Source organism: Rattus rattus, chromosome 5, assembly GCF_011064425.1.
Source record: "Rattus rattus isolate New Zealand chromosome 5, Rrattus_CSIRO_v1, whole genome shotgun sequence".
NCBI lineage: Eukaryota > Metazoa > Chordata > Mammalia > Rodentia > Muridae > Rattus > Rattus rattus.
Window position 1 is genome coordinate 132,339,700 of NC_046158.1, and position 64,743 is coordinate 132,404,442.

Here is a 64,743-nt window from a genome sequence, read left to right on the forward strand (position 1 = left end):
GGGTGCCACCTGTCAATCTCCCTGAGCCATAAAGGAGACTTTGTGAGGGCACGAGCCATGATACATCCCAGAACAGTGTATGGCTCAGAATAGGCCCTCAGCACTGATTCTGATGAATGAACGGAGTGACCAAGGCAACATCTTCCTGAGGCTCCTAACCCTGCGCTGACCTGCTTAGGTTGGACCAGGCAGAGGCACAGCCTACCAGACGCTGTTGGTGAAGGGAGTGATGGGTGAGAAACTCTGGAGGGTTCTGAGCAACCATGGAAACCATGAACACGATGAGGTCAGCCTGTGAGAACCATCCCCCTTCCCCCGACTCTGGTGGGATGACAGGCTGAGGGGGACAAGTAGTCATCTGGACTGTGATGAGTGTATTGTGATGAGGGGTGGGAGGTTGATCCCTGACCCTTGACCAGCTGCAGCTGCATCGGGGGTAGAAAGCATAGCTTTCCTCTGTATCAGCATCCCAGTGCTCCAGACAGCTTGGGTGGCTGCCTCACCAGTTCAGGTCCACGGCTAGTCCAGGTGCCCACACCCCTGCTCTCACCCTCAATGTGGGCTGCTGGCCTGGGTGGTCCCCAGCTCCTCCCTCTCCTCCCTCTGTGGGTTTGGCAGGTGGGAGTGAGGCCTCCCTTCCTCTCCTCCCATGACCCAGAGCATAATCCCTCACATTCATGTGATTCTCCTGTGCCCTTGCTTCATCCTCCCACATCCCGCGATAATGCAGAAATATGATTCCCATTGGGCAGATAAGGACATTAAGGCCAGGAAAGGGGGTGGGATCATCCCGAGGTCATGCAGCCAGATGGAGACACCAGGTGGGGGCAAGTCTCCAATTCCCCCTGCCTAGATTTTCACCAGGCAACAGATGGCTCTGTGGCTTGAATTGAAACATCTTAAATGACCCCCAAAAGAGTGTAAGTCCAGAGCAAATTGCAGGCCTCTGGGAGCAAAGCTTTACTACAAACCCAATCCTAATTGTATTCTGTAAAATTCTGTGATCATGGCCTAACAGCTGTCCTGCAGGACTGAAACTCACACACTGAGCAAGCGCTGCCACTGAGCTGTAGCTTTTCTACTTTTTATTTTGAGATGAGGTGTGACTAAGGCTCAGGTTAGCCTTGAACTCACCGGACAGCTCACACAAACCTTGCACTTAGGATCCTGCTCTTATGGTCTTAGATAGCATTGCTCAGTTGAGATGACAGGACCGTATGAAGAAGGCCAGCTTACATCCACCTTTATATGGGTTCTGAGGGTGGAACTCAGGTCTTCAGGCTTGAGTCACCTCGCCAGTCTGCGTATGCCCATCTTCTGTAGGTCGACATTGGCAACAGCTCTAGGTGTTGCCTTTACTGCTGTCTTGTAGGCAGGCATCTAAGCTGCTTTCAGCTGTGGATTATAGGAAGCGCTGGTACAAGGACCATTGCTAGGCTCACACATTTGAATGCTTAGTCACCAGGGGGTGGAACTCTTTGAAAGGATTAGAAGGATTAGGAGGTGTGGCCTTGTTGGAGGAAGAATGTCATTGGAAGTAGGCTCTGAGGTTTCAAAAGCCCATGCTAGGCCCAGTCAGACTCACTCTCTCTCTCTCTCTCTCTCTCTCTCTCTCTCTCTCTCTCTCTCTGCTGCTGCTGCTGCTGCTCATGGATCAGGATGAAGAAATTTCATCTCCCTCTCCAGCATCATGCTAGCCTGCATGCCAACATGTTCCCCACCATGATGACAGTGAACTAGCCTCTGAAACTGTAAGCAAGGCCCAACTAAATATTACATACATACATGTGTGTGTGTGTGTGTGTGTGTGTGTGTGTGTGTGTGTTGTTGGTCATGGGTCATGGCTCTTCACACCAATAGAAAAGGACAAAAATAACCCTCATGATGGGATTGTCCTTGTCTTTCCACATCTTCCTCTACTCTTCTAGGTCCAAGTCCTCAAAGGTACCTCCCACTGTCCTTTCTTAGGCTATGGCCCCTGTCTGGAGATGTCCTTTGCTTTTCTTATCCAATGGTGTTTACTCTCCCTTTGTGCACGTGTGCATGTGTACACACACACCAACACACACACAAACATATACATACACACACACACACACATATACACACACACAAACACACACACAGAGTCACCAGGTCAGCCCTCAGCAGGTTTAGGGGTTTCACTGTGGCCTCACCCACTTTCCTTGTTTTGGACAAGGCCTTTTTCCCTTCGCGTATTTGGTATTCTCACCAGGACAGAAGTCATATAAGACATGGATTCCAGGGACTTCCTCTCAGGGGTCAAGGACCTCAGAGTGGGCTCCAGAAAGGTCTGTTAATTGGCTGAAGATGACCACAGCCTAAAAATCCTGAAGGGAGTTAAGGATACAGTTTGTTGTTTTGTGTTGGGATAGGGTCTCATGTAACCCAGGCTAGCCTCAAACTTGATATATAGCTGAGGATAACCTTGAAGTCCTGATCTTGCCTTCATCCCCAGAGATTACAGGCCTGCCTGCTTTTCAGAGTGCTGGGGATTGAGCCCAAGGCTTTTGCATGCTAGAGAAGTAGTTGAATAAATGAGCTGAGCTATATCCTCAGCCCCAGAATCCAGGTCTCTCCCTCTCCCTCTCCTTCTCCCTCTCCCTCTCCTTCTCCCTCTCCCTCTTCTCCCTCTCTGTCTCCCTCTTCCTCTCCCTCTCTCTGTCTCTCTGTCTCTGTCTCTCTCTCTATCTCTGTCTGTCTCTCTGTCTGTCTCTCTGTCTCTCTATCTGTCTGTCTCTGTCTGTCTCTGTCTCTCTCTCTCTCTGTCTCTCTCTCTCTCTCTCTCTCTCTCTCTCTCTCTCTCTCTCTCTCTCTCTCACCTTCTCTTCCTTTTCCTCCCCTACCCTTTTCTCTCATAGGTACATAGGTAGTCTTCCTTCCACTGGGGGAGTGTAGGGGCCAGGATGGGATGGATGGATCAACCCTCTGTGAAATGGGTGTTGGTGTGAACTCCAATACCTGTGAGCATTGACATTGTCCTGGGACCTGGAGGCCCAGCCGTATACGGGACAAGACAGTGCTCAGCTTGGTGGGCTTTCAGCCATGAGCATCAATCATGTGGTTGACATTTACTCACGTGCCATTTCCTAATTGTGATAATGCTTGAACGAAATCTCACAGTCCAGCGAGATTGCGTAGAGGGTCCCAAATTAAATCTAGGGGTGGAGTAAGGCTTCTTGAGAAAGTGACATTTAAGCTGAGATCTTAGGATAACTAGAAATAAACTAGGCAAAGGAAAGTGTGGAGATGGGGCTGTGTGATGCTCAAAGCTGTGTGAATGGGTTCAGGCTGCTGCTTGGCCTGGGAGACTCCATTTTACAAGTAGCATTTGGCTGCACTTGACAGTATCAAAGGAAGGATGACTTTGCATCTTGGTTATTTACATAGACACCGCCACTGTGTAGCACCAGGCAGGAGGCTCAGACCCCACTGCTGGGAGGTACCATACCTGAGGCACAGACCTCATCACTGTGAAGCACCAGCCATGAGACTCAGACTGGGAACGTACTCCTCCAGAGAAAGAGGTGTCACCTAAAGCCTTACAGAGTGGAGTGAGAACAGATGGGCATGTGGGTGTATCAAAACCATGTCAGGAAAACCAAGCCTGAGAACTTACTGAGCATACCGAAGACGAAGGCTGCACCACCCTCAGACTCCAGAAAGAAAAGGACATCGAACCCCGGAGGGTGACTGCTCACCCTTCGACCTCCCTGTTATCTGCCCACTCGGGGTGTGTGTGTGTGTGTGTGTGTGTGTGTGTGTGTGTGTGTGTGGGTCTCTCTGTCTCATCTCTCTCTCTGTCTCTGTCTCTCTCTGTATTTGTGTGTGTGTGTGTTTCTGTAGGTCTCTCTCTGTCTCTGTCTCTCTGCGTGTTTGTGTGTCTGTGTCTGTGTGTCTGTAGGTCTCTGTCTGTCTGTCTCTCTCTCTCTGTTTGTGTGTGTGTGTAGTTCTCTCTGTCTCTCTGTCTCATCTCTCTCTGTCTTTCTGTCTTTCTCTGTATTTGTGTGTGTGTGTATGTATGTTTCTGTAGGTCTGTCTCTGTCTCTGTCTCTCTCTCTCTCTGTATGTATGTGTCTTATATGTCTGTCTGTCTCCATCTCTGTCTCTGTCTCTCTCTGTGTTTGTGTGTGTGTGTATATGTATGTCTGTAGGTCTCTCTCTGTCTGTCTCTCTGTCTTTGTCTTTGTCTCTGTCTCTGCCTCTCTCTCTCTCTCTCTCTCTCTGTGTGTGTGTGTGTGTGTGTGTGTGTGTGTGTGTGTGTGTGTGTAGGGGCCATCAGGCAGAGACAGAGACTCCCACCTGTCCCTGGGCTTCAGTTGAACACAGTGGTGCCCATTGCTTGATTCCACTGAAACTGACCTCCCACCTGTCAATCTACACAACTTTCTAATATTTGAAAGTCCAGCCATCCGTAGTGGTCATGTGCTACTCTGCTGTCTTGTCTAGTCACCTTCAATAACATCTGCTCTCTGCTTTTGTCTTCAGAGGGGTCTCTTTGAACTCTGCATCCCAGTTTAACCCCTTTGTAGCCGTTCTGTAACACCTGTATGATGTGTAATATGTGTTCTGAGAATTAATATTAGCAATTAAGATCAGAATAAAAGAGTCTATGGTTCACAGATAGCAAGGAAAATTTGGATGACATGGTAAATGGCAGTCAAATATATCAACATAGCTGGCAAACTTATTGTTAGTCGATCAATTCTGACATTGTGGAAAGACACACATATGTCCACCTATGCTTCTGACCTAGCACACTCAAAACAGAGAGGTTATGGGTGGGGGTGGTGTCATGGAAGGGCCTCAGCAAAAGAAAACAGTAACAAGCAATGCATTAAGGCGAGAGGGAACTTGCATGAGGCTAGTGTGGCCAGAGACAATGGGGGAGAAGAGACTGAAGAGTCAGACTGTGGCTAGGCCACAGTGAAGGACCTGGTGGGCAGAGAGGAATTAGCAAGTGGACACACCCACTGAACAAATACTGTTTGCTGTTAAGCAGGGGCTGTGCTACATCACTGGCCAAGACAGATGTCCCTGATGGGAGCTCCCTAGGGTGTGCACATCAAGCAGATGAGGAATCAGAGAGCCCCTGCTGTGTTGGGAACCCTGCTGAACACTTTCTATCACCATCCTTGGATCCTCACAATCATATAAAGTAGGGGACCCTTGCAATTGAAGTGGGAGCTGAGATCTAGTACAGTGGAGTGTTTGTCCATCCACAGGGATTCTGAACGTCACCCAAGTCCCAAGGTCCCTGGTCCGTTCCCAGCCACTGTATAGAAGGATGGTGAAGGAAGTGGACACAGTCACAGGCCTGTAATCCTGGTGCTTGGGGGGCAGAGGTGGGGGCTTAGCATGAGTTCAAGGCTAGCTTGGTCTATATAGTGAGTTCTAAGCCAGCTAGTGAGACCCTGATGAAGATACTGGTGAAGGAAGAAGGATTTATTTATTTATTTATTTATTTATTTATTTATTTAGAGATGATTCACAGAGAGAAAAACTAGTCCTGTCCTTTTCTGTTGCAGTATTACAACTTCAATGAAGGAAGAAAATAAGGAATGGCGGCTGGAGAGGTGGTTCAGCAGTTAAGAGCCCTGGTTACAGAGACCCTGGGTTTGATACCCAGAATCTGCATGGCAGCTCACAATCATCCATCATCTTGGGTATCTGATGTCCTCGCCTGGCCTCCTCAGGCATCAGGCACCCACATGTTACTCTGACATATATGCAGGGAAAACACATATATGCATTAAATAGAATAATAAAGTAAAATAAAATGATAATAAAGAAAAAATGAAACAAGGCTCACACCTATAATCTCAGCACTGAGGCAGGAGGATGACTCAGGAATTTGAGGCCAGCTTGAACTACAAAGTGAGACTATGTTGCAAACAAAGCAAAATTGAGCAAACAAAATCCGGGAAATAACCACATGGAAGGTTAGCCAGGTGTCAGCTGTGTGCAATTGCTCTGTGCTGGGACCAGGGTTTCAGCCCATTCTTTCCCTAGCACGGGGTCTCCTAGAGAACCTTCTACCCTCCAGTGTTACAGGACAACTCAGGACAATCCCTTTTAAAGGACCTTTTACAAGCAACCTCTTTAATGCCATTGTCTGGAGGACAGACGGGAGCAGTCCCCAAGGAGAGCATCTACCAAAATCATAAGCATTCGTATCATTCAATCAACAGACCTATAACTAGAAACTTATTCTAATAGATACCCAAAGGCTGTGCCCAACAAGTTTCTGGCATACTGTCACGGGCTGGAGTCACTCGATTGCCCATCATTTAAGAGATGGAAAACGTTGGTTACAGGACATTCAGTGGAATTCTGGATACTAGGAGAGAGAATGTTTATGCAATGGAACAGAGCAGGCTCTGAAAATGCTGTCACTGGGGAAAGGCAAGGTATGGGACTGAATACGGTTTAGCGTCTGTTTGTTTTTAAATGGTGTGGGTGGCTATGGAGGAAGGCAGATGAGCACGTAAAGAGACAAACTGCAAATCGCTAATCTCAACCCTGGGGAGGCGGATGCAAGCGGACCTTTGCGGTGTCGAGGCCAGTCTGGTCTACATAGCAAGTTCCAGGCCAGCCAGAGTTGCATAGTGAAACCCTGTCTCTAAAAGGGGAAGGTAGGATGGGTGGATTCAATCGACAAAGTGCTTGCCTAGCATGTATAAGACCCTGGATTCAATCCTCAGAACTTAAGAGGTGGAAGCAAGAGGAACAGAAGTTCAAGATCATCTTAGGCTACACAGTGAGTCTGAGGCCAGCCTGGGCTACACTAGACCTTGTCAAACACAAAATACTCTTGTTCCACTGGTTGCCTATGGAAGGGAGCTGGTGGCTGGAGAACAGGGCAGGAGAAGCCTTTCCCAATAAACCCGTTTGTGTCTTTTGGGTTTTGACCATGCAGACATACTAAGAAGTCAATGTTCTGTGTTTATTTTTTTTTAAAGATTTATTCATTATATATAAGTACACTGTAGCTGTCTTCAGATACACCAGAAGAGGACACCGGATCTCTTTACAGATGGTTGTGAGCCACCATGTGGTTGCTGGGATTTGAACTCATGACCTCTGGAAGAGCAGTCGGGTGCTCTTAACCGCTGAGCCATCTCTCCAGCCCATTCTGTGTTTATTTAAGTGACTCTCGGATCCTACAATGAAGAGCAAGACACTGAAATGAGGAAGACACCCTAGGATGGTTAAACTGAGGAACAGGCTGTCACCTCACCATAATTATAGGCCTTCCCCCCTTTCCTTTTGCAGCTGAGCCTGCTGGCTCCCCTAAGTCTCGATGACACGTTGCTCAACAACCCAGGCATTCCACTATGTACCAGGAACAGCTTTCTGTGTATCATAGTCAGGTAGTAACAAAGGCAATGAATGAACAAATAATGTGGAGGGAGGACCAGTGTATGAGTAGGGTGAGCAACAGAATGTCCCGTGAAGCCAGGCATGGTGGTGCACATCTATGATCCCAGCACCGGAAAGGTTGCAGCCGAGGGCAGGGAAAGCCCCTCTGAACAAGCCGCACATCTTAGAGAAAAGGCAAAGGCTTGTAACGAAAGCCCGGAAAGAGGAGGTGACAGACTTGCTAAGAACCAGGAACTCTGGGGAGTGGCTCGGGGGCACCTAACCCATCTAGCGTGCATGAGGCTCGTGTTTAGTGTTCAGCACCAAATATAAAGACAATTGAAATGAAATCAAAGGAAGGGCAAGCTGCCTGTGTGGCTGGAACAGGGCGAATGAGAGGAAGGCAACAGGAGACGAGGCTGATGAGGGAGAGGAGAGATGGGCAGGATAGAGATGTTTACAAGGCTGAGAACTGACCACAGGGAGGTGGGGAAGAGACAGAGGCACTCAGTGGAAGTGAGGCCTGATCATGTCTCCATGTTAAGAGCTTTCTCTGGCTTGGGGTAGAGACTGGATCTCAGGAGTACGCGGGAGGTGTACAGAAAACCCTGGGAGGAGGCTGGGTCAGCCATTCAGCCAGGAAAAACATAACAAAGTCCTGAAGTGTGAAGTGGGGCTGGGAGCCGTTTGTCTCCCTGTCTATCAAAAGGAGCTGAAGGGCATGGTCCTTACAGGGCTCTCTGGGACTGGAACTTGGTTAAGCCAGGATTTAAAATTGGCAAGTTACCTCAACATTCGCCAACTGTGGGTGGCTCCCCTTTTCTGACAGCCTCTTAGGTTTCCCCTCTTGGATCTGATCCTTACGAGATTGACCAGAGCCCTGCGGTGTGAACCCTTCCCATCCCCTCGCTGCCAGCCTCACTCCTGTCCCCACTTCCAAGGGACAGATGGGTGGACAGCAGGAGGCAAGTAGGCCTTGATGCCTACAGCATCCCAGGGGAGAGAATTATCTGCGAGTTCACAGCCTCTCTCTGCCTTCTAGAGCTTGAGTTAAAAGCCCTTAGTGTCACAGCCCCAAGGGGCAGGGATTGAAGGGTGTCAAAAGAGAGGCAGAAGGAGCCAATTTTCATCCTGCAGCTGCCCACATAAGAAAAACCTGGAGTGCTGAGAGCTCCAGGCCAGGGGCAGGAAGCCATCAGGGCCCAGGCAGAAGGCAGGCCACATCTGCCCCACTGCTTATTTACTAAGCAGAGAAGTGTTTGAAGAAACCTAGAGTCAATGTCTAAAATTCAGGAAATCTTAGAGTAAAATTGAGGTTTCTGTCTCCTCTTGAATAGCTAAAAAGAAATCTGACCACACAGATGCCTATTCCTGTGTTATAACATCCAGCAGATTTACACAGCAGCTGTCCAATTGTAATTTTATTTTATTAAAAAGCAAAAACATTCACATGACTGCAAAAATATATACACAAAAATAATGACTTTCCCCTTCCACCCTTATGCCCAATTCCCAGTGTCCTCTTAAGCAATCTTTATTATGTAATTCCAAAGTTCCCTTTTTAAAACAAATTTATTACAATTTCTTTATTTTGTGTGCACGTGGGTGCACGTGTCATGGCTTGTGTGGAAGTCAGGGAACAATGTGGCCCCTGGGGAATTGAACTCTGATCTTCAGGCTTGTTGGTGGCACCTCCCTCCTCCCACCTCCCTCCCATGCCATCTCACCAGCCCCAGAATGTCTTTATGTTTATATAAACACGTGAAACCAGAGCTTGTCATTTCCCATTTCACACAGGTTGCCCCCTCTTCCGTCTTTGCATTTCCTCTGTGAGGTCTTCTCCATATTAGGACAGAGCACTCACTACTCCAGGCCACGCCATTGTCACCAGCCCCATGGCTTATTTAGCCAGATTTATGATTGACATTTGGGTCCCAGTACTTGCATTTATAAACAATGTAGTACCAATTATCCCGTGCACAGTTTGCAATTAGGAGTTAAAGGGAAACCATCAGGAACTGCCCAAGCAGTAGGTGGGGTGGAGCCCTCACTGAGTAGCATCCAAGGCCCAGCAAAGAAAGGTGACAAGGATGATTTAGAGCAATTCCCCACATAGCTTAGAGGCCATTATGTCTCTAGGGGCTAGGAAAAGTCTCCCAATCACTTTGGCCACTGGCTAACTTAGGTTATCTCTCTGGGCCCCAGGGTTTCCATCTGTGAAGGGAGAGAGGCCGAAGTGGGTGAGCTCTCAAAGGATCTGTCGTCCAGCTCTGACCGGCTGTGATCCACTTCCCTCCACACTAGCTAGACTCAGCCCAGTTGACTGTGTTTAGATCAGCCTCATTGTAGAGTCTTTGCCCAAGCTTTCCCCAGCCCCACCCGGCTGCTTCTAAAACACAGTATCTTGTCTCTGGGTTCCATTCACAACATCTGAAACAAAATATGCCGCCATCTGAACGCAGCAGTGTAAACCCCCGGGTCGGACAAAATCTCCTCCCTTTACAGCATCCTTGATAGGCAGGTTAAGCCCGCACCTGACCTATGCTTCAGCTCTCCCATGAAGTCCTCTCTCTGTATCACTTCACCTGGTCTCTCAAACGGTACAGGCTCTTGAATGCCAATATTGCTACTTCCTCAAAACAAAACAAAACAAAACAAAACAAAACAAAACAAAAACCCGGCTTTGAGGCGCAATTCCTAGTGATTCAGTTTCTATGTAACAGTTTGTAGCCAGTTTGTAAGTAACAAATAGTAGCAATGTAAACATCTTAGAGCCACCAACACTGTGGGACTCGTAAGACACTGTGTGGTTTACAAGCCACTGCCTCACAAGCCATTGCCTCTGCTGAGTAAGTCACCTTTATAACTGGGGAGAAAAAGGTCACTGTGTCTCTGAGTTCGTCGCTCACTCACTCATTAACTTGTCCAATGTTCTGGAGGCCAGGGTTAAATTTGCTTGTTTCTTTATTTCTGATACAGGATCATCCTATGTAGCTCAGATTGATCTGCTGCTCATTATGAACCTCAGAATAGATTTGGATTCACATCAATTCTCTTGCCTTTGCCTCTACTCCTTACCCTAAGATCACAGGTGTTTGTCACAATGCCTGGGTCTCATTGGATGTTGTCTGTTTTTCATTCTTATTTTTTAAAAGATTTATTTATTATATATGAGTACACTGTCGCTGTCTTCAGACACCAGAAGAGGGCATCAGATCTCATTACACATGGTTGTGAGTCACGATTTGGTTGCTGGGATTTGAACTCAGGACCTCTGGAAGAGCAGTCAGTGCTCTTAACCACTGAGTCATCTCTCCAGCCCAATTCTTCATTATTTTTTATCTATTTTTTTGGGGGGGGGACAGGGTTTCTCTGTGTAGCCTTGGCTGCCCTGGCACTCTATAGACCAGGCTGGCCTCCAAGTATCTGTGTCTGCCTCTAAGTGCTGGGATTAAAAGCATGTGTCACCACTGCCCAGCTTTTATTTCCTTTATTTTAAAAAATTATTATCTAGAGTTATATAAGGCTATCTTCATATTTCATAGGCCACCGACTGAGTACCGGCTTTCTAGTATCAAGCACTAGAAAGTCTCAGGATGAAGAAAAGTAGGTGAATTTCCCCTCAGGAAGATCCCAGATACCTCTAAACAGACACCCACGAGAAGATAAACTGGTGTGCCAATGTGAAGAAGGGAAAGGCCAGGGTGCTGTGCCAGTCACAACCGGAGTACTGGGGAGACATTTCACAGAGCAGACCTTCAGTGGGCGGTCCTTATTGAAACGTCCCATTAACAATTGTCCTCACTGTTGTCCTAGCAGGAAGGCATGGAGTATCCTCTATTTTGTTGTTCTATGAAGCTAAGAAAAACTGAGTGGTTTACCCAAAGCCGTGGAATCATGAAAGGACTATGGGTATTCAACACAGATTTCTGGCATCAGAGTCTAAGAATGTACAACCTGATTTCTGCTACTGGATTGATTAAGCTGTTTATGGGCTACATGGAGACCTCCACTAAGGTAGGACCCAAAGGTGGGATCCTATCTTTGCCAGGCCCTTCCAGGCAAGCACCTGTGAAGGCAGTGATACAGATCACTGAGGACCGACCATAGGGTGGCAGGAGCCGACTGACTCTTCTGACCCCACTTAAGGTTCTATATATTAGACTGGTTTCTATGGAGGAGACAAAAAACCAAAGATGGGTCTTTCTGATTCAGACCCCAGCCTGCTGTCAGTCTAAACATTGGCTGCTGGCCTCAAATCCAGCTTGGAAAACTCCCTTAGTCCTTCACGACTCCCTTCTGCCTTTAGCTCTAGGCCTCAGCTGGTACCCCAAGCATCACTGAGACCAAAGCGGTCCCTGGACACGAAAGGGAAGCCAGGCTGCAGGACAGCAGATGGCTGCTCCACCCAGCCCAGGGCAGCTGTCTCCTCCTGCCTTCCCTGTCACTCTGAGGCAGGGTGGTCCTTCCACCTCACTTCCTCCCCTCCTCCCTCTTTTTCATTCCCTTGAGCTTCCAAAGCCTATTCAGGAGCCAGGTTTGAATTCGTTTCTAACACTTAACTACATAATCCTAAGCCGCTAAACGTATTCCTATGACTCTGTTTCCTCATCTATAAAATGGGCGAAACAATATAGACCATATAAATTGTTCTGAAATAACTAGGGATTCCTCCTTGCTTAGAATAATGACAAAGAAACGGTTCGATGTCCTAGGATATGCCACCAAGCCAAAGTGGGAGGTTGGGAGGGAGTACTCAGGCACACGAGAGACCTCTACCTCTTCTCTTGGACTGTGTTTATGACGTCCCTCTGGTCTCTGCAGTTCCAGGCTGTTGCTTTGTGATCCCTGCTCCACTTTGGCTGTCAAGTCATCTTGCTAAAACCTGACCTAGCCACATAACTCCTCAGCTGACACTCTGCAGCAGGTGCACCCCCCCACCCCCGTTGCCACCTTCTGGGCCTTCACGGTCCTATCCACCAGAAATCGCCAGTTCTATCGTTCTGCACCTCCATCTCCCTTCCGGACACCCTAGAAAATGTGGCCTCCAGGGGTGGTGGGAGTAGCTGTTTGCACTTGCTCTTTCCTCCCCAAGGGGTTCGCTCCCATCTCTTTCCTCTGCCTTCCCTAATCGGGCTAGTGGCCAGATGAACGCGGTTCCTGAAAGAAGAGTGAGCAAGCGACCGCAACTCAGAACTGCAGTTTCTCAGCTTGAAAAAAGACAATGAGAAAAGAGATCTCTCAAGATCAAAGGAGGGGATGAAACAATAAGTGAACACGGGGGAACTAGGAAGTGGCGTTGGAAGGAGTGACTGCTAACGGGTTATGGCAGGTGCCCAAGCAGCTGCCCCAACCTCTGTCCTTTTATTCTCACACTCCCACCCTCCTGGGACATTGAAAGACCCAAACCACCGGAGGTACCGCAGGAGATCAATGGAAAAGGAGAGGATAGGGCGGGGGCAATCAAAGGGGGAGGCCAGAGGCAGAAAGCATGTGGTTGGGCCCCACGCCTCCGAGGAAACCATGCGAGGGTGACCTGGGATGCTCTCCCCTCCCTGGCCCCCTCCCTTCCCAGGGGGCGGCCCACATCCAGGCCGGAGCCCGGGCGGGGCGGCGCCGGCAAGGATGAATAATTGAGGTAGAGGGGAGGAGGAAGAGGAGCGGCGGAGGAAGAGCGGGAGGCGGGAGCCGCCCGCGCAGGGTCCTCCCCACTCTGCACCCCACCCGCTCCGCCGCCCGGAAGTCGCTCCCCGCCTCCTGCTCCGCCAACATGGCCGCGAAGTCGGATGGAGCGGCGGCCGTGGCCGGCCCGGGGCCCGAGGGGCCGGCGGGAGCAGATCGGGGCGGGGCGGGAGGGCGCGGGGAGGTTGCGGCGGGGATCGCGGGTCCGGGACCGGTGGAGGCGGGGTGCCCGGGGCCACGCTACGAGCTGCGGGACTGCTGCTGGGTGCTGTGCGCGCTGCTCGTGTTCTTCTCCGACGGCGCCACCGACCTGTGGCTGGCGGCCTCCTACTACCTGCAGGGTCAGAGCACCTACTTCGGCCTCACCTTGCTCTTCGTGCTGCTGCCCTCACTGGTCGTGCAGCTGCTCAGCTTCCGCTGGTTCGTCTACGACTACTCGGAGCCCACAGGGACCCCGGGACCCGTCGTCAGCACCAAGGACAGCGACATAGTCGGAGCCGCCATCAGCACCAAGGACAGTGCTGTCGCCTTCCGGACCAAAGAAGGTAGCCCGGAGCTGGTTCCCCGGCCCGCACCATCTTCAGCCGGCGCTTACCGCCGCCGCTGCTGCCGCCTCTGCGTCTGGCTACTGCAGACCCTCGTTCACCTCCTGCAACTCGGCCAGGTCTGGAGGTAGGAAAAGAGCAGGTGAAGGAAGCTTGAGTCTCGGGAGTGCGATTCCGCCCCAGATCTGCTCTGGCCTTTCTAGCCCGCCCTACTCCTGTCCTGACCCTCACCCCGACCCACACTCCATTGCAGCTCTGATTTCTTCTCAGTCAGCTCCTCACCTCTGCCAAACTCTGTCGGACCCCAGATCCATAGCTTTGATCTGGCTAATGGGGCAAGATGGGGTCAGAGATCCTGAGTGCTGTGTGAGCAAAGAGTAGTCAGGGAGCATGGGGACAAGTGTTACTTGAAATAGGACGGCAGGGATCCTTCCAGTCCTGACCCTTCCTTCATCCAGGTCCTGGTACCAAGCCTCGACTTAGGAAATCACTCAGAAGTCCTTTCTACCGCTCACAGGTACTCAGTTCTGAACTGCAGCCCACCCCAACATCCTGGGAAAGGCAGCTAAATGACTATCCCGCCCAAACTTCTTGGTTTTGTAGAGAAAGGGCCCGAGGTGAACCCAGTTCAGCACTCGTTGGCTCCTACTTCCTAAGGAGCTCCACAGTGCCCTCCCATCCCCCCAAAGGGACCAAGGAGATTTCGAATCTTGACTTTGACACTAGATGGCTACTGGCTGCCCCTTAGTCCTCAGACCGGAAAACAAACGCTGGGGCGTCATTCAAACTGTTCACTTCCAGGCTTCATCCTTTGCCAGCAAGTAGGGTGCCTGCTGGGCTGAGTTAATTGGAGAGAGGGGGGATTCTAAACCACAGCTCCTCTCAAATCAGAATCACTCTAGCTCCTTGGGCTGTACTCTGCAATGACAAAATGGGTTGGCTTACTGTGTGTTCTTGGGCACTCCTCCTCCTCCTTTCAAGTCTGTTTCCTCTCCTGCGAAATGAGGGGAATCTCTACTCTTCCCATCTTGCTGGCTTACTGCTTTTTAACCTGTTGGGATGATCAGGCAAGAGGAGGTCTGTGTGGGGACTCTGGAGGCTGGAGCATGTTTTGGGAATGTCAGGGATGACTGTGATTATAACGGAGGTGTGGAAAGCAAGGGGAAAGCCACTCCAGATATGGAAGGGGATTATTTACTCCGTTGCATTTTCGTGTACTCCGCCTAAGTCAGAAGGCATTGTTCTGAGTTGAGCATTGGAAACTGGACCCCTGGTGTTTGCCCCAGCTGCTCACTTGCTGGGTGTCACTCTTCTTCCGTGGTTGGTTCTCTCTCTGCCTTAGTTTCCTCCTCTTCCCTAGCCAAGATGATGTGTATTCCCCTTCTCTTACCCCGGAGTAGGGGGAAGGGGAAAACACTCTTCATGGTCTTATTATTATTAGCTTGACACGCAAAAATATTCATGTCTACATCCAGGAACTAATCTGCATTTATCATTCTGTGCCCAAGTGGACAGATGGTGAGTTATTTTTAGATTCTGAAATGGTAACTTCCTATTCTGGGTAGCCAAAGCTTCACCCCCCTTTCCCTTTAGCCTAAAGTGGGCCAGCTGCCCCACAACTCACAGGCTACCCTCCTCCCCATTCAGAACCCACAGACGTGAGGCTAATAGTAATCTTTCTTGAACAGAAACCGAGTTTCCCTCCAATAGGGAGAAGGACCGACCATAGATGGGTATGGTGGGGGAGTGGCTGGGAATGGCTGAGGGTCCACTGAACTCCATGGTACTGAATGTAAAAGACCGCTGTCCGATATTTCCACTGTTCTACACTGGGAAAGTGAGAGTGGGGGTGAGCTGACTTGGAAGGGAGAACAATCAAATGCAAGTGGGGGGAGCCTAACCTGGGGAAGCCTAACCTGAGGAGCCTAACTTGGGGAAACCATTTGTGTCCATTGCATAGTATTTTTAAACTCAGAATCTCTCAGGAAGGGGAAGAAATTGCCTGTAATAGTATCAGGCCCGTAAAAATCTTAGAGTTTGCATGGTCCTAGTTTTTGAATTGATCACATTTTTAAAAAAGCATTTTTCTTAGGCACTTGAACCCTAATTTACAATGCTATTGTAATTATTTTATTAAGCGCTCGGTTTCTGCTGAGCCTACTGGTTGCCCTTTTTAACCTTCATTCTCTCCTGTGTCTTCTCTTAATAATTCTACCTTGTGGTTAGTATTATAATTTTCACTTGGCAGATGAGGGGAAGGGAGGCTGAGAGAGGGGGCACCCTTGCCCAAGGTCACATAGTGATCAACTGGGAGCTTTGGAACTCAAGATTCTGCATCTTCAAAACCCAAATTCAATTTATCCACCTTGCAATTCTGTCACCAAAGTGTTCCCCAAAGCTTGAAGAATTATGAGTCTGAGATTGTGAGATTACACGATGATAGGAAGTCCAGCTTCTGTTGCGTGGAGATAAGAATGTGGAAAGAGGGGGAGGCAGTGGAACGGCGTAGGTAGCGATGAGGAAACTGTGTACTGTGGGGAAATGCTGGATTTGGGGAGGGTGTACATTCAAAGGACTTTCATTTTCATCTCGGTTGGGGAGTGACCTTGGGCCAGGCTCTTTCCGTTTTGGAGCCTCAGTTTCCCTGTGTGTGAAATGCCATAATTGGATGCTGTACTCCTAAGACTCGATATCGTTCTCAGGATCCATAATGATGTGGTACAGTTCCGTGTGACCACCTGCTGCCCAGAACAGCTTAAGGTCATCAAGGTCAATTCGGGGTCCTTCCCCAATACCCTTTCTATGTCTAGGTTGTAATACTGTATCCTCTGCCTCCTAATACCTGCCCTTTGGACAGGTTCTGAAATGAGTTGGTCACCTGCTGGGTACTTTGTTCCACGCATGAGGCTGGGGTCTACAGAGAGCTAGAAAGCAATTACTGCCAGCTTGACTGCTCAGTAAATTCAGACTCTGCAGTCAATTAGGAGAGATCTCATAGAGATGGCTATAGGGAATGAGATGTGCACACCAGGCCACATTAACCCGGCTACAGTTCTGACTCTGGGTCTGCTCTCACTAAGTACTGTGGACCCTTGTCCCACAAGCTTTGGATTCTTAAACTGCCAGGGGCCTGGATAAATAGGAATATTCAGAGGAAGTAGAGAGAAGCCATGCAGTCCGGTATGCCTAGAAATTAAGTGATGCTGGCACAAGACACTGGCATACCACATGAGGTGTTCCAGAAGATGTTCTGAGTGATGAGGCTGGGGCAACCAGAGAAAACTGAGTCCTCCAGGGTAACGCCCGAGAGAATGCTGATCATTCTCTTCCTGATCCCACATCCTAGTTCTGAATTTTACTCATAAAGGTAATTTCAACTTTTCAGGACTGTACAGTGCCTTCAAAAAGCCAGAAAGGGTTCTTGGGGTGTCAGACAAGGGGTGTGTTATAGAATACAAGTGTCCTAGACAAAATAAAGATACCACCTGGTCACTCTCTAATGATGCCATGAGAAATCATGGTTTCAACATTACCAGGTCTTGACTTTTCAAGGGCAATGGGAAATTGAACTACTAAGATTCTTTAAAAAAAAAAAAATGTGTCAGTGAGGACCAATGAGATGGCTCTGTGAATCAAGGTGCCCCCACCAAGCCTGCCTGACAACCCGAGTTCACTCTCCAGAACACACGTGGTAGAAGGAGAGACTGACCCGACAAGTTGTCCTCTGACCTCTGCACACCTGTGCAGCGGCACACACATGCACACTCAACCATACACTCACACACAACTTAAAAAAAAATAGCATCAGCCAAAGGAAACACTGGGGCAGGGTGTTCTTTATACAACCCTGGGCAAACACTTCACAAGAGATATAAGGTCCTTTAGTCAAAACATAAAATAAAAGGAAGGAGCTCATAGACACCACACGCCTGCCATGTTGTAGCGAGGGCTGTGTGAGAGGTTCCAGGCACCTTGTATTAAAGCCTTCCCTCGGCAGTTAGTGATAGCATTTATTCATCAGACAAGGAAGCAAAACTCAGAGAGGTCAAGGAACTTGATTGAGGTTACAGGAGGTAAGTAGGGGGAGGGAGGCTGCTACCCAGCTTTGTCTAGTCTCAGATCCAGCTCCATCCCTCACATGGCATTGGGGATCCTAAGAAAATGCCTTGAAGCAGTAACAGACTGAGTCCCTGGAAGAGCAGCAAACAGATCCTTTGGTGAAGCATGAATCCGGCTGTGGCCTGGACACCAGCCTGCCCTTAACCACCTCCCACCCCAGCCCTCTGAGCCTTTAAGCCACCGAGGGCTGTTAAGCCAATTAAAGTCCCAACTCTGCCTTCTCTGACCCTGTGGGCAGCAAAGCAGTAAGCCATGAATCCTGCTCTCCCTAATCTTGAACTCGTGGGCCCCAGCTTTGCCCAGATAAGCATGGCTTCCTAAGCCAATTAGTGTGAGGAGACCTGGCATGGGATTCCTCCCCGGCTGTCAGAGTCTGAGCACCCTGAGGTGGGGAGGAGGAGGAGGTGGCAGTGAGCTTCCGGGCCTCCCTCATACAAAGTCCTGCTGCACTGCCTGCGTATGCCAGCGAGTCCTACACTCCAGAGAACTGCAGTGAGTCAGTGCAGCCGAGAGATCAAGCTCTTGGTCCCTTCTGGGGAGCTCGATCTTTGGTGTAGTGTGAATTGCGTGAACTCTTCATTCAGGGGCTTCATTCAAATCCTGCACCCCTTGCTCTCTCAAGCCACCTAATCCCCATGCCTTCCAATGGGGAGAGCATAATTGCACCTATCTGCTTCTTGTGCTGCTTTGGGTTTAATGAGGTAACACATACCACAGACTTAGCATGGGCTCCCATCATTTAAGTATTCAAAACCTGGTGGCGGAACAAGGGGGACGTTTTGGTAGGTAGAGAATGCCACGAAGCCTCATGACCTGAGATCAATCCAAGGGACTCACACGGTAGAAAGAGGGAACCTGTAAGTTTCACATGTGAGCCGTGGCACGCATACGCCACCCCTACACAGGTGCACACAAAATAAATTAATTTAAATGTAATTAAAAAAAAAAGAACTGGTAGCAGCTAGCACCACCGGTGTCCTGTGAATAGTTGCCAATAATGAGAGGGGTCTGTGAGTCACAGTGACGTGGCACTTGTAGATTTAATCTGCAGTTACTTGTTCTGCAGATATTTATGGAGCACCTGCTGTATACCCGCAACTGTTTTAAGTACCAAAGATAAAGAAACGATTAACATGGCAGTGTGGACGGCAGTGGGTCACACGGTGGTATATGCTATATGAGAGGATGAAGTAGGGCTGGGTAGATGGTTCAGTGGAGTTGCACAGGCCTGAGGAGCTGAGCTCTGACACCTGGTACCCACAGAAAAAGCTGCATGTGCCTGTAACCCAAGTGCTGGCTGAGGGATGGAGACAGGAGGATGGCTGGGACTTGTTGGCTGATAGTGCCCCCTCCCCCCCGCATTCAGTAAAAGGCTGTGTCTCAAGGGAATATGACAGAGAGTGAGACAAAAGGATACCCTTCGGTGATCTCCGTGTGCACACCTGCACATGCGCACAGGTACATACACCACACATACAAAGCTGAAACAGAGCAAGGAGTTAGTGAGTAGCAGAGTAGATGACTTGGGGAGGACAGCCTCACTACAGAGGTGGCACTTGGGTGATGGCTGGGCTAGCGAGTGAGGGGCTTGTGGGTAATGCCCACAACCCACCCTCTAGAATCAGCAGTAGCCTTGCATCTTCCTCTCTCTGTGACTTTGAGCAAAGGTCATAACTTAACCTGTGTCTGGATAACAATAGCACCATCACGTGGCTTGGGGTGCCACGAGCTAAACAATATAGGTACCATGTTCAGCAGGCACCTGATGGTAATTGGTCCTTGCTATTTACATATGTGTAACATCCATCCCAAGTCACAGTCTTTCCAAACGGTGTCTCCGTCCTCTCTCCATCATTTCCACCCAGGTACCCACTTCTCTTGTGTTGGTTATGAGTCTAGGATTTTGAATCATCACACCCACATCTGAAACATGTTTACAATCGCTTGGACTTGGCTACGGCCCCTTCACAAATGTTCCTCCCTGTGCCGACTTGGCAGGGTTGTTTCATTGTGGCCTCCCCACCCTCCTCCGGGGAGACCCTCCCCAACGCGTTCTGCTCTCCGCCCTTCCTTCCCCTGTTGTCAGGGCAGCCACAGTCCACCAGAGCCACTCCTAACAGACACAGAGGCTGCACTTAGGCCCTGTCCTCTGATCTATAAAGACCACACAGGCGAAAAGCCCTGGGGAGCCTGGGGGAGGGAGGGCTGCAAGGAAATGGCTTTGAACCCCAGCAGCTGGGGCAAAGGTCCCTGGGGAAAGGAGGAAGTGGTTTGAGGCCTACTATGGTCTTTTCTATTAGCCACCCTGCCTTTGTGAAGGTGTTCAAATTCTTGCACCTGGAAATGCTATGGGCTTCCTCTGCCCTGTCCTTCCCACCCCACCCCTCCCTACCCACAACTAGAAGCAAGTGGAGTTCATAGATCTGATACTCAGGAGCCTGGCTCCCCTCCCCACATCCTGCCTCAGAGCACTTGGCCCTACTGATGCCTAAGGCTGCTTCCTCCCTCTGCACCCTCTCACTCCTCACCAGGGAACCTACACTCCTTTGTCCTGGCTGTTCTTGTGTCAACTTAACACAAGCTAGAGTCATCAGAGAGGAAGGAGCTTCAGTTGAGGAAATGCCTCCATGAGATCCAGCCTTAAGGCATTTTCTTATCCATGATCAATGGAGGAGGGCCCAGCCCATTGTGGGTGGTGCTGTCCCTGAGCTGGTGGTCTTGGGTTCTAAAGGAAGGTGGCTGAGCAAGCCATGGGGATCAAGCCAGTGAATGGCACCCTTCCATGGCCTCTGCATCAGCTTCTGCCTCCAGGTCCCTGCCCAGTGTGAGTTCCTGTCCTGACTTCCTTTGGTAATATGGAATATGGATATAGAAGTGTAAGCGGAATAACCCTCCCCCCAAACTCTTTGGCCATGGCCTTGCAGCAATAGAAACCCTAAGTCCCTTTAAGGGACTTCCACGTTGCCTCTTTCTGAAAGCTTTCCCTAAACAAACCCAAAACCACCCTCAGCCCCTCACACCATCTTTTGCTTATTCAACTAGGCAAAAAAAAAATCATCTTGATATTTTCCTAAAGTGAAATTTTCTTGGCAGTATTGTTTATGGGAGAGTTATATATTCCAGCCACCCAGTCGCGTCTCATCAAGAAGGGATATGATTAAGGGAGATTTCCACTTGCTAATTAGATTTTGGGTCTGTTTATGTTTTGAGACAAGGTCTTTCCGATGAACACTAAGTTGCCTCAGATGACCTTGAACTTCTAATTCCTTCGGAGCTGGGACTGCACGACATGTCACTGCATCCCAATTTATGTGGTGCTGGGTATGGATGGAGTCTAGGACTTAGGCTGTGGAGGTACGCACTCCGTGACCTGAGCTATATCCCCAGCCTATAATTAGGTATTTCTTGCATTGTCTGAAGAGTTTACTTCTGGACATAATTGATTACACCCATGTGGGTTGGAAAACTCAGTTATTTTGATGGGTGCGGTGGCACCTGCCTTGGTAATTCCAACACTTGGGAGACAGGTTCAAGGCCAACCTGGTTTACATAGTCAGCTAAGGTTACAGAGTTAGACCCTATCTTAAAAAATTGAATATTACTAAAAATTAGAGTCATCGCTTATTAAGACTTAGATTAAATCATTGCCTCTGTGACAGTCAGGATGAAGAACAAGGGCCTGCAGAACCCAAAACCCTATTTCACCACCTACACGTTTTTCAATGAAGCCACTCGACCTCTCTAAACCTTATCTTCTTCTCATCTTTGAGGAAGGGATAACAGTCCCTGTGTGTAGGCATATTAGCCATGTGTGCAGGCATACTGAATGAATACATAGAACATGTTTTACATATTATTAAGCATTATTCAGCACATAGCAGTGCTCCATGTTAGCTCGCACTATTGACCCATTTTACAGATGTGAAGCTGAGTTACAGAAAGGACTAGGCTCCCGGTTACTAGCAAAGCCAGTGCTGAAAATCAGGTGGTCAGGCCTCCCAAGTCCACCTGTGTGTGAGTTCTAAACCATTTTGCCTTCTGCTAACTCTGTGTATGCTTTGTAAAAATAATTTTTCGTTATATCTATACATGTGGAGGGAGGTGTGCATGCGAGTGCAGCTGCCCTCAGAAGCTAGTATAGAGGTCACTTGATCCTGGCTTACTTTACGGGCAGTTGAGAGTGGTGTGATCTGAGTGCTGGGAGCTAGACTCAGATCCTCTGTAAGAGCAGCAAGTGCTTTTAACTGCTGGGCCGTCTTTCCAGTTTTGAAAATATATATGTGTATATATATGTATGTATATATATATATATATATATATATATATATTTGTGTGTCTGTGTGTCTGTGTGTCTGTGTGTCTGTGTGTCTTTGTGTGTGTGTAATTTGTGTGTGTGTGTGTGTTTGTGCCTTCATATGTGAGTGCAAGAGGGGATGTGCTATGGGCATGTGTAGAGGTCAAAGGACGACCGTGGGTAGTCAGTCCTAGCCTTGCACTTTGAGACAGGGTTTCTAGTTGCTTTGCATCTGTGCACACTAGGCTAGCTGGCCCGCCGACTTCTGGGAATTCTCTTATTTCTGCTTTCTCTCACCAAAGGATTGCTGGGATTACAGGCACATACACCACTGCAACACACACACACACACACACACACACACACACACACACACACACACTTTACATGGGTTCAGGGGATTCAAATGCTGGTCTCCACACTAGCACAACAAGTGCTTTACACACTGACCATCCCCCTAGCTTGGTTAAGTGTTTTATTATAGACTGACCAATCAGGTGTTATTTTGAGAAGAAGGAAGAAAAACAACAGAAAAGCAGCTAAAATGTTTTTATTTTAATGTAAAATAAAGTACCTGCTGCCAACATTCCAGGCTCTTCCTCAGCCGCACCCTGGGACCATCACTCACTCCTGTCAGCCCATCTGGCTGGTTTCCCCACAGATCACAAGCCTGGGGAGGCCTGGCTGTGTCCCTGTTACCTTTGGTGGCTTTGCACCCAGCCAGCTCTTGGATGGGGAGCCGGCTGGAGCAGGTTTTGGTTTCAAGCTGTAGTATCAGAGCTGGCAGTGCAAAAGCCTGCAGCCTGGGCACAGCAGTGAGGTTTGCTAAGCCTCCAGCCTCAGCCTCCAGTTGCCAGTGGGCTGAGGGTAAACTTCAACGTGAAAACCAGAGTCCAGTTCCCCAGAGGAAAAAGGCATAGCTGACTTAGGACACAGAAGAAGTAAAACTCCTTGTGTGAAGTGGGTGCTTACTAACGTGGATGAACCTTTGAGGTCGGAGTCCTGGGTGAGTCATTTCCTCTGTCTATACAGTTTAGGTGAGGGTTTCGGCCTGAGTTTTCCCAGGGCTCCGGAAAGAAAAGAAGGAGTTCGGAGCACTCTGGATCCTGGGCAGGTCAGGATCTCATCACCTTGGAGCTGTGTGATCCCGGGCACAGTTGTTCCATCAGCCAGAGGCTGTCTATGAGATGGGAGAGAGATGTTGGCTCAGCTCTCTGGGTTCCTTTAGGGATGTCAGAACTTGTCACAGAGTACATCCTTAGAAAGCACTGAGTGTTGCTACCCTTATGGGCTAAGTCCATCCTATTGCTTAAGGAAAAGGGGATGGAATGGAGCCCCGGGGGCCCTAATACTCAGTGACCCTCACCTACTGAGTCCCGCCAAGGAAGATCCTTGTTCTGTGGCTCCAATGTAGTGTGCACCGAGGACCTGATGTTAAAGGGGGTGAGGGGTTTTGCATAAAGGCAAGACCACCTCAGAGCTCTCGCAGGGGCACTAACGCCTACCAGCAGAGAAAGGGATGTAGAGGAGGTGGCCAGAGATACTGTAAGTTGGGACTTTCCTTTTCTTCCTTTTAAAGGACACATGAGATGACTGTAACACCCTTATGGTTTAAATTCGCAGCCCTGACTTGGGGTCTTGTAATGCCAAGTCCCATGCTGCTGGACTGTCACTTTGCAGGCCACAGATTGGTGGCATTTGGGGAGACACAGCCTGGGATGTGTTTCTTCCCCATAATCTCACCTACTCTCTATTGCTTTCATTTTATGTATTTGGTTTTTAATTTTAGTTCACCTGGTTTTTGTGGTGCTGGGGTCAAATCCAGTGCCTCACACAGGTCAGGTAAATGTTCTACCGCTGAGCTCCATCCCTGGTGTCCCCTACTTTCTGAAGCAGCCTTTTAGTTTTTAGCACATTAAATTCCAAACGTACAGGAGCAGAATGACTAGACTGACAAACTCCACAGTGTATCATTAATGTCGTGGATTCCCGGCGAACCTGGTTCTGTAGAGTTTCGTAGCCTGCTGTCCGATGACCCTGGGGTGCTCAGCAGTGTTCTGGGTCTGCACTGTCCAATGTGGCAGCTCTCAGCCACCAACAGCTATTGAGCCCTTGGGATGGGAGCAGAGGGATGAATGGACGTGTTTTTAAGTAAATTTAATTTCTCTAAATTTATTTTTATGTGTATGAGTGTTTTGCCTGTAGGTACATATGTGTACCATGTGCAGGTGTGTATGTGCATGTGTATATGGGCCAGAGGGCACTCTCCAGGTTCATTTCTCAGGGGTCTGCCCCTCTTGTTTGAGACAGGAGTTTCTCATTGGTCTGGAACTTCACCAAGAAAACAGACTAGCTGGCTAGTGAACGTCCAGGGATCAACCCATCTTAGATTCCCAGTTTGCTGTCATCACTGGGCTTGTGTGTTCCCCAAAGCCTGGTTTGTGGGGGTTTTTTCTAATGTATAGGAGTGTTTTACATGCATGTATGTTTATGCACCACGGGTGTGCCTGGTGCCTGTGGAGGTCAGAAGAGAGCGTCGGATCCCCTGGACCTGGAGTTACAGATGGTTGTGAGCCACCGTATAGGTGCTGGGAACCAAGGCCAGGTCCTCTGGAAGAGCAACAAGTGCTTTTAACTGCCAAGCATGTGGTGCATATAAACTCATGAGAGCACAGAAGGGTTTTCCTTTTAATATCGTATGATATCTCATTAACTAGTCACCAACTTGGGACTTGCCTTTTTGATTAATGTCTTAATTTCTGGATGGGCTTGAAAATGTTAGAAGGGGAAACAAAATGGAGCCTCTATCGTTGAACTGTATCTTCTCCTAGGATGTGGGTGGTCGGAGCTGAAGCAGGTTTCCTCTTTAGATAGAGTGTGCCTCTACAGACAGACAGACAGACAGACAGACACACACACACACACACACACACACACACACACACACACACACCCCACAAATGAGATCAATCTACTTCTGGAATTTCCGTGAGACCACAAACAGCCAGATGTGATTCTTTCTGTCTGCTTTGTTTCCAGATACCTTCAAATGTCACCAGGAGATTGGAATGAAGGCCCCTCCCCACTGTCTCTGAACATCCTAGCTCCACCCAGAGGCAGGGGACAGGATGGGGCATGAGTTTGGGGGAGAGCAAATAAAGGACCTTCAGAACCTTCAGAGCACAGGGCTCTGAGCTTTAGTCTATCTTGCGCATCACCAACCCATAACATAGCTGGCAAAGCTGAGGCCCAGAGAAAGGAGGGATGTGAGAAGCCTGGTCCCAAAAATGTTACCCCAGAGTAGCTTTTCTGTTTTTCCACTGAGCAAGAATAGGGCCTCTGGCTGGGGGGTGGTGAGAGAGGGTGGGGTGGGAGAAAGTCACAGGTTTGTAGCTAAGGCCTAAACTCAGTGGCCGGAAGTGTTTGGCCTGGTGCCAGCGAAGAAGAGGGGCTGTGACTCCCCAGGGGCTGTGAAGGAGAAGGGAGACAGCCTGGCTCCCAGCACCACATGAGATGGGAGCCAAACGTGTAAAATCACATTCTTTACTGACATTTAGGATTCTTTTGGCTGCCAACCCCAGGAAGGGCCTATTTTCGCATCCGTGCAGGAGTGCTCAGAATTGAGGCATAAACCAAGAGGAGGGGACGATGAGGTCATTCTTCCTGGGCTCTCCAGCAAACCCCACAGGTGGGGCCTGGGTTCCTCCACTCAGCTTGATCCTCTCGCTGGCGACATGAGGCACCTCTCCATGTCCTGAGACACAGCTCTGTTGCTGTGCGGATGTTGGAGTTGGAAGAGTACCTCTTCCAAATGACTGGTAACTGTCTCCTTCGTTGACAAAAGCCCATCCTTTTCCTGAACGGGCAGCAGACCTACCCTCCACTCTTGTCACCATGAGTTCCCCACAGCTGTCACCTCTAAAACCTTCCTGGGTCATGAGATAAAGACCTTTGCACAAGTTGTTTCCTCTACAAAACCTCCCCTCCTCGCCTGTCCACCTGCTTAGCTTCTGCACCTACTTCAGACCGCTCGGCAATCACAACTCCCAGAGAATCCTCCCTGTCTGTAGAACCTTCTCCGCTCCCACTGGTATTCTCTATGCTACAGCACAAAACCCATGACTGGAGCCTAGGGGACATGGTCTCTTCGCATTTACACAATGATTTAATCAGTGTCCAGGCCTTCATTATTAAAACTGTTCCTACAAATGGGTTGGAAGAACCCCACCCCTGTGTCCACCATAGTTCTTGGCACACAGAGGGTACTCAGCAGTGTTTGGGAAGTAAATGTCAAATGGAGCTAAGAAGATAGTTCAAGGACAGAGCACATGCTTAGCATGTTCAGGGCCCTGAGCTCAAGCCCCCAAGACCAACCCCACACGCACATCAAATGAACTTTTTCTTTGATGATATCCAGTCTTTTCATCAGAAGATAGGCTCCCAGTCACAGTCCTAGCAAGGTACAAAGCAGAATATAGTGGACGAATGGCAGTTACTGTCTGCCGTGGGTGGAGAACCCCTAGAAAAGAAACTGCCCATTGAACTCACCTAGCCAGACAGATCTTCTCTGGCCCTCTGTTCTCAGGGACAGCTTTAGTGGGAGAGCCAACTTGGCCAGAAACTACCAACCTCCTTCAGTTAGCAAGTCTGGCTTTTTGTTTTGTTTTGAAACAAGAGTCTCACTGAGTAGCACAGACCAACTTGGAAGTTATTATGTAGCACAGGCTGGTGTTGGATTCACAGGAACCCTTCCGACTCAGCTTACTTGTTTTGTAGTTTGAGATAGGGTCTAACCTTTGCCAGCCTCAGACCAGCAATCCTCCTGCTTCAGCTCCCCATGGACAGGCTTACAGGCAAGTATGATCGTGCCTAGCTAGAAAGTACCAGGTCTCTTCCCTGACAAAGCCCCTGAGCAGCGTCCTTCAAGATGCCTTGCTTATGTGTCTGCTGGAACCACGTTACCACTTTTTTGATTCCCCAGTTGTGCCGGAAGGTTGGTGCTTAATGTGAGTTGATATCATTATCGGCAGGCCTGCACACTGTCTGTCATCCTACAGATGTGAAGGACTTGGAGGATGGGAGGCCCATTGCCTCCCAGCCCCACCCTCAGCCAGCAGATGTCACAGGGCAAGGCCCATCTTGGAGACAGGGGTCTTTAGCAGGCCTGCAGGCTGCTTCCCCGATGGAGCAAGTAGAGCGGGGGAGCCTCTGGAAGCTGTTGTGGTTTTGGCCCAGAGCCCTGAGGGGGAGTGGGGAGGGGCGAGAACACAGGCTCAGAAACTCGGAGACCGACAGATGGAGGAGCTGAGGATGTGAGAGACACAGACAGACAGGAGGAGAACCCAGAGTCAGGAAGAAGAGAATCAAGCAGGAGAGAACGGCTGGAAAACGGGCAGTCATGCCGAGCCATGAGCTGAGCAGCAGGCCAGCAGATGGACCACTGAAGGACTGAAAGCCCCAGGCAGAGAGACCCACAGAAGGGGAAAAAACACTGTATCCAGAACGCAGGTTAGGCTGTCAGGAGTGTAGCATCTGAAGAACAGGATGGTACAGCATAGACGGGTGTGATGGTGCAGCGTCCCAGAAAGAGGCCCCTCGGATTGACTGACCATGGTAAATGGATAGAAATGACTGATGTTCTAGGGGAGGCACCACTACAGACAATGATCTGAGGTCTGAGGCCACGTTTGCCTGTCTGAATGGAGACGAAAACCAATGACAGGAACTTTACCTCACAGGAGAGAGATGGGTAAGCTGGGGGCTGAACTCAAGTTTCTCAGGGACAGTGACGCACCTCCTTGTCTCCATTAAAGCAAATCCCTTGGGCTCTGGAAGATGCTGGGCCACAGGAGTGACCTGATAGGGGAAGAAGAGTGAATTCTGTCCACTTACTGGTCCTGCTGCCTGCTCATGGAGGTTGTAGGGTCTTGAGGGAGCCATGGATCCAGAGCAGGTGGACTCCAGTACTAACTGTTGGCCTCCACTTCTCAGGCCAGGCCTTTTTTGCTCTCAGCCCCCACCTGTTTATGCTTATTGGCTCCTCAGCTTTCTCTTCTAGAGCACGCTTCTTCTCTTAGCATCAGACAGTGAGCTGGAGGCTGGCAAGATGGCTCAGAAGTCAAAGACTTACCAGGCCTGACCACTTGATTTTGATTCCTGGGTCTCACATGTGAGAAGGAAAGAGCTGACTCCCACAGGATGTCCCCCAACCTCCACACATGGCCCACACATGCCTACACACACACACACACACACACACACACACACACCAAGAAATGAAATAATATCTTGATTGGTTTAGAGACAGGAAGTCAGCAATGACACAACAGGATTCACATCGGCAATCCTAACTCTTGGGAAGATAAAGCAGGAGCAATCTCATAAATTTGAGGCCATTCTAGATTATTTAGTAGATTCTAGGCCAACCAGAGTCGTATAGCAAGACCCTATCTCAAAAATTAAAAAAAAAATGAAGACTAGGAACCAGAAATTCAATGCCATTAGATATCTCTATACCCTTGTAAAGTGAGGACGCAAGCTACGGTGGCCTGTAGGTTAAGGGTACTGGCTGCAGTGTCTGGGCTTCAGGCCACTGACATCTGACAATCATAAAGGGGCACCAGGGAAGACTTCCTGGAGGAAGAACAACAGAATGAATACACGGAGTGGAGTTCTGGGAGGTGTTCTGGCTTTGTGTGGACTGAGACAGAGAAGCCCAGAGCCTGCAAAGACCAGGAAGGAAACACACACAAGACTTCTTTATCAGTTCATTCAACATTTATACCTGCCTTCTACCTGTGCAAAAGCAGAGGGCACTCTGGTGACCGTTACAAACGAGGCCCCTGCCCCGTGGAGCACCAGTGACAGAATAGAGAGAAAAGGTCTAGGAGCTGAGGACCGACCTCAGCTGGCAGAATGCTTGCACAGCATCCACAAAGCCCTGGGATTGATCCCAGCCCTTCATAAACAGGATGTGGTGTCTCACACCTGCAATCCCAGCACTCAGGAGATGAAGGCTAGAGGACCAGAGGGAAGGTAGGAATACGATGGACTAGAATGAACCTTGGGGGTGGGAGGCGCCAATGTGGGATGGGTGTCCTCTAAGAATGTGTGAGGGAGCTGATGAGGGCCTAGGCAGAGCAGGATCTGGGGAAGGGTGTTCCAGGCTTGAGCACACAGCAAGTGCAGGAGTCCTGAGACTGGAACGAGTCTGGCAGGGAACTCCTGCTGCAGCTGGGGTGTGGAGAACAAGCAACCCGTAGTTTGAGACACAGTGAGAAAAGGATCAGGCCAGATGGTTGGGAGCCTGCAAGCTGAGGGGAGAAGCTTGGGTCTCGTTCCAAGTGTGATAAGAGGCCTGTGTAAGGCTTCTAGAAAGTGAGTGACCAGATCTGTAAGCCTTCAAGAATTTCCCGCTGGGTGCTATATGGAGAATGAACTGTAGGGGGTGGGAGTGGATGGATGAGACCCACTGAGAAGGGAAGGCTGATGTGGTTGTCCTGAGATGATGATGGGCACTTGTACCAATTGGTGGCACCCACCCTAGAGGTGGCTTGGAGTGGCATTGGATGTGTTTTGAGGTGTCCTGTGTGGGTGTTCTGCCCCATCTATGCTGACATCTGCTTCTTTCAACGGAATAGGATGTAGCATGCAGGGGGATTCCTGGAGGAGGTTTCAAGAGCAGTCGCTCTGTGGCCACAAGGAGTCAGAGACCCCCACCCAATACATGCTCTTCTTCTCTCACTGATGCTATGCCCAAATCCTGACAGTTTGTAAGTTACCGTTATCTCTTTATCACTTGATGCTTACAATGATGGGGAAAAAAATAAGGTCCAGGAAAGCTGAAACGACCCAAGGCCACAAAGCAGGGTCCATGGCAGGGCTAGGACACAAACTCACACAGCCATCATACCTTGGGGATCTTCATTCTGGTGACTGTGGTGCACATAGGGTACACAGCCATGTTCCAGAGGAAGGGGAACCAAAGCCAGGGAAATAAGGTTGCATGTCCTAGACAGTATGGTTTTAAGACCTCGGTGGCTTAACATCAAGCATATTAAAATACAGCCACATGAAACATCAAATGTAAATTATATATAACCCAATAAAAGCAAAATTGCAAATGACTAGCTGACATCATGTTCTGTTTTGCAGACATTTAATTAAACATTTATTAACTTCAATTCTGTAGGTTTTCCCTGTGTTTTAAAGTCAATTTTCCCCACAAGCCTCCAACATCTCACGGGCCTCTGGCAGCGAGTAGTTATCGCTGGCTGGAAGGAGCGACCACTGCTTTGGTCCCGATGCCAAGAGGACAAGAGTGAGGCTGGGCTCAAAAGGGCTAGGCAGTGTGGTTTCTGTGCTTCTCTTACGCCCCCAGGCTCCGTGGACGGGTGGCACAAACCTCCTTTCACCCCTCGCCATCCCAGGTCTGGATGATGTGAGCCCTTTGTCTGCCATTAGCTGAAAGCTGGCAGAGGAGGGAGGCGGAGTGGGCGGGGAGGTAGCAGGAGGCCTGCCAGGTGGTGACGGATGCTGGCGGGGCTGGCGCCTCCCTCATCCTAACCTGGGCGGAAACAGATGGTCTTCTAGATTCGGAGAAACTTCCAGGGTATTGCTCTTCCCCAGCTCCCCAGGCCCCTGCACATTGGACCAGCTGGCCTCTCCTTGCTATTCGAAGTCAGAGCCACAGGAATGAGGAGGGCAGGAGAGGTGGAGGCCTAGAATGAAGATCTGTGCTCTGGGTCCCCCAGAAGCCCTGAGACCTTCCTCCCCCCTTAGCCCTCACCACTGGCCACTTCCTGGTCTGTTCTCTTCCCCCCTGGTGTACCCTTCCCTTAGCTCAACTCTGTCACCACTCTCCTGGAGGACCGGCCCCAGCCTCTCCTTGGCTTTGCTCCAAGCCAGCCCTCAGAGTGTGCTTTTGAAGCTCTGAGCTGATCCTATCACCTCCAATTCTGGGATTCAGATTAAAATTTAACCTATACTCTCCAGTCTAGATTCTTTTTTTCAGGGATGGAACCCAGGGCTTTGTGCAGTTAAACATGCACTCCGCTACTGAGCAGAGCCCTAGCCTTGCAGCCTGGAACTGGTTACAGAATTTGATGAAATTCCTCAAGGTGATGAATTATGAAAATTCTGGTCTTCCTGAGCCCTTGTCTCATTAGAAGCCTCCTGTCTAGGCCCAGTCCAGCAAACCTCAGCCCAGAAGGACATGGGCTCTCATGGCCTCTTTACTTCACATCTGCCCATTCTCCTGAATCCCTCTTCTCTTACTGTCCCCAAGTGTGTATGTGTGTGTGTGTGTGTGTGTGTGTGATTTACTTATTTGCATTTTATCTACATGGGTATATTATCTGCAAGTATGTTTGTGCACCATGAGAGTATAGTGCCCATAAAAGAAAGCACTTGATCTCCTGAAAATGAAGGAACAGACAGTAGTGAGCTCTCATGTGGGTGCTGGAATTAGAACCCAGACCGACTGGAAAAGAAGCCAGTGCTTCTAACCAATGAGCTATCTCTCCAGCTTCCCCCCCCCACTAGTGTTTTTATTGTAATTTATTTGATTTGTTTTCATTTTTCCAGACAAAGTCTCTTTTCATAACCCAATCTGGACTTGAACTTGTGGTCCTCCAGACTCAACCTCCCACGTGTTGGGATTATAAACAATGTGTACTTAAAACTGAAATCAAAACCAGGATGGTGGTGCCTATAGGAAAGGAGGTGGGGAGTGGAGGCAGAAGGATTAGGAATTCAAGGCCTGAGCTAAGTAAGGAGTTTGAGGTCAGCCTAGACTACACGAGAATCTACCTTAAAAACAAATGAAACAAACAAAAAAATTAGCATGGTGTCACATACCTGCAATGCCAGCACTCAGAAGGTCGAGGCAAGAGGACTGGGAGTTCAAAGACATCCTTAGCTACTTAGTTCTAGACCAGCCTGGGCTACCACAGAATATGTCAGAAAAGAAAGAAGAGAGAGGACGGGGTGAGGGAGAAACTATTTCTTGCAGGAAACCTTGCTCCTCTTCCTTGACAAAGCTTTTCATCTGGCTCTCATGGAAGGGTGAAATATGGAGGGACACAAACCTAAAACAGCTAGAATGAAGCACTCCTGCTATATGACTGAAAGGTGCTGACTGTAGGGATCCTATGTGTGAGTCGTGGGGAGAGGCAGGAGACTCAGAAAAATGGATGACACAGGGAGATGACCACCACTCATCAGAAGAAACACAGCCCAGTCCTGGGCCACTCGGCAGCCAAAGGAACGGCTTCTTTCCCCTCCTGGCTACCAGGTGTCATATTAGGAATGTGTCAATAGCATTAATTATGGCCAAGAGGACCCTGAGTTGCATATTCTCGGCCACATTTTGGGGAACAGAGCCCAGGACTTAGAAGACTAGCTCTGAGGAGTGAGAGCCACCAAGCTCACCCCTCTCATTATCATGGAGGCCCTACAGGGCCATGGCTCCTTCCACAGGCTGTCAGCACAGCATGTATATAGTTGGTCCCTTGGTTTCAGTGTCCTAGAAATGCCAGCACTTTCCCATCCCTGGCGCCTCAGTTTGAAGTTCAGGCAATAGGTCACTGGATCGGTGTTGGACACTCTCCATCTGTTTTCTGGGGAGGCCACTTTTAGAGAATTCCTCTGAGGTTTGGGCAAAGAGCTAACCAGTCATATGCATCAAAGTTCTTCGGGAACTGGGGAGAGACAGGCTCTGTGGTCACGAGGGGAAACTAGACTCAGTTCCTCGAAGCACGTGGGCACTGCTCTTTACCATCTGTCCTCTCAGCTACTTCAGAAGGAATGAGGACTCAAGAGAATAAGTTAGAAGTAGAGTCGGGAATGGAACTCAGACCTTAAATCCTTCCCTTCCTGCTCCAAGGTTGTTGGAGCCATTAAAGTCAACAAACTTACCAACTATGTATCCATTCATCTGTGGACATGTGGATTGAGCACCTACTGTGTGGTAAGTGCCGTGTGCAGTACTTAGCAGGTGATGTAGACACTGGTCTGGAGCTCACAGCTGGAGGAGATGTGTGTCTAGCCAAGAAGCTCCACCTGCTGTGGCGAGGGCTGTGGCAGAAGCGGGTGGCAGCGGGGCTAGGCTGAGGGAGGCTCCTAACTCCAGAACATGGTCAGTAGAAGTCTGATATTTAAAACGAGAGCAAAACTTACCCAGGTTTGGGAATGGCGTGGAAACAGGGAGGGGTGTTCCAGGTAAAAGAAACAACAGAAGTGTAAAAGCCAGATGGTGAGGAGGACCATTAAATGTCCATGGCTTGTGCCAAGCAACCATGAAGTTTGTTGGGTGAGCAGTTTCCCTGAGGCCAGGAGCAGTGAATGGGTCAGGACTCGGATCGGCACCAGCTGTGAGCCATACAGGAAACCCATGAACAAATCTCTTCACAGTTTCCAGTAAGAAGCGATGTGGTCTGTTCATCGCTACCTAGAATTGAGTTCTGGTTCCGCTGTGTGACCTTGGGCAAATGCTATGGTCTCTGGCTCCCAGTTCCTTCCTCTAAACTGGAGATGAGGATAGAACTAGGCGAGACGCTAACTGGTGCACTCAGTGCTCTGCAACCACACCCTGCAGAACCTATTTTACAGTCACAGTAGGTCCTGGAGGTGGGGACTTGCCCTGGCGCAGGCAGGAGGCAAAGGAAAGGAAACACGTAGTGGGAGGAGCCTAGACCTGAGTCCCACCTCCCCCCGCAGGTACCTGCGTGCCCTGTACCTGGGGCTGCAGAGCCGCTGGCGTGGGGAGCGGCTGCGGCGTCACTTCTACTGGCGGATGCTGTTTGAGAGCGCGGATGTGAGCATGCTACGTCTGTTGGAGACCTTCCTGCGCAGCGCTCCGCAGCTGGTGCTGCAGCTCAGCCTGCTGGTCCACCGCGGCCGAGAGCCGGAACTGCTGACTGGTGAGCCCCGCCCATCACCCGCTGGCCCCTGGGGATTCCCTACGCCCGACTCCCAAGGCAGAGTTGCTTGCTCTGAGTTTAGGGAAACACACTGTCCTCACCACCCTCTAGGCCTCTCCATACCTCTCCCGTCTGAGTTGTCTCTCCCAAGCTTAGGCCCCCTGAGGGAGCCCTCTACTGGCTATGTTCTACAAGCCGAGTTCCAGCCTGTGCCCTCTGGGAACCCCTTGCTTTACAGACCTGTTCAATCACCATCAATTTCTAGAGAATCTATCTACCTATCCCTTCACTCGATGTCCTGGTCTCCTCCCTTGTACCAGGTACTGTTCACGCAACACTGCCCCTTCTGAAACACTCCAGTCCAAGGCAGTCACTGTCACAAAAAACCACATCACCTATTTCTAACGCACTTCATGGTCTTCCCACCTACACACTCCCTAACTCAGTGTCTCATCTCAAGTTCCATCACTAGCTCCCAGGCCCCTCTGGGACACCTTCTGCCCTCTCTCCAGCCCAGAATGCAGGGTCCCACGTGGGATTTCCCTCCTTAGTTCTGCCCAACTTTACTTGTTGGGCCTCCCATCCTCTAATGGTGTCCTGACTCCTCCATGACCTAATGATCCCTTCTTGATCTCCTCTTCTACTCCCAGAGTCCTGGACCCTAATTTCCCACCCTCCACTAAGACCCCTGAATCCTGGCTACACCCCACTCTTGAATCCTAGACTTAATGCCTATGAAGATCAAAAATCACACCAAATCTATTTCTCTTTATGCTCCCACACCCACAGAAGTATCCAACCTGTCCCCACCCCACCCCCATATCCCTGCCCTTGAAGACCCCACCCCACCCCAACCCCACTTCCTCACACCTGATCCATAGACCTTCATGCCCGCTCAGAACCCAGGTCCTGACCCAGCACCTCCTCCTCCCCAGACCCCAACCTGGACCCACCCCTAACCCAGCCCATCCCACCCCTACCCTGTCTCCACAGCTCTCTCCATCTCTGCCTCCCTCGTGTCCCTGGCCTGGACACTGGCATCCTACCAGAAGGTGCTGAGAGACTCCAGAGATGACAAGCGGCCTCTGTCCTACAAGGGTGCTGTGGTCCAAGTGTTGTGGCACCTGTTCACCATCGCCGCACGAACCCTGGCCTTCGCCCTCTTCGCCAGCGTCTACAGGCTCTACTTTGGCATTTTCATTGTAGCCCACTGGTGCATCATGACCTTCTGGGTTATCCAGGGCGAGACAGACTTCTGCATGTCCAAGTGGGAGGAAATCATCTACAACATGGTGGTGGGTATCATCTACATCTTCTGCTGGTTCAACGTCAAGGAGGGCCGCAGCCGCCGCCGTGTGACCCTCTACTACTGCATCGTGCTGCTAGAGAACGCAGCACTCACCGGCTTCTGGTACTCCAGCCGCAACTTCTCCACTGACTTCTACTCCCTCATCCTGGTCTGCGTGGTGGCCTCCAGCTTTGCATTAGGCATATTCTTCATGTGTGTCTATTACTGTCTCCTGCACCCCAATGGCCCCATGCTGGGTCCCCAGGCACCTGGCTGTATCTTCCCCGAAGCCCCAGGGCCTTGTGGTCCTCCAGCTGACGCCATCACAAGTCCGCCAAGGTCTCTGCCGAGGACTACAGGCGCTGAGCGTGATGGGGCTGCAGTGGGAGGTGAGCGAGCCGGGACCCCTACACCACCTGTCTTCCAGGTGCGACCCGGTTTGCCTCCCACGCCAGTGGCTCGCCCCTTGCGGACAGAGGGGCCTGTCATTCGGATTGACTTGCCTCGGAAAAAGTACCCAGCATGGGATGCTCATTTTATTGACCGCCGGCTCCGGAAGACCATTCTGGCACTGGAGTATTCGTCGCCTGCCACGCCCCGGTTGCAGTACCGGAGCATGGGCACCTCCCAGGAGCTGCTAGAGTATGAGACCACAGTATAGGCACAGTCTGCCTCCCAAAGGGGCAGGCAGGGCTGACCCCACATTGACCACAGTGTTGAGTCTAGACTTTTCAGGGCCACCAGGCTAAGTGGGAGTAGATCTTTGGATCCAAGAGTGGCCCCACCATTAGGATCCCTTAGGGGAGAAGGCAACCCTGTGGAGGCCCTAGGCCTCATTTTAAGCCCTGTGGCCCATTCTCTAAGTTCCCCTGGACCAGGGCACAGGGCATCAACTGGTGCTACCCCTCATGGACTGCCACACTCTCTTGGAAATGCCATCTAATGCTTGGCACAGGGGTCTTAACTCTCCCTGGCCTAGATTCATCCCACATCATCCCTGGTGGGTCCACAAGAGAGAAGGCACTGCCTGGGGCCCAAGCACCCCTCAGGGAGTGTGGGGGGAAGGGCTGCCATGTGGTGGAAGGGGATCTCAGAGAAGGATGGAGAAGGCTGTTGAGGTTGTGGGATGAGTTGGGGGGGATCTCTGGACAGGGTTGGTGCAGTTCCTGTAGGAAGGGGAGCTGGCCAGGAGGAAAATTAGAGCAGAGAGTATGAGAGGGGACTTGGGGATCTGAAAGTGCATGTGTTGGCAGGATAAAGAACCCTGAGGGGTGAGGGCTGACAGCAATATGAAGGGGTACAAGTGTAGGGTGGGGTGCCTCTGCTGGGAGGTACACTTGGGAGGAGTTCTATCATGGATGAAGTCTAGTCTCCTCAGGTGAAAAGTCACAAGGTGCCATTTGTTCTAGAATGTACATATGGGATGTGCCCTCTAGATGAAGGTCATAAGCACAGCAGATAAAATGTCCAGGGAGAGTCTGTCTGGTTCCACCATAGATGAGGCCCTACAGCCTCACTCTGGCACACTGAGAGAGGACCTGTTGGGGAGACATGTTCTAGAATACCTCTTGATAACATGTCCTATTGAGCTGCTGATCTTTTATAAGGATCAGGGACCTGGAGCCCTGATGCTCTTGATAGGGAAGATTCTAGCTTCTACTGTGGGTAGTGGGAGAGGCAGGAGCATGAGTCACCTGCGACGTTCTAGAATGGGTGCTCTAGTTCTAGGCTGCCAGGGCCTACGGGAGTTCTAGATCTCCTTCTACACCCCCAGCCCTGTCTTCTCTAAAAGGAAATTGTCCTCAGGACCCTTGAGACATTTCTGCTGCCAAGAGGTTCTCAGCTGGGGGAAAAAGGCTCTGGGGACGTGACATAAATTTTGGCTTCTTGCCACCCTGCAGTGAGGTTCTCTGGGGCAATATCTGGGAGATTAACTTGTTTTGCCTCAAATCTGCCAACGCCCCGAGTCTGTGACCCATTCCCATGTCCAGACATCCTAGGTTGAACAAAGGACCACTCATCCTGGGCCGTGTCCCTGACCTGGGACAGCCAGTCTTGACTGGGATGCAAGGTGATGAGACTAGGGAGCTAGGACGTTTGTGAAATGCAAGACCTAGAGTCCCTTGTCACTCTCCCATGCCAAGTGAGGTGAGCTCACCGGAAGGGGACAGCCTGGAACCTTAGGGACAAGGGGAAATGGGGCTGGAAGTGTGGCAGCCTGAGAGAACCCTAGACTATGCAAATAAGTCTTTAGCCCTACCTGGCTCAGCTTTTCTCGGAGTTACAGGTAGAAAACCGAGGCTCAGAGTGGCAGCTACTCTCACAAGGTCCCATCAGTGCTGATGTGGCAATGGTTGATTTGCTGAGGATGCAGGGAGGGCTCTACACTCAGTCTCAGTGAGGCTGAGAGGCGCACACAGGCACACATCATATCCAGGATCCATGCCATCATGCCTGGCACCACGGTAGCTACATCTGTTCTGCCAGTGCAGAATGCTTTTTTTTTTCTGCCTCCCAGAATCCCTGAGAGGCCCCCAGAGTGACAGGTAGCTCTATCCTGACCCAGGCCTGCTCTGAGGGAGTCATCCACTCTCTTCCCCCTACCCAGGACTAGCTTGGAGACTAACTCCATGGCCAGCTACACACACGTCACAGTCTGTAAGACAGAACATGGAGGATGGGCCCCAAACCCAAGCCGACTGTCTCTGCAGGGCTCACGGTGCCAGGAACTGTCATCCCATTGTTTACCTGACACTCTTCCTCTGAGTGTGGCACCCCAACAGGAGCTCTACACCCATCCCACACATCACTGGCGTGACATCTGGGCTACCCTTGACAAGTTGTTCTATACCTCCCACCCCAGGAATTGCCCTATGGATTCCCCATTCTCCAGCAGCCGACAAGGAAAGGTTCCTACTCCCCTGGCTGGTTGCTGCAGGAGGCCAGGGCAGGCAAGGAACCAGGATGAGCAGAGCTCCAGGCTGCTGGGAAGCCATGGCCACAGTTTTCATTCTAACCTCACAGAGCTTTTCCCAGGACACTGCCTGTGAGAGGATCTGGGCACCAGAAAAAGCCATGGACAGAGGCCCTCACCCTTCTCATTACCTGGACAGAGCTCATCTACCCCTAGTATTACCCCCCAACCCCCGAGCTCAGGACCCCATCCTTCCTGGCTTGAGGCCTCTTGTTATTGGCCTGTGTTTTTGCTTCTCTAGGGCAGAAGAATCAGAGTTGGGGAAGGCCCCCATCTTCTTGGAACTGTTTTCTGGTTCCTTTCTCTGACACAATCTACCTCAGCTGGTCTCTTTCCCTGTCACAAGTGGACCCCTGGGGTCCTCCACTCCTGGTCCCAGACCATCAACCGAACCTGGATTCTTAGTTCTTCCCTTGATCCCTATAAGGTTCTTTCAGTGAGAAAGGACTTTAGAATCACAACCTTAAAGGAGGGGGGCGCATAGGTCCCCAAAGTCACTTGTTCTTCATATCTAGTATATGGGAGAAACAGAGAGGGCCACACATTTGCCCAAGATCACACATCGAGTAAATGGAACCATAGGGTTCTCCTGGGCGTCAATAAAAGTTGGTTATGTCTTCTACAGGAGCAGCAGACAATGGGACATCTTGGGAACAGAAATGCTACGCAGGCCCTGACTAATATCTAATCCTTAGGCCTTCCTTTCCTAACAATAGAACCCTGCCCCTTACTCCATGAGCTTCTACCCTCAAACCAACTCCAGCTGCCTGCTCCTCAGACCTCCCCAGGCACCACGCATCCCTAACTGCACCTCCGCTCACCAATGTACCATGTGCCTTGTAACAGTCACCCCCGCTGACAGCACAGGCCTCCGCCCTCCCCTGCAGGGACTGTCTAAAGAAACGGGCACCGTCCCTTCCTCCCATTATCCCCAAATCTGCCTTATTCTCAGCCAGATCCCTCCTGCACCTGTGTCTCCATGAAGCTTGTCACCTCGAGGGCTGGAGAGGCAGAGACCCAGGAGGGCAAGGCTGAGAATGTGCAGACTCCCAGAAGAGAACCGGGGAGGCTTGGGACAGTCGTCCCCAAACATTCCCCTGAAGGCTAAGGTCTGCAGGCCCCTCCCCTTGCAGCTTGCTTGGGTTGGGGTCTATAAAGGCCTGGCAGTGGAAGAAAGGCTCTCTGGGGCAGGATGCCTGAGCATAAACTCAGATGCTGCCAGAAAGGAAAGGGGTGGATGGAGGTTTGAGAAGGCAGAACTGTGGGGACAGGCGGGTGGGTGCTCTGTGACAGCTAGGCAATAAGATGTAGGCTTTGGAAAGCAATCTGCTGGCCACCAGCTTGAGGCTTCTAATGCATCTGCCCCTCCAGGGATGTCAGGAGCCTCTAGGTTGTATGTAACCCTAAATGTCACCCTGGTGATCTGGAGGACCCCAGGGCTCTGGCTGTTCCCAGCATCTGATAAGGGGTCAGCTGCTTAGGATCTGGAGTCTTCCAGTTTGAGAACTCTGGGTTCAGAGGGACTCTCTCCAAGTAGAGGGAGAGTCTAGGCACAGGTTTCTAACTTAATGCCAAGAGCCCTGATCCCGTCCTCAGCTGCCTCACAACTCCAGCATCTGCCTCCTTCCCAGACTGAGCCAGAGGAGGCTGCAGGAGCAGAGCTGAAATCTCTAGGCAAGTGTTTCGTGGTGTCACAATGGAAGGGGCCTGGGTCCCCTTTCTAGTCAAGGACTCTTCTGAGGCTTGGGGAGACAGGACACGTGGGCCATTCTGGTTAGGACACGGAGTTCTTGCTTACCACTGGGAGATGCAGGAGGACAGTATCAGGGCACTACAGGAGATGGGTTAAGGAAGGACCACTCCATCCAGGTCTGGGTCTGGGAAGCAGAATCCCCAGGGCACAGAAGAGTTCCCTTGCTCAGCCCCTCCCACTGTAACCTCACACGGAGGCCACCTCCTCCCTGCTCAGCAGCTCTGGCCTTTATTCTATGCACAACTCCCTAGGAGTCCCCAGGCCAGGCTGGATGGTGGAAGGTCAGGATCCCTGCAATAATGTTAAAGGGGAGGGGATCTTAGAAACAAAGATGGGGTGAGGAGAGCCACAGAATGGCGGAGGCTATTCCTCTTCAGACAGACAGACAGACAAATCTAACAGGACTCTTTCCTTGCTCCTCTCCTGTCTCGTTCCTAAACCAGACATAAGAAAGGGTCCGGGCATCCCCAGAGCCCTGAGGATTTCGTGGCTTGAGAACTTTTTCCCCTCCCCCAACAAAAAAAGGTCACCTTAATAAGGCATCAATTTCACTACCTTAGATTAATAAGCTGAGTAGATTACAGATGCATCCTAGTGAGGACTCACGTCAGCTTCCGGGTTAAGTTGAAGGACTTCTGCATTCTATCTTAGATGGCTTAATGCAGAATACTCACGGCTTCCTTGCCACTGCAGACCCTTGGGCAGGGCCTGGAACCCCCAATTTGGCATCGGTGGCTTAATACCCAGTTACTTCCTAGTTTACAGAAGGGGCAGGCCCAGAGACGGGAGGCAACCTGCCCAAGCTCACACAGCAAGCTGGTGGTAATCTAGGACTAGAGCCATGGTCCCTTGGGAGGGGGATCCCACCAGAACACCTTCACCTCTGATACCTGCCACACGTCCACAGGAACCGCCAGCCATGCCTAAGGGCCCGATCTCCATGTCAGCACAACTCCAGGTGACTCTTCCCGTGTTCTCCTTCCCTTCTGTGGTCAGTCCAAACTTCTGCCCGCTTCTTAGCCTACCCCTGGGTCCACTTCCTGGTATTTACTACATCTGTGCCATTCCCAGCCCCACGGTCCAACTTGCCCTTTCAAGCTTTCCCTGGGCAGGGGAGGGGCCACACTGGGGCTTCAGTACCGAGACTTTTGTACACCACAGACTTTTTGTATATTTTTAATTTTGCTGCGACATGAAATATTAAAAGTCATTTCAGTACACTCTGCTTGTGTCCCGTTTGGTTATTCTGGGCCAGGGCCAGGGGATGAGAAGGAAGAACCACTCTCCTTCAGGATCCTTTAAAGGTACTTGTGTGGGAAAGAGCAGAACTTTATCCAAACCTTCCTGTTGATTGGCTAGAACGTCAATCCATCAGCCAGCGTCTCAGCCTGGATCTTCCTAGAGATTTTCTCCAAGTCCATTTTACAGAAAAGGGGGAAAGGTGAGAGATGGGAATGTCCTGTTCCAAGGTCCTAGAAGGTTTCTCCTGAGGCCCCTTTCCTTGGCTTAAAGATCCAGTGTCCCACTGCATTCTTGGGTGGACTCTGTGTGTATGAATGTCACTAGTGTCTTTTAAAGTGTGTCAAATCTCTTCCTTTGCTTATACAGGTCCTCATAACAGTGCTATTTCAACTTAATTGTTTCTTCTAATAAGAAGGAAGGAAGGAAGGAAGGAAGGAAGAAAGAAAGAAAGAAAGAAAGAAAGAAAGAAAGAAAGAAAGAAAGAAAGAAAGAAAGAAAGAAAGAAAAAGAAATTAATTCGAGGCTGGGCATGGTGGTGCACACCTTTAATCCCAAACTTGGGAAGCATAGGCAGATGGATCTCTGTGAGTTCAAAGCCAGACTGGTTGGTCTATAGAGCAAGTTCCAGAACAGCCAGGGTTACACAGAGAAACTCTGTCTCAAAAACAAAACAAAAACAAACAGTATTTGTTTGTGTTTTTTAAAGATTTGTGTGTGTGTGTGTCTGTCTGTCTGTCTGTCTGTGCACGTGGGTGCATGCGCTGGCATGCTCCATCTGCATGTACAGCTGCAGGCCAGAAGAGGGCATCAGACTCCAGTGGAGATGGTTGCAAGCCACCATGTGGTTGCTGGGACTTGAACTCAGGACCTCTGGAAGAGCAGACAGTGCTCTTAACACCTGGGCTATCTCTCCAGCCCTTGTTTGTATTTTTGTTTGTTTTTACAGTACTTCGAAAAGAAGCCAGGGCCCCTTGCAAGCAAGGTGAATGCTCTAACATTGAACTGTGCTCCGGCCCAACTTAATTATTGCTCTAAGGGACGTATCTCAGGACTGAGGCTGTAGATCAGTGGTAGTGTGCTTGCCTAGCATACACAAAGGCCCTGGGTTCTGTCCCCAGCACTGCACAAAGTGTAACCCCTGCATGAGGGGGACCCAAACAAGCAGAAGGATCAAAATGTCAAGGTCATCTTTGTTTGCATAGTGAGTTCAAAGCCAGCCTGGGCTACAAGAAACCCTGACTTAATAAATAAACAAACAAGTGAACGAATAAATAAATGAACAAGTTAAAAGCTCTGTATCCAAATACTGTTATATCTTACTGTACCGTGGGTGAGCTGCTCAGCCAACCAGCCCTGAAGATGTTCTGACTTCTGCTGAGCCACCTGCGGTTGGAATTGGCTGTTTGTTGCAGCCAGAAGCAGCGCAACTCAGAACCACATGTTTGCTCAAGCTGCTCCCTCTGTGTAGAGTAAGCTAGCCTGCATTCACCCTTTCAGGCAGAGCAGGAAAACCCTCCTCACACAAGCTGCTTGCTGTATGGCAGAGTTCTTCTAGGTAAGATGCAACTGCTGTGTTTCCCCGGTGCCTAGGACTGCCATTGACGTTAACCTCTGCTGCTGCTGTGGGTGCAGAGGTGATTTTTATAATCCTCTCCACAGCAGTCAGGGTGGCTGATGTAACTGGGGCTGAACCCGGCTGCCACACGCACGATTCTGATGGCATTTTCTGGCTCTGCTCATCTCTGGCTCTGCTCACCTCAGCTTTGATTCATTGGCTGATTTTGGTAATGTGTGTTATCATTACGTTGCTGTTCCATTTTGTCCCGAGAACAGCTTTCTGAGGAAAGCACCATTATTATCCTGCTTTTAACACGTGAGGACGCTGAGGCTCTGAAACATGATGTACATTGCTCAAGGTCATTCGTGATTGAACCCTCGTCATCTGTCTCCAGGTGATTTACTGACACTAAGCACTTGATCAGATCATGGCTCTGGGGTGGGTTCAGCAGGCAACACAGAGGCCATTTTCCCTTTCTAGTCATCTCCTCGTCCTGGTTGAGATTCCAAGCAGTGACATTTGGTCCCCTTAGTGATTCCTAGAGTAAAGTAAGATCCAAGCTTATGATTGCGGAGGCTGAGACCCAGAGACAGCAAAGGGGTTGGGACAACCAGTTACTGAAGCACCAGAGACCACCGTCACAGCCTACTGTGATGACAAGGCTAGCACTCTATGCTGGCTCAAGGGGCTATTTAGCTATTCTGATGCTCAGGGCAGAATCAGGGATTGGCTGTCATGTCCTGGTCTCTTTTCTTTGGCCCGGCAGGCAGAGTGGAGGTCTCATGTTTCCATGTTCAGATACGACTGACAGGATGCAGGGGCTTCAGAGGGAGAGGCTCTAAGTCTGGCAGCAAACTGCCTAGACCATTTCCTTTCTGATGTGTGGATAGAGATAGGAATGGCTAGGGTTGGGGGTGTCCTGTAGCTCCCACACCCAAGAATCTTGAGAATCCAGACATGGTATTCCCACTCTTTCAAAATTGCCATGCAGAAAGGCCCAAGCACTGGCACCTGCTGATTGTGATCTGTGGCCTCCTGTCTTCCATGCCACAGAGGAGCAGTAGCAAGAGAGGACTTTGGGGATCGCCTTCCCTTTGGGAAGGTTGGGAACCTGAAGCCCAGAGCTTAGAACAGTCACTGCAGCCAGGGACATCAGCCAAGCAGTTCTAGCGCTCTGGCATTCAGAACCCAGGTGCCACTCAGAACATCCCCAGGTGTGACTGGGAGGTTAGAGCACCAGCAGCATTGGACACTAGACTTCAGGCCCGGGGAGGCTGGGAGCCCCACGTTCTTATTCTCACATTATGACATGAACCCCCAGCCCATGCAGGATATTTGCTGAGCACGCCACCTGTGTGACCTTGCGTCAGGATCTGCACATGAGACTGTATTTTTAAAATTTATGTAACTGAAATCATGGTCGCAGACAGAGTGAGGAGTAAGGGAGTTGAAATGTGCCAACAAGACAGTGAGGCAGCCCGGGAGCCATAGATAAGGAAATAGAATTCGGTTTTTTTATTTATTCACTTGCAGTGTTAAGGACAGAACAGTGGGCCTGCAGGCTCCTAGGTAAGTGCTCTACTATTGAGCAGCTCTAATAGTTAATATTTATTAAGTACTCCATATGTTCCAGGAGTTCTTTTAAGTGTATTTCACCCTGGTCAATTTGCTATGAAGTCAGGCTGAATGTGGAAACTGAGGCACAAGTGATTGACTAAGTAGCTGGCAGCCAGTCCAAGAGATCCCCCCATATACCACTCTCTGAAAAGTAATAATGTATTATTTATTTATTTATTTATTACTATTATTATTGCTATTAGTGTTACTATTACTGTTACTATTATTATCTCAACTTGCCTGGACATAGTCTGAAGCACTTTCCACCCACCCTCTCATTCATTTCTCAGAGAAAAGCTGGAGTTTCGCCTGGTGTGTACCAAGAAACAGGCAGCCGGCTTTGAAAGAGGCTTTGACTGTCTTACCTTGCCAAAAGTTATCCAGCAAAGTTGGTGACAGACATAGGGAATGGCCCAAATGTGATCTTCAACTTGGGGCAGCAGGGACTCTTCCCCCGTCTGCTCCAAGTGCCAAGCCCCGTGGACGTGGACGCCATGTTGTCTCCCACCCCTCAGTTGCAGGGTTCCAAGGCAGTGTTCTCCATTTACCCCCACCCCCACCATCAGATGGGAGGGGCAGGAACTCGGGTACTGGTGGAGTTTCCGACCAGGCAGGAAAAAGAACAAAGGAAATGGAGGGGGGTCGGGAGGGGGCAGAGAGCAGGGAGGCAGGAGCTGAGGAGCAGTTTCACCATGGAATATGAAGCCAAGAAAGGGAAGAAGGTAGGTGGGAGTTTGCGAGGGCCAGGCTTGAGAAATGTCTCTGAAGGTGGAGTAGAGAGGTGAGTGACATGGAGTTAGCAAACCGCACCGGGAAGGGGGCTTCCTTCTCTTTTGGAAGGAAGTTTCTTTCTGTCCCTGACAGCCAGACATCTGGGCTCCGGTCTAAGCGTCAGTCTTAGTGGCCTCTGTCATACTTGTGCTGAGAGACCGACAGGCTCTTCCTGGGAAATCTGCTTCCTGGACATTCTGGTGGTAGCTTCCTGCAGCCTCTGGGGGAAAGGGACAGACAGACACCCAGCAGACACCTTCCCTCCCTGCTCACCCAGCCAAGGTGGTTATAGGTTGACAGATTGCCCATCCAGCCTGGTACCTCCCACCTGTTCCCTGCCTGCTGTCTCCCAAGCTACACCTGCCCTCCCCACCCTTGTGCAAAAAACAGACCTCGATTAAGCCATCCCAAGTCCTCTCTCCACCTTCCTCCTTTTCTGAATTTCAGAAGCTTTCCCGATTCCTAACTCCCACTGCACCCTCATCCACATGGAGCTCTCTTCACCCAAGAAACGGGGTTCAGAACGTTTTCCGAGGTACTCACATGAGGCCAGAACGGTGGCACAGGCCTGTAATCCCAGCTATTCTGGAGTCTGAGGCAGGAGGATTACAAGTTTAAAGTTAATGCAGATTATCTACTGAGAACCTGTCTCAGAACTGTAAGTGGACCAGGGGGTTCGGTCCTTGGCAGAACGCTATCAAGCATGCTAGATCCCAGGTTTGATTGCAAACTGATAATAAGAATTTTAAGTGCAAAGAAGGCCAGCGGCATAAAGCTCGGAGGCTTTATTATTTATTTATTTATACAACTCTGGATAAAATCCCCAGTACTGATACACAAACATTTGCCCCGTGTGAATCACTGGGGCCAACATGCACATACTCTCTATGTATTTATTTAGGAGACGGGGTCTAACCATGTAACCCAGGCTGATCTTGAAAACCCACTATGTAGCTCAGGCTGGCCTCAAACTCACCACAATTCTCCTGCCTCAACCTCCTGTACCAGAATTCACCCAGTGAGGTCCATTTGGTAGATGTGCTCCTAGGTGACAGCCCCTCCTGTTTGTGCCTGTCTTTCAGCCAAGCCAAGCAGCATCCACGCCTACTACCAGAATTTATGGTTCGCTTTGAGACTGCAGTGTAGTTCTGGAATGCCACTAGGGAGGGGAGCCGCTCGGTTGCTGCCCCCGGGCTTCATATTCCATAGGTCTAGGATGGGATCCGGGAAAGCACTTCTCTCAAATTCCCTTCATCCATCCTGGGTGTTTTATATTGGTGTCTCTGGGTTATACTTACATTTATTTATTGCGTATTTCTAACTCACAAACAGGCGATAGCTTAATATCGCCCAGGCCTCCTCCACTTAGCCCTGGGCCTTGGCCATTCTTCGAATCTGGCTGGCAGGAGCCTCACCCTCCTAGGTACTTAAAATGCAGGTTTGGGGACAGGGATGCCCCACCTGCTGGTGTCCTTTCCAACTGTCAGTGTGGAGCTTTTTTTGCTTCTCCATTTGAGATGGGGGTGGGGGTGGGGGTGGGGGTGGGGGTGGGGAGGGTGAAGGGTGGGAGGGTTGGGGAGGGACACAGGCTGCTCCTCCGGAAGTTTTTTCAGAAGATTAACTTAGGTTGGGGGAGTAAACTGAGCTCACAAAGCCAGTGCTGTGTTATTGGGACTTTCCTTTTTCCACCAGGGCTTCGTGTCCCCCATCCGAAGGCTGGTGTTCCCGAAGGCTGCACGCCAGGCCGCCTTCAAAAGCAATGTCAGCCGCAGGCCCCTGCACTCTATGCCTCTTTATCCCCCTGACTACCTCATCGACCCCCACATCCTGCTGTGTGACTACCTGGAGAAAGAGGTCAAGGTGAGCACGGGACAAAGGCGTTAGGCAGGTGGGCTTGGAGGGACACCAAGCTCCGCCACACCCTGTGGTACATGAAGGAAGCCTCACTGCCTCGGGCTGCACATCCTCGGCAGGTGTCACCCACCCGCTGAGCCCCCGTGGGAGTTTCTGTCCCAACATGGGGCTCAGAACCCACCCCCACAGGAGACTGAGTGGGAAACTGTGCTGTGTTCCCAAAAGCTCAACCTACTCATGAGGTTTTTGTCTGCAGACTCCCTGCTTACTCAGTGTCCAAGAGCAAGGCTGGGCGTGTGGCTTGGCGATAGAGCGCTCGCCCGGCATTCTGCAGGCCCCAGGCTGCACATCCAGCACTGGAGGCAGGTCTGGGGGCGTGGAGGGTGGAGACAGCTCTAAGATGAACTCTCTTACTACTCAAAAGCTTTACTTCCATTTTAGAACCACCCTGAAGGAGCATTGGGTAGGTTAACAGGTCTCCATCAGCCAAAGATTGGTGTGAAGTAGGATTAAGGTAATGAACAGGCTACTTGGTCAAATTTGAATTGCAGATGAGCAGTGATTATTCCTCTAGCACAAACATGCTCCAAATGTTAAACAGAACTAAATAGGTACCAAAAAAAAAAAAAGTCCTAAAAAGAAAACTGTTGTTTAACTGACATCTTGTATTTTATCTGGCAACTCTATAAATAAAGAAAAGCTAGGAAAAGAATATGTTTAAAAACCAAGGGCTGAAAGTTTACAGAATAAAAAGATGTGAGTGGTGAGATTCACCCAGAATCCTGCAATTAAAGCAATAAAAAGTTAATTCTCATGCTGAATAACATTTAAATGATAATGCTATTATAAGTAAGAATACATGGGAGCCCATATATTGACTGAGAATCTTTTTTTTTTAAAGAAAATGATGTATTAATTCAATGCTTCTTTCCATTTAATCTGCAACGAGGTTGCTAAAAGGATTAATAATGCGTTGGGTGGGGAGAGGCACTGAGCAAGGAAATTCCCAGGGTTCCTTCAAGATTTAATAGTAGCTCCTGACCTGGGACAGGTGTGGAGAGGGGACTGGTTCAATGGATAAAGTGCTTGCTGGCAAATTTGAGTGCGGGTTCCTCTCCCCAAACCTTTGTAAACCAAGCACATGCAAAGCATGCACATGGTCCTGAAGACCCACAGTGTGGAGATGGGAGGTGGAGAAGCCCTGGAAGCTCAGGGGCCTGAGTCTGGCAGGGGGAGTACAAACAAGAGGTCCTGGCTCAGGCGAAGGCAGGAGCTCATCCCCTGACTGCCACACAGGTGCTGTGGCATATGCCTGCACTCACTCACAGGAACACACACACACACACACACACACACAATGATAGCGTCTGGCCTAGCATGCAAAGAGGCTGGAAATCTGATCTTTAACATGGCAGTGGGGCGGGGGAGGGAAGCACTGTGTTAGTGACTTTTGCTTCCCTAAAAAGTGAGATGGCCATGTGTTAGCGTGTGTCAGCTAACTTTGGAAACATGGGCTCTGGCACACGCATTCAAGCGACCTCACGAGAGCCTGATGTAGCCCAGGGAGGTCTTGAACTCGCCATGTAGCCTTGGACTCTGTTTTTTCAAGACAGGGCTTCTCTGTATGGCCCTAGCTGACCTGGAACTGACTCTGTAGACCAAGCTGGCCTCTCAAACTTGCCTGCCTCTGCCTCCTGCGTGCTGAGATTCAAGGAGTTCATGGACAGCACTGCCACTCCCATGGCTGACCCTGGACTCTTTAAATGTCCTGCTTCCACCTCCCACCCACTGGATTCCGAGCATGCTCCACTACAACCTGCCCAGCCTTACCCTTTCTAGCTATCATTCTGGGCCAGGCTCTTTAGTTAACTATACCAGGCTGAGCCTTTTAATCCTTAAAGCAAATGTGAGTGAATGGGGAAATATATACATGTATACATATATGCTCAGAGTTGGCCCCGAGTTCAACAAAAGTTGTTATCAGGTTGCATTAGTGTATTAGACAGGGTTCTTTTGGGGAACAGCACTGATGACTGATGGAGGGGCCCAGAGGCTTACAGGCTGTGGTCAACATAGGCTGTCTTCTAACAGAAAAGCCAAGAATCTGGTAGTTGTTCAGCCTATGAGACTAAATGTCTTAGCTGGTCTTCAGGAAATCCTGAAGAATTGGGATCTAATTGTAGCCTCGGCAGCAGAACAGATGAATTTGCCGGTAAGACTGGGGTGGGGGGAGCAGGTGAAAAGTGAAAGTTTCCTTCTTCCATGCCCCTCTAAGTGGGCGGCCACCAGAAGGTGTGGCCCAGATTTAAGACGGGTAGTTCACTTCATAGGATCATTCAATCAAGAGAATCCTTCACCAGTGTGCCAGCTGCTTGGCTTTGGCAAGTTGACAACCAAAATCAACCACCATACAGGTTATTGTTAATTTGAGTATTTTAGCCTATCCTGTATTAACTTGGAGATGAGAATCTTCCATTTCTACCCAGTTCCTGGGTCACCTCACCTGGGTGACTTCCTCACTGAACCCCTCCAGCCGAGATGAGCTCCTGCAGCTGCTGGACACCGCCAGGGTAAGGTCCTGGGAAGGGAGGAGGGTAGGGTCTCTTTCCCTTTCCCACATCCTACCCCGAATTCCCCGGGACTCAGGTGATGCGACTCACCCCGCAGCAGCTGAAGGAGTTGCCTCTGAAGACCACGCCGGAGCAGGACAGCATCCTGAGCCTGTCCGCACGCTGCCTGCTGCTCACCTGGCGGGACAACGAGGAGCTCATCTTGCGCATCCCCACGCATGAGATTGCTGCTGCCTCCTACCTGCAGGACGACGCTCTGCATCTGCTAGTGCTTAAGACCGGTGCGGTGCGGGGGAGACAGGGTGGGAGGCCAACCTGCAGTGCTGGGACCATTGCTTGAGGGCACCAGGGAAGGGATCCGAGGCTGGGAAAGGGACGACAGAAAACTCGAGCGCACAATTCTAAGACTAAGGGCAGGCAGAAGAAACCACAGGCAAGACCAGAGGAGGTGGTTGAAAAACATAATCGCTTGACTCTGATCTGACGGTAGGGGGCACTCTGGTTAGGGGAGGAGTCGGGTTTTGTGGCAGGTCAGCAATCAGGAGGTGGGACTGAAGATAGCAGGGAAAGTCGTACTGGAAGGTGGGATGCTTGACCAAAGTCACCGTTCAAATGAAGGGTACAGAGAAAGGGGACAAGTTGACTAACACCCCCAATTCGGAAAGCCAGTTTGAGGAGAAGGGCATAGGGTGTATTGGGGAGGGTGGAGACTTTGTGGCTGCCACCTAGAGGTCTGGGGCGGAGCCAAGGTTGGAGGCGGAGTCATAGGCCTGGAGTAGGGCCCAGGTCGCAGAGGCAGACAAACCGCTAGGGAGCTTAGTGCTAGGCCGTTCCTTAGCTCAGAAAACCTCAAAACTATGAGTTAGCCCTCCGGGTGGCCCCGAAAAGCCGCTATTTCCTGCTACTGAACCCCACAAACCCCGTCCTTCCCTAGGTCTGGGCGTGGACCCGGTGCCCGCGGGCATGGACGGCAGCCCGGGAGGTTCGGGTCGCGATCCAGGCCCTCCGGGCGCCGCGCCCGAGAAACGACGGGTGGGCACAGCCGAGCGACGGCACACCATCTGCAGCCTGGACTGGCGCGTGGCGTGGGGCGGGGGCGCGGGCGCGGAGGCACGGGCGGCCGGAGGCGGCGGCAGCCTGGAGCGGCAGCGCGCGGGAGCGAGGGCGTCGGGCAGCTGGGAACGGCGACAGACGTTCAGCGGCAGCTGGGAGCGGCGGCACGCGGGCGGCGGCGCGGGCAAGCCGGGTGGCAGCTGGGAGAGGCGGCAGGCGAGTGGCGGCGTCGGCGGCAGCTGGGAGCGACGCCACCCCGGCCCCAACCCGCTGGATCCCCAAAACCACAGCCCCGACGCCTATTGCAACTTGGTCATCCTGGCTGTGGCAAACAGGGTGAGCACCAGGCAGTGTTGGCACCACCTCCGTGACAGTCACTATGCACTAATCACACCACGGATGAAGCGCCGACCCTAGACAGACAGGGGACAACATTAACACTTAATCCGCACAGCAGCCCCTAGGGCGAATATGACATCTATTTCCATTCTTTAGAAAAGGAAGCAGGCTCAAAGTTTAGGTAACTAAAAGTCCTGCGGAAAGTAGGTGGCTTCAAGATTCGAACCCAGGAAGTTCAAAGCCTTTTTCTCTTGGTGACTAAGGTGGCCACCGGAAGCAGAAGCTTTGAATTATTCTTGCCTGTCCTACCTGTCATTTCCTGTCAGCATTCACCCTTGCTCTCGCTCACTTGACCATGATAATATAGTTGTTTTTGTTGTAGTCTTTCTAGATAGGGTTCCTCTGTTGTCCTGGAACTCTGTAGACCAAGCTGGCTTCCAACTCATTGATCCATCTGCCTCTGCCCCCTTAGTACTGAGATTAAAGGCCCACACCACCATGCCTGGCTTGGTGGCATTTATTGAGTGCCAGCTATGTGCTCCACATTGGGCTAGGTGCTGTGGGTGAGGAGATGAGTTTGGTGTGGTCTCTTAAGGAGTACTCTTAAGTCTAGCCCGTGCTTTCAAGGCTTAAACCTTCCTGGCATTCCTCTGCACCAGGTTCCGGGGCTCTCTCTGAGTAATGAGTATGTCTGTCTACAGAGAGAGGTGGACAATCCCAGGAAATGCAGCTCAGTGGCTCACAACCCCTCACTGAGATACCAGCCAGCTCTCCTATCCTGGCCCCTCTCTTACCCTGAGCTCCTTCTTAGAAGCTGGTACCTCCTTTCCTTCCAGCCTCTTAGAGTCGGGGTGGGTCAGGAGTTATCCTCAATCTTTTCTCCTTGTTTCTAGGAGATTTATCCACACTTGTTTCTGGGTGATTTCTACTTTGCTACCTTCTAAAATCCAGAGAACACCTCTAACCAAATCTTCACTCCTCCTGTCTTTTCCAGGGTCTGTTTGTCATTATGAATGCATTTGTTACAAGCTGAGCCCCCAAGCTCCTCTCAAACACGAAGCGTCTTCGTGTGCCCGTTTCATTGAATGGCAGCTCCATCCTCGGTGGCTCAGGCTGAAACCTTGCAGTGGTCCTTGGTCTGTCTGTCTCTCTTTTCTGTCTGTCTCTCTGTCTCTGTCTCTTATGAGTGTGTGTGTGTATGTCTCTCTCTCTCTCTCTCAATCTACACTGTCAATAAATTCACTGGCCTAATTTTTAAGTATATTCAAACCCTATGCCCACACCATTTACTGTCCATACCTAGCTCCAACATCTCTCCCTGGGATAACGTTGCCATCCCCCACCCCATTGGCTCAGCCCTTCCTTCCATTCTGTACTTCACTGCCTCATCCAACACAGCCTCATCCTGGAAACTTTATTAGGGCGATGAGGAAATGGGGAGGGGCGTACAGGTGAGCAGAAAAGCTAGGATCACATGGTTCAGGCTGGCTCTAGTAGGAGGTGAGTGGGTTATGTGACGGGGTGGAGGAAGAGACCCTGTTTCGACAGGAAAAGTTAGTTTGTATTGTTTAAACTGAAGCAAGGAGAAGAAATAGTCGATAGATCCAGGGGCCTGCAAACCAGACAGGGCCTCGCCTATCCCACTCAGCTGTGGGTTTAAGGCTCCGGTCCCGGCCGGGTGGGAGAATGAATAAGTAAATGAGTTGCTTTCCCAGTGTCTGAGCTTCTGTCCGAGGCACAGTGATCCCAAACACAGTGGTCAGAGTTAAACCCCCCAATGCCAGCATTAGCTGATGCCTTCGCCTGTGAGTCCAAACAAGTCACACAACTCCATTAAAGCCTCGGAGCACTCAACCATAAAACGAGGATCCTCTCTGACCTGTCTACTCTAGGGTCATGGTAAGGTCTGATCCTGGTTTAAACCGTGGTACCCGCAATGACCACAGATACCCATCCTGAGTTACAGCTTAACATTTACCTTAGGGTTTTTAGAGGTGCCAAAAGGATCTTCATAAGCGTGGCCTTTGTCAATCAATGACTGCTTCCCGTGTCTCTTGCTTGAAGAGGCGGATTCCTCCTCAAATGTGCAACCTCCGAAGCTTTGCCTCGGGCCCTCTTCCTCCTACCAGGGACACTGTTATTGCTTTCTCCCACAATTGCGTTGGGCACAGGGCAACCCACAGCCATACCCTGTGCCCAGTAGTAGTAACAGCGCTGAGCCTACAATTCTGATTCTTTGAAGTGTTCCTTCTCCTACCGCTCTGGTCTCCACACTGGGCTTCAGCGTCTGTGCCTGTACATTTAGTTAAATGAGCCTTTAGGCTAGATAAATTCCATGGTAGGCCATGAATCCCCCAGAGACCTGGAATGTACTTTCATGGCAGAGGAGTTTGAGCTGCCTCTAGATTCTGTAAAAGGGTTATAAGAACAAGGGAGGAGCCATATAATTCTGAGGGGACATGTCTTTGACGTTGGCTTAAGGTGTACATGTCAGCACAGGCTCACACTGCATCTGAGGAGGCAGGAGTGCCCTGGGGATAGGTAAGAGCCCGAGTTCTCTTCTTGCCCCTGGACCAGGATGCTGCTGAGGAATCCTGTGCACTCATCTGTCAAGTCTTCCAGATCATCTACGGCGACCAGAGCATCGAGTGTGTAGACCGGGCTGGCTACCACTACAGACCCACACCAAAGCGGCCATGGCTCTCCAGCTGCAGTGAGTATCCAAACTCCCATAAAGCACTGGGAGAGGCTGGATGTCCCGATAGTCAGGGCTGATGACCTGGACCCTGGTTCTAGGGGTCCGCTTGACAGAGTGTCATCTTCTTGATGACCTCTTCAGAGATGGCCACGTTGTCAAGTTTGGGATGAGTTTGAACTTAGGCACTTGAACTTCTCTCTTGTTTTGGGCGTCCCTGCTTTGCAAAGTTCAGCAACTGTACTGTTGGCTAACTGAGCCACCTCACCCCAGGAGATTCCTAGGGCAGACATTTCCAGATTAGTCCGTGTATACAATCAAGGGTTGGAATTAAAGTGAGACTAACGGGCATTTATTGAGTGCCTTGTGTGCCAAGCACAATAGCGAAGTGTCAAGTCTTCTTGAGACTTTATGGCGTCCTACCTGTCTTGTTCACTTAGCACAGGAACGGGCACTCCACAGATGCTGGAGAGGTAGCCTTCAGATAAATGGAAACTGCTCAGTCCCCAGGCTGGTGAGATGGCTCAGCGAGGGTAAGGTGCCTGCTGCCAATCTTGACAACTTGAACTCAGTCCTCAGGGCTCACAGGGTGGAAGGAGAAGCTTTTGGGTTTTCAAAAGTTTTCCTCCGACCTCCACACGGGCATCATGGCATATGCAAATGCCATCCTGAGCACATTAGCTAATAGTCCCAAGCTTTTGGGACACTGGGGCAGAAGGATCCGAGTTTAAGGTCAGCCGAGCTGCAATGCAGAAACCTGATCTTTATTTTTTTTAAAAGCTCTATTTATTATATGTAAATACACTGTAGCTGTTCAGACACACCAGAAGAGGGCATCGGATCCCATAACAGATGGTTGTGGGCCACCATGTGGTTGCTGGGACTTGAACTCAGGACCTCTGGAAGAGAAGTCAGTGCTCTTAACCACTGAGCCATTTCTCCAGCCCCGAAACCTGATCTTTAAAAAAGAAAAAAAGATCTAAGCATGGTGGTGACACACATCTTTCATCTCAGCACATGGACAGCAGAGGCAGAAAGATCTCAGAGGTCAGTACCAGCCTGATCCACTCCAAGTTCCAGTCGAGCCAGGGCTACACAGAGAAAAAGGGCGAAGGGGTAGAGGAGCCTCTCCGAGGCCCTGTGAATCCAGTTTTACAGATAATAAGCATTGAGACTCAGAGTAGTCAATAAATAGTCACAGGTCACAAGATTGGTAGGTCAGAGGCAGAATCCAAACCCAGTGTGTCTAATTCCAAAGCTTCTGTCTGCAGCGCTCTCTCTGTGTGCTACCCTCAAAGACAGCCAGTGTGTGAATTCCCTCCTCCACAGCCTGCTATGGAGTGGTCTCTGTTTGCACAGCTCCAGCAGCTGTGGCACTGGCCTGGTCGTGACTCTGCTACCTGCTTGTTGGGAAGCCTCTGCTGGTGACTGGTTGGCTCCCACCAGGATGCTAGGCACCCAAATGAGAGAGCTCGTTCATTCAACCAATGTCGACTGAGTTTTTATTTCTCAGGCCCAGTTGTAATCTGTAAGGTATCTTGACAGTAGGCAAACTGAGGCACGGTCTTGCCTTCCTGCGACGTGCATGGAAGTCACAGTGATAAATGTCTAAGCACAGTGTTATGGGAACCTGTAATGAGGAACTTGCCTCTGAGAAGTCAGAGTGACAGAGTGACCCCCACTGACATGAGAAGGCCCTGCCCAGACAGGTGAGGGACCAGGCTGGGGAGGAGCCACAGTCTCCACAAATAACGTTGCTTTCCTTTCAAGCTGCTGACTGACTTGCTCTCTGCAGCATTGTTCTGTCTCGTCTAGACACACATTTATCAACACTCTCCCACTGCCTCTCATTTGTCATTCCCCGTGTCCCATCAGATAGGAAGATGCTATGGACCTGGGCACTGGGGACAGCAAGGATTGGGGATGACAGTTGCCTGAGGTTGGCTACGTATCAGGGCTGGACGAGAACCAGATCCCAGGGTGCTGCCAATGTCAGGGGTTCAGGAAGCCTATTGGTGTCTGCACGTCATCTCTGACAGTTCTTCCTGCTGGTCCCAGGTGAGAGCTGCCGCACCGATGGGACATTCGCCTATGATGCCGACTTGAGCTGCTGCAGCTCCTTGTGAGTACCAGCTTTGTCTGTGATGCCAGCTTTCCCTCCCCACCCCCACCCAACTCCTCTACAGCGCATGGGGCCCAGGGACCCAACCATGATTTGTGTTGAGTCTGGGAGGTAGACAGAGCTCCAGGCTAAACCCTGGGAGACCTAGAGACCTGGGACCACAGAGGTGTTCAAGCCTCCCAGGTTCAGTGGTCTGCAGAGTCCAAAGTCACAGCTAATGCTAGAAGTCTGTTGGTATAATAGGAAATCCCGGGGAAGGTAGGTTTACAAAGACAGGATTGGTTTTCTTGTCTTCTTATGCAAAATACAACCAGAGTTTGGGGCCTCCTGGTCCTATTCACCCTGGGCCTCTCTTTCAGTCACAGCTTCCCCTTCACCATCCTCAGAGTGACCTCGTGGTCCAAGCTGTAGCTTCAACCATTCAAGAGCACACCAATGGCCTCTTGAAATAGTTTAGAGAGGATAGGGATCAGGGAATACCACAGCATCACCAGGCAAGCTCACTATGTGAAAAGCCCTGGGTTCCATCCCTGTAGCGCATGTGTGTGTGTGTGTGTGTGTTTATGTGTGTGTGTGTGTGTGTTTGTGTGTGTGTGTTGTGTGTGTGTTGTGTGTGTGTGTGTGTGTGTGTGTGTGTGTGTGTGTGTGTGTGTGTGTTTGTGTGCTTGTGTGTGTGTGTGTGTGTGTGTTTGTGTGTGTGTGCGCTTTTTTTGTGTGTGTGTGTGTGTGTGTGTGTGTGTGCACGTACACACACGCTGTAAAGCACGTCATTGGCTTTTGTTAGCTGCTATGTGGCTAGTTATCTGTTATGTGGGGTCTATAGCCTGAACGCCTTACAAATACTAGATCCTGTCATTTTCACAGTGACACCAATCTTCATCATCTCATTTTACAGATGGAGAAGCTGAAGACTAGGGAAACAAAGTTTAGCATCCCAAGGGTCAAACACAGTAAACGCCATAGACCTGGCCTGCAAGCACAAGCAGGCTGGCATGTGAGCTCAGGAGTCTACACCCTTGCTAGGTCTGTGGTCCCAGCCTTCTGGAGGTGGAAGCTAGAGTGTCAAAAGTTCAAAGCCCAAGCCCAGTGTGGTCATCTTATTTTGAAAGGAGTTAACAATGAGAACTTCCTATGCTGGGTGGGACTGAACCAGAGATGAGAGAGTGTTTGCCTAGGATATGAGAGGCTTTGATTCCAACCCCTGTCACTGCATTAGCCTGGCTTGGTGGTTCAAGCCCACCACTCCAGCACTTGGGAGGTTAAAAACAGGATCAAAAGTTCAAGGCTAACCTCCACTACATAAAGAGTTTAAGGCCATTCTAGGATATGTGAGACCCTCAAAAACGAAACCCTCCACGATGAGCCAGACAGCCTAGTTTATAAAAAGAACTCAACAAGCAGAAAGGAAAGGCCACACAGTTCAGCACAGGTGGCATCCAGCAGTGATGGATACCACAGTGAAAAGAAGCTTCCCAGGGTATGTGAGAGTCAGAAGGGGACTCTACCTTACCTAGGAACCAGAGGGGCTTCCCAGAACTGATGACAGTTGAGCTGGTGATAAAAGGGACTGGTCATTCCACGCAGAGAGAACATCAGGAATTCAGAATAAGCAGGTAGTGGTCCTGTGACTGTGACACCAGATGTGAGAGAGGCAATGGAGGAGAGAAGTCCAGGCAGAGGGAACAGCCTGTGCGAAGGCCCGGGGAGGGATAAGGAAGGATGACAGGAGTGCCGAGGGCAGGAGGGGCTTCAGAGGTTGCTGGACTTTGATGAGCCTTTATAGGCCCAACCACCTTCAGCCTAACCTAGGGAAAGCAACAGAGGTTGGTGAGGCTACTTTCCCCTTTTCTCTGCAGCAATGGCTCCCAGGACACATTCGAGGCATGTTACAGTGGCGCGTCCACACCGTCCTTCCACGGCTCCCACTGTAGCAGTATCGACCACAGCAGCTGGGCCTTTGAGCAGCTACAGGATTACATGGTCACGGTGAGCGTGCACAGACAGCAGAGCTCTGCAGCAAGAATCTTATGTGAGAGCTCAGAGGCCAGGGAAGGAGGTGCGATTAGGAGAGGCCAGCTTAGAGAAGCCGTGACTGGTGTCAGCCTGCACTGAAGGCTCCAAGCACCTCCCCTGTCTTTCATCTCTTCAACAACCTCAAGAGGGAGGCTCCCTCCTCACCCCAAGTGCAGAGAAGGAAAGCAAGGGTCAGGGAGATAATGACCTCCTGCCACCTCAGAGGAGGTCACCAAAGGATTGGGGCTCAGGAAGTGGGACCCATATCCCATTTGTCTTAGAGTTTTACTGCTGTGAACAGACACTATGACAAAGATGACTCTTATAAGGACAACATTAGGACTGATTCCAGATTCAGAGGTCAGTCCATTATCATCAAGGCAGGAACATGGCAGGATCCAGGCAGGCATGGTGCAGGAGGAGCTGAGAGTTCTACATCTTCATCTGAAGGCTGCTAGCAGAATACTGGCTTCCAGGCAGCTAGGGTGAGGGTCTTAAAGCCTGCACCCAAAGTGACACACCTACTCCAACAAGGCTACCTACTCCAACAGGGCCACACCTTCTAACAGTGCCACTCCTTGGGCCGAGCATATACAAACCACTACACCATTCCTAGATGCAAAGACCAGATGTCCCCACCCCCCTCAGTGGGCAGTGGAAGATTTTGCAGATGGGCTGGGCCTGACAGGCTGCCAGAGAGAACCTCAGCATATTTAGCAGAAGTCAGGCGTTGTTGCAGTCTGGATCTGGTTTCCAAGGGTGTCCCTTACTCCCACAGCTGCGAAGTAAGCTGGGTCCTCCTGAGATCCAGCAGTTTGCGATGCTGCTACGAGACTATCGCCTGGGGCTGCCTATCCAGGACTACTGTGCAGGCCTGCAGAAACTCTATGGGGACCGACGGAAGTTCCTTCTTATTGGTAAGCCCCACTCTGCCTTGGCTCCAGGCATCCCCAGCCAGGCACCACCTGGGAGCGCTTTGCTCTTTGAGCCCCTAAGGCCCAAGACTTAGAGAACCTGGACCTGAGAAGGAGAGGAAGAAAGAGTGCAGGAAAGGGAGAGGAATTGCCAGCAAACAGCTGGATGAGCCTAGCCCTAGGGTAGCAAAGCAGGTCAGGATGTGATCAACACACACACACACACACACGCACATGCACACACACACACGCATGCACGCACATGTGCACACACACACACAGCCTATCTCAGCCTCAGAGAGGCAAAGCGACTTGTCTGGAGTCACACAGCTAGTGAAGAGGGTTACTGAGCACCGTAGGAATAATATTGATCACACAGGCGCATGTTTGGCAGTTATCATAAGCCAAGCATGACCTCACAGACTATCCCCGCGCCTGAGAAGTAAATATTGCTATCTCGTCCCCATTTGGAAGTGAAGAGACTGACACTCAGAGTAGCAAAGTAAAGAAGTCAAAGGTCCAGAAAGGGACGCAAGTAAATCTGATGTTTATGGGGCTCGGCGTGGAAAGTAACTGATTACATTTGCACCAAATCAGGTACAGAAGATCCGTTGTACAGGTGACGAAGGTGAGGTTTGAGTAGTTATTTAACTAAGGTTGTATAGCCAGTAACTGGGAGTATATCCCTAAGAGTATATTAAGCTAGCAAACACATGGGGAGTCTTGTGTCATCTGCTGTTTTGAGAGGTAAAAAATCTTGGATAAAGCTATCCCGGCAGAGACAGGATTTGAACTCGGTCTTCCAGAGAGGGTATTCCATAGCAGTCTGGCTGGATGCTGGAGTCACCTTGCCCTGTGTCCTCTAGGGATGCGGCCCTTCATCCCAGATCAGGACATCGGCTACTTCGAGGGCTTCCTGGAGAGCATGGGTATCCGCGAGGGTGGAATCCTCACTGATAGCTTCGGTCGTATCAAGCGCAGCATGAGCTCCACGTCTGCGTCTGCCGTGCGCAGTTATGACGGGGCGGCCCAGAGGCCGGAAGAGCAGACCTTCCACCAGCTGCTGGCTGACATCACGCATGACATCGAGGCACTGGCCCCGGACGATGACGACGTCTACGAGGATGTCTCCCCAAGCGGAGGCGACCAGGTTGAAGACAACTACCTGTAGCTCCGCGGCACACTTGCCCATATGACACCATCCCCAGGGTTCCTAGACTCCTGGGTTCCCATCCGTGCCTTGGGGCTTCTTTTCCCTGCAAATGGGTTCACAGGGCTTCAGTCCCTGCAATACCAAGAAAATCCTGCAGAGGGCGGGAGAGCCAGACTCTAGAGTGTTCTTCAAGCTAAAGAATCGCTCCACCTACTGGCCGACAGAAAAGATATCTAATTCACGCCCCACTTTCTGCAACCCTGCCCAACCCCAAACCAGAGATATTTCCAGACCTAGAGACCCCTCTTCAATTTTACAGGCTGAGAGACTGAAGAGACATGGGGGGGTGTTTGTTTATTTGTTTGTTTTTAAGGGAATGGAAATATGAGACAACGCCAGGTCCTTGGATATCGACACTCATTTCCACATCTCTAGGATAATTTCAGCTCCACCCAGCTCACAGGTGGTCATCGGGATGAATGGAGGGCAAGACATTAGGGTTGGGCCTGGCATGCTGTAGGTGCTCAATAAATGCTGTTCCTCTCCACTTGGAATGTTTTTCTGACTCAATGTGCCTGTTGTTCCTGGGAGCGGTGTGTGGAATGAGGTGTTATGAAAACTAGAGAAGTTCACAGCTTGAGAAGAAGAAGCAGGACTGGCCTTCACAGTGGTCTTATAGCCTGGCTCTGTGCCCAAGCCCCCAAACAAAATGCACTCAGGACTCTGCAGACAGCCAGCCTGGGGCTAATCAAAGAGCTGTGCAGGCAGAGCTGAAGCTCTGGAGGTCAAGATGAGGCCAGTCCTTGGCACAGCCTCAGTGAGGACAGTGAACCTTGAGGGAGGCCAGAGGCCTGTGGAAGAGATCAAATGTGTCTGCAAAACCTTGCTAAGCCGTCCTCAGTCAAACATTTTCAAATCGAGTGATCACTGAGACTTAGAGTTCCAGATTCCCACTGGAACAGTAGCAGATGACTGTTCCCACCCTCACCCCACCCCCAACCCCCGCACACACACCCAACCCCCGTCACTGGTCCATGCAAGGTTCTCCTGATGTTCTGCTTCATTCCTTGCTTGTCCACAGATTCTACTCCACACCACAACCCCTAGCTCCAACATGCCAAAAAAAAAAAAAAAAAAAGTCTCTGTACACAATGCTGGGCTGCACAGCGGGTAGAGTACCTACCACTCAAGCATGGTGGCCTGAGTTCGGATCTCCACCACCCATGTGAAAATCCAGTGTGGACACATGTCTGTAACCCCAGCTGAGAGCAGGGTTCAGAGAGAGGGGCCAGCTAACAAGCAGTGTGAGTGAGGGACCCTCAGCCCATGAGATGACTCAGCTTGTAAGGCATTTGCTGATGTGCCTGGCCACCTGAATTCAAGCCCCAGAGCCCATATAAAGGTGGGAGGAGAAAACCATCTCACAGAGCTGTCCTCTGACCTCCGCACATGAGCACGGTGGCATCAACACCACTCTGCACATGCATAGGCACATGCGCTAATAATAATTTTGATTTAAATAAGAGATTATATCTTAACAGATAAGGTACACAGAGATCTAAGGAGACTAACCTCTGACCTCCACATGCGTGCAACCCTGCGTGTGCGCACACACACACACACACACACACACACACACACACACACACAAATACACACCCTATGCAATGCCATATGCCCACGAACACAGCGTAGTGGTATTGGAATGGGTTCTAATTCTTCTTTTCCCTTTCATAACATTCGGCATTTTGCCATTGGGGTGGTCAGGGGTGTGATATCATGTTTTTGATGTGAGCATCTTGTTATACAACTCAAGATCCTCCTGCCCCAGCCACTTGAGTGCTTGATTACAGATGTGCTGCACCATCAGCACCGATCAGTCTGTAACATTTTGAGGACCCAACCATATGGGTCTTCCCCATGCGGGGAAACCTAGCTCGATGCATTCAACAGCCGCCAGCATTCCCTCTATTCATCCGATCCCGATGATGGACACCCACCTTGTTTCATCTCTCTAACCACAAACACTGCTGGGATAAACACCTTTGTTGCTGGCCCTTCTGGACCCACGTGAAGATTCCTTTGGGCTCTGCCAAGAGTGGAATTAGTAGATCCCAGATACGTGTGTTTTAAATTTCACAAACCCCTTCTGAAATGGCAGATCTGTGGCTTTCAAGCAATGCTGTTGTCTCACGCATTCAGCGGTTTCTATAAAGCCTGTCTGTAGTCAAGGCCATCAGTTTGGATTTGGCAACTGAGCAGGACTTGGTCTCAAACACGAACACGCACACGCACATGTACACGCACATGCACACCAGACAAATACACATATACCTTGCATTCTTGCAATTCTGTGTTAATCGTGAGATCTCTGTTGTTGTTGTTGTTGTTGTTGTCGTCGCGATACTGTCACGTGTAACCCAGGCTGCTTTCAAACTTCTGATCCTCCTACGTTCTATGATTAAAGACGAGTGCTGCTGCATGCCTGGCTTGTGGAATGCTGCACACAGTGAATTCCAGGTAAGCACTCTCCTAAGTACTTCTCCAGCGTCACCCTGGGATCTGGAGCCTCCTCCTGTGTGTATTGGACCTTGGGCTTCCCCTGCTACGTAGGAGCTGCTCCTTTGGACTGTTTGCTCACTTCTGTCGGGGGTTCCCGTGTTGCAAGAATAGTAATCACGTTTTAGATACAACTCCCTTGTTTGATGTTGGCGTTCCACATACCTTCTCCCAATATGCTGCCCATCTGTTAAGCTTCTAGCATCGACTGACAAACTTTAATGTGAGCCGGAGCCTCCAGGAAGGTTTGCTAGGACAGACTGTTGAGCCAGATACCCAGAGTTCCTGACTCAAGAGGATGGAGGTGGGGTCCAAAGTTTACTCTGCCAATAAGAACGAATGAACGAATGTTAGCAGTAGATCCGGGGAACTCATACGGAGAGCAGCTCTTCCCTGGTGCCTCCGTTGAACTGATTTGCTCATTCTACTGAGCTCACACACTACTTCCGATGTTATCCGGTGTCTTTCCTCAGCTTGTGAGTGAGCAGCCTGGCTCTCAAGGAGGGGAAGTCAGGAAGCCATGTTGCACAGTGATCTGCAATGTGAACTTACCAGAGTTCTTCTTTTCAGCCTCCGTCCTGCCTTGCGTCTACCCTAAGGGATGTGGCAATGTTAGGTCACACTGGGACCTGAGGCCTTAGGGGTCTCAGGGAGTTGCTGAGGGAGGCAGTCTCTCTAAAGGCCTTGGGCTTGTAAGAACTCTGTTCTTGCTCAGTCGTAGCCAGGATACCATGGCAGGGATGTGAGGGGTACGAGGATGGTACTTGCCCCATAGTCCTGAGAATGGGGCAATTTCCCTCACAGTCAGGGAAGTTCGTACTCGCCCTAGAACGATCACAGTAACAAAGTGATGTGACCACTTGCTGCCAGAGGTCCTTTGGGCCTGGCTGGGGTAACAGACATCCTGCCTGGGTCACTTCCTATCATGGTTCAGTTCCTGGCATCGAAAGAGGGGGAAGTCCCCTAGGGTAGGATAGCTGCCTCCAAAAGACCTCTGGGGATCGTGCAAATGTGGAACTTTATCCCCAGCTGGCTTCTCTGGGGACTTTGACCCAAGTTGGTAGAAGATGTGTGGTAACCTTAGTGAAACTGTCCCCTAGTGGAGACCTCTCCTACAACTTCCTCCTCCTCTTCCTCTGCTTCTTTCCAGCTAGAGACTCCTGGGAGTCTGGGGATTTCCAACTGGGATGGGGATGAGGCCCCTGCCATCCGATCCTCAAGCATCTAGAGAACACCCACTCTGTACCCCATTTTGTGCTAGACATGAGAGGAGACAGCACATTTCCTACCAACGCAACTGCTGGGTGTGGGTGGGTGGGTTTGGGTGGGTGTGGGTGGGAGAGAGTGGGAACGAATGTGGGGGGTGTGAGTGGGTATGAGTGGGTATGAGAGGGTGGGTGGGTGTGAGTGGGTGTGGGAGGGTGGGGTAGATGGGGGTAGGGTGGGGAAGGTGGGTATGGCTGGGTGGGTGTGAATGGGTATGAGAGGGTGGGTAAGTAGGAGTGGGAGGGTGGGTGTGGGTAGATGTGAGTGGGTGTGGGAGGGTGGGGGGTGGGTGTAGGGGGTGGGGGTGGGACATGTAGTCTGAGGGTGAGGTCTCAACATAAACTGGGTGTGATGACACATTATTGTAAGTAACTTCAGCATCTGAGAGGCTGGTGGTGTAGAAGGGTCACGAATTTGAAGCCAGCCTGGGCTATGGAGCCTGTTGTTGATAATGATGATGATGATGACGACGACGATGACGGTGATGAATGACATTACCAAGTTTCCTCGTTCTGGGGAATCTGGAAGGGACTCTGAATCAGAGGTGATGTATAAACAAGGCCTTCTAGAACAAACAAGGCTTGCATCAAGGGGACAATGGAGAGGAAGAGGCCTCCAGGCTGGGACCTTGGCATGAATAGAGGCAGAAGCATGACAACCAGTCAGATGTGGGAGCTATGATCAGACTGAACATTTCTGAATCCCAAAACTGTCCTCTGCTAGTTGGGTAAAGTTGGGTAACCCCTTAAATGTTTCTGGGCCTTGAGATCCTAATCTGTAAGATGTAGATAGCAACACTTCACAATTATGGAGCCTTGTGAGGTTTGCACAACATAGACCTCACTATGTAGCTGGGCTCTTTGGGTCTTGAGTTCAAGGCCAGCCAGAGCTACATAGACAGACTGAGTACACGCAGTAGGTGTTCAATACATGCGGTAAATGCAGATGCTAGCATTGCTGGAGGAGCAAGGGAGTGTGGGGTGAGATCAGAGTGGGTAGAGCTATCGCTTCTCGGCCTTTTGGCTAAGATCAAGTGCAGAGTGGGTAGAGCTTATAGA

At 50.4% G+C, this 64,743-nt stretch overlaps 2 protein-coding genes across 3 annotated transcripts; both read left to right on the forward strand.

The window, feature by feature from the left end:
• The first annotated feature begins 12,990 nt into the window (after positions 1 to 12,990).
• On the forward strand, positions 12,991 to 37,874 carry Xkr7 (XK related 7). Its single transcript, XM_032904460.1, has 3 exons — positions 12,991 to 13,737; positions 33,742 to 33,944; positions 34,938 to 37,874. Exons 1-3 carry the CDS (start codon positions 13,154 to 13,156, stop codon positions 35,891 to 35,893), a joined length of 1,743 nt encoding a protein of 580 aa, XP_032760351.1. The 5' UTR covers positions 12,991 to 13,153; the 3' UTR covers positions 35,894 to 37,874.
• Positions 37,875 to 45,050: 7,176 nt separating this feature from the next.
• Ccm2l (CCM2 like scaffold protein) lies at positions 45,051 to 60,414 on the forward strand. Of its 2 annotated transcripts, XM_032904461.1 has the most exons (10): positions 45,051 to 45,098; positions 46,840 to 47,007; positions 49,488 to 49,571; positions 49,669 to 49,852; positions 50,506 to 50,960; positions 53,541 to 53,676; positions 55,717 to 55,780; positions 57,637 to 57,766; positions 58,572 to 58,710; positions 59,574 to 60,414. In XM_032904461.1, the coding sequence occupies exons 1-10, from the start codon at positions 45,069 to 45,071 to the stop codon at positions 59,876 to 59,878; spliced, it is 1,695 nt and encodes a 564-aa protein (XP_032760352.1). In that variant the 5' UTR covers positions 45,051 to 45,068; the 3' UTR covers positions 59,879 to 60,414. The 2 variants fall into 2 exon arrangements, with proteins under 2 accessions (XP_032760352.1, XP_032760353.1); XM_032904462.1 differs by lacking the exon at positions 55,717 to 55,780.
• Positions 60,415 to 64,743: the final 4,329 nt, after the last annotated feature.

Bases quoted from the DNA above. Each gene is read 5' to 3' on its own strand.
- Xkr7 (XM_032904460.1), top strand. From the start codon at position 13,154: ATGGCCGCGAAGTCGGATGGAGCGGCGGCCGTGGCCGGCCCGGGGCCC. The intron at 13,738-33,741 runs GTAGGAAAAGAG...CTCCCCCCGCAG, and splicing joins CAACTCGGCCAGGTCTGGAG to GTACCTGCGTGCCCTGTACC. The intron at 33,945-34,937 runs GTGAGCCCCGCC...CTGTCTCCACAG, and splicing joins AGAGCCGGAACTGCTGACTG to CTCTCTCCATCTCTGCCTCC.
- Ccm2l (XM_032904461.1), top strand. From the start codon at position 45,069: ATGGAATATGAAGCCAAGAAAGGGAAGAAG. The intron at 49,572-49,668 runs GTAAGGTCCTGG...CTCACCCCGCAG, and splicing joins AGCTGCTGGACACCGCCAGG to CAGCTGAAGGAGTTGCCTCT. The intron at 57,767-58,571 runs GTGAGCGTGCAC...TTACTCCCACAG, and splicing joins TACAGGATTACATGGTCACG to CTGCGAAGTAAGCTGGGTCC.